This window comes from Rhyacophila brunnea, unplaced genomic scaffold, assembly GCF_057557595.1.
Source record: "Rhyacophila brunnea isolate RB1 unplaced genomic scaffold, BYU_Rbru_1.0 scaffold_13, whole genome shotgun sequence".
Classification (NCBI taxonomy): Eukaryota; Metazoa; Arthropoda; class Insecta; order Trichoptera; family Rhyacophilidae; genus Rhyacophila; species Rhyacophila brunnea.
Window position 1 is genome coordinate 41,489,274 of NW_028232785.1, and position 72,089 is coordinate 41,561,362.

Genomic DNA, 72,089 nt, shown 5'->3' on the forward strand with positions numbered 1-72,089 from the left:
TTTGCTCTGTGACTGATCCGACTCATATTTCACATTTATTTCATCAGGGCTGTCGAAGACATAAATCATAATATATATTTATAATTTTAAATTTTTATTTATAATATATATTATTTAAGTTTTGTGCATCTAATGCCGGGTCCACACTGGCAACAAGTTAATTTGCTGGCAACGTCGTTAGATTTTACGATAATTATTGTAAAATTTCTTAAGCAATTATGGTAAGTATCGTAAAATTTAATGAGGTTGCCAGCAACTTGTTGCCAGTGTGGAAATGGCTTAATATCCACTGTGGTTCACGTAGTGGCATGGACCTGGGGTTAGCTAATTCAGGAAGTCAACACCCATGATAGAATTTTTTCCAGTTTTGGTTGCATTATATTCCAAAACTCTTCTGTAAAAATCGTTTCCGAGTTTATAAATGGAAATTTCTCGGTGTACATAGTAAACAAACTTACGAATAAAAAAAGACAAAAAGGAACATACTGATTCATCGCAGTAAAATCTGGTAATCAAATTCGCCATTTTGAAAAGCGACGATTTTGCGTAAACAAATATCACGTGGTCTGTACGTGTGCGGCAAACTTCGAATGTGTTTGTAATTTTGTGCAAAGTGCGAATGTAATGTTTTCAAATAATTGATATGGATTAATTATACCATCGTATTATTTTCTCGAAATCATAAACATACTATAATAGTATTTGAGTATCAACCTATGTTCAATTTGAATTGGGTTATAATAATAATATACCCGTATATATATCAATAGTATGTTTGCTACAAAATCCACCCAAGTTATCAGTACGTACTTGCACAGGTTTGATTAAAAACCATGATGAAATTAACATTTAAAAAATATGAATGCTTAATATTATTTTGACAGCCCTGTTTTCTGATCGGCTTCATCTCGCAGGTGTTCATAAAATAATAATAATTCTCCGCGCGGCAGAAATTATCAGTAATAATAATAATATTTCTTGAAATAAAATCTCCGATGATTAGTGATTTTTGCGAAAAGATCGATTTAAATTGACGTAGTTACGACGCCGAGGTCCTTTTTATACTGAATTATATATGAACGGCGGGCTCTTCAGCGGGCCCTTAATTGTATCGTAATACGTGTGACGTCACTAAATACAAAAAAAATGTAAAACTGTCATCGTATTTCCGTTTATGCCTGTAAATTGGTGTTATTTAATGATCTATGCATGCTCCTCTTAATCATTAAGCGTTTGCCTTGTTATGCTAATAATAGTTATGTCCAACGAGATTGGAATTGGTTCTGTCTAAATAAAATCTCAAGAGACGGAAGTTTTTGTTTTGAATGAATGAGTTGAATGAGAATGATTTTTAGTCCTTTGACAATTAGTGAAAGGTACCAGTATAACGATAGCTTGGTTAAAAACTGTATTTAGTGAAATATGTAAGTATTTTATTTCATATATAAATAAAGAAACTCGAAAACTTATTTGGTTTTAATCGTTTTTATGCACACTATCCCATTCATAAAAAGTAGCACCTGTTCGCACAAGGAAACTAGGTAGTGTGACACCCCCGTATGGTGCCCATTTGGGGATGTCTTTATGTATTTTGAGAGGCCCGAATCGGTATCAAACCCAACAAATAATAAAGCGCTGATTACGAAAATAAATAATGTTGAATATCTGCTGGCAACAATGCCATAATTTTAACCGTTGGAGATTTGCAACGTCGCTTTCTTTTTCGACGACGGCGTTCGTTGTCACAAGATGGCGCGGAGATCGCTACAAACAGCTGAATCGCGAGCACGCCGATTTCGTACGGATAAAATTAATTATTCAAAATGTAACCATATAGTATAATATTAACGTAAATAAACTCGTCGTCTTCCATCATAATTCCGTTGTCTTAATTATCTACCTTCAAATCCTAAAACGCAGACGATAAAAAAGAATACTAAAAATAAAAGTGACAGTTGAGAAATCACATACCAAAATGGAGGGGAGTGATAAGTGGCGCCCAAGTTGGGCGCCACTTATCACTTCCCTCCATTTTGGTATGTAATTTCTCAACTGTCACTTTGTGTTTTTAGTATCTGGTTTATCGTCTGCGTTTTAGGATTTGAAGGTGGATAATTAAGGCACCGGAATTATGATGGAAGACGACGAGTTTATTTACTTTAATATTATACTATATGGTTACATTTTGAATAATTTATTTTATCCGTACGAAATCGACGTGCTCGCGATTTTTTCGTTTGTCGCGATCTCCGCGCCATCTTGTGATTTTTTTCAACGAAAGCCGTGCTCGAAAAAAAGCGACGTTGCAAATCGTCAACGGTTATATTATGGCATTGTTGCCATTCAACATATTATAATCTACTCTAAGGCATTGCCGGCTCGGCTCTGTTATTATTATTTATTTTCGTAATCAGCGCTTTATTATTTGTTGGCTTCGATACCGATTCGGGCGTCTCCAGATACACAGACATCCCCAAATGGGGACCATATGGGGGTGTCACAGTAGGTAGGTACATTAATATGAGATTCATCATTGTAACCAATAATATAGCTATTCCCATCTCCCGTCATAATGCTAACCTGGTTGCTGGTCATCGTCTGTTATTTGGACTTGGGAGGGAGTGAACAATTAAATACCTCGGAATGGTCTAAAACGGCGATTTTTATTTTACTCTTTTACTTATTCTCACATTATATTACTAATTACATTTTTCTGAATGCGAGATGTATGTTATCTTTACAAATGCAATCTCTGGAAGCCTAAAATTTTTCGCTGTTGATCTCGCTAGCAGCGATTAGCCTACCTTTTTTGCGTACGGGCAAACAGCGTTGCCGGATATTTTTTTTCTCATAATTGACCTTTACTAGTCAGAGTCAGCTCTGAAATGATTCCGGCCTCTCTAGACCACCAGAGGAGACATCCCCAAATGTAGACAAGTCGAAAGTGAGACATCATGACGTCAAATTCGGATATGTTCGTGCTACCGATCCTAAGCTTATGAAGCCGAATCAGCGCCGTCTAGTCGGTAGCTCGGTAAAGAGTCGGAATAGGTGTTTGACACCAGCTCTTGACTGTAGTATTTTTATTGTTTATAATAATTACTAATGATCTATTAGGTTTTGACGGTTTATTATTTATGATTATATAGGGGGGTTATTACAAACACTTCAATTATTTATAATTTTTTAATTGTGACCCTTGATTTGATAGATTTGTAAAGGAATTTTTACATAGTTACCTACTCAATTGTATTGATTTGTTATTCAATAGTATTCGTTGTTGCCTTTAGGTGAGTGTACACAGTGCCTGAAGATGCCGAAAGGTGAAACCCGGGTCGTAAATAACGACTCAATTGAAATAGTACAAAACTTAAATCCGTTGGAGTTTAAAAGTACATCTATTTTGTTAATCCTTCATTATTATTATATTACTTTACTTAATTATCTAATGTTTCGGTAAATTGCAAGACAGATAAACACTTGACAGCTTTAAGTCGCATGACAATATTGTTTTGCACTATTGTACTGCATCTCCCATGATTCCAATGACCTCACCCATTTTATTGTATTATTATGGGATCAATTTTTTTTAAGAACTAGGTACCTACTGCACAATGATTTGGTTTGGTATATTTAAAAAGTAATATTTTTCTTGTTTCATTATCTCATTAATTTCTTGCGATGCCCAAAGTCACATAGATCGCAAGCCCCGATAGGGTTTAATGTGTCATATTGACCGTCTTACGACAAGTCTGAATATTGAAAGGCCTAATACAAACGAGGTTCAAGCAACAGGACGCAAGCACGTCTTGGACATGTATTTTGTCGTGGGTTGATTGACCTGGGTTCCATTTGTTTGGTAGGTAGCTGCTACCTAAAGGTCGATTAATGAATCGTTTTCTCGTGTCAAGCCTATCAGGCAACATATAAGCGAGGGGTGCAAGACTAGTCAATGCGCACCCCAAAGACGTAGACATTTTCGGTGACGTGCTATGTATTTTATTGTTCTGTATAAAATAATTGTAGTTAGTAGGTACTTATTATTATAAATTTTATTTTTCTACTAATACTAATATAACTTTCTATTCTCTTCTCTTTTGTGAGGGTAATATTTTGTTATAATGTAGTTCTCATGTTGTGTACGTCTTGAATTTAGATTGGTTATGTCCACAATGTCATGTTTCTTAAAGAAATATAAATAGGCATAAAATTATATAATTAATTATAAGTATTTACCTACCTACCTATTTATAATAATTTACAATTAAAAATTTAAGTTAGTAATGTCTGTCACCTTTATAAAAATTAGTAGCCTGTGGAAGAAAATATAACTATAATACCTATCAGTTAAATAGTGTGTTTATTTACTACCACTAATTAAAACTATCACATATTATTATTACCCTAGAATCCTAAAAAAATGACAACAAATAATAATCAAATAATATTGCAAATTACATTAAAGCACCTCCAATAATAGACTGAGCTAGCCCTACTTATAGCTAATAATTGAGGGGGTGTTAAAACATTGTTTCGGATGACAGTAAGTAAGGTATAAGGCAAAAATAAGTAGGTAATCTTAAATGGAAACCAAACCTAACCTAACCAATAATGCAGTATAATAGGCTATTTTCAGAATTTCTTTGCTTTGGCTTCCTGTTAACCGACGTGAACAAACTAATGTTTTAGAATAATATGGATGTAACAGTGAAAGAATATTGTATTTTCCCCATAACGATTCCGTGGAATCTCTTTTAATTTTCCCCAGAGAGCATAGACAATTTTTTTTTTTAATCGAAGTCCTGATGTCTATGGTATATTTGCCAGTGAAACACGTTAGCCTGAGGTCGTGAAGCTATTGACAGATTTTAATATCAAATACCGCATAAAATGGAAGAAGAAACCGGTGAATTATCACATGACGAAACGGCGGAGGTAATCAGCGACGGCGCATACCTATCGATTGACGTAAATCACTTCAACAGCAAGGGTCGATTTGACGTGTCAGTCAAACTGGAAAACATCGAGGACAACGATAGTATACACTTAAAAGAGGTAAGTAGATTTCTAATTTGTTTAGGCGAGTGTATTCAAAATTCTGTTTCAAATGCGCAGTAACTAAGCACGACTAATCTACAAAGTGAACACAAATTGAAACAATATTGTTTTAATATCTGACGGTACATGTAATACAGGGCTTTTTCAGTCGATTTTATGAAATAAGTATTACAAAAGTAATCACGGTCTTGTCTGTTTAGTGGAAGCCAACGGCAAACAAATTTAATGCAAACACCTTCTATATTAACTATACTAGATTAAGGTTAGGTTGGGGTGAATGTTTTAGGCTAAGGCCACATAGTCAGGTGCCTTGCTTGCAGGTGGCTACGTGCTTGGTGACATACACTACTACGCGGACGCACACTATACTATCGCAATGCCACACTGCACGCTTCGCGCCTCGCTATCTGATTATTAGTGACCTCGTGAGTCTCCCGGCGAACAAACGTATTGGTAATTTTCATTGTGTTACCTAACCTAGTGATTTTGCAAGATGGCGGATGTTTCTTTAGTATGACAAACGTCGTGTATTTTTAGGTTATAAATAATAACACGTGTGATGAATTGACATTATGCACCCAACAAGTTATACTTAAATTCACTGTGAAAAGTAGCTTTCTGGTTAGTTTTTAGAGTAACATATAGTTGTTGACTTGAGCGCTCCCAAATGTCAAATGAATTTGTACCTAAGCACGTAGCGTGCAATGTGGCAGAGTGTTTTTAGTAGTCAAGCATAGCACCTACCTATGTGGCCGAAGGCTTAGTAAAATAATCTGCTGTTGGTTAACACAGTGCATCGTATTAACCATCATCAGTTGAGTAGGTAATTAGAATTGATTTAAGAGACGCTTTTAGTTTTTTAGTGTCGTTATCTTTGGGCGAATGCATGAGATTTTATCTCCGCTGTGCTCGGCGACGGTCGTTGCGTGTTTGCTGCATACATATTTCAATATGCGACTATTTTCCTAACGCGGCAAGGTTGAATTGCTTAAGCTTAGACTAAGGCCATTATTCTCGCAGAAACTAAAATCCGACAAACTGGTTGCTAATGGAATTTATAAACTAGCCAGTTACCGCCGGGCTACTGAAACCCAATAATCTCATAACCTCAAACTGTCAAACCCATTGTCTTTCCTACTTCATCCTAAGCTTTTTCCGTAATATCTTTACGGGAATATTTTGGCAGCCTGTAATTATACAGGCAAGAGTATTTCTCAACATCTGCCACATATTTAAAATAAAAAATCAGTTCTCCCATCTCTAAATTTTGACGTCTTGACTTGTTATTGCTTGTGTATTTCAGTTCAGTGGTACCAATGTTGTTAAGAATATATGATTTTTCATCAAATTTACAGATATTGGTACCACTGTTTAATGGGTGACTGGGAAACTAGCATGTCGCGTCTCCTCGGTTTCAGTTGCGGAGATTTTTAAACTGAGAGATTCCAGTCTTGCCGTTAGCGAGCCTCCATTGAAATACATTAGCTGGATACTGGTGTTTCAGTCACGTCTTTTTTGAGTATCCACGTGAGAGGATTGCCTTACTCTGTTGCTCTACAATCTCCCGAATAAACACGAAGAGGACCGAGCGAGAGAGTGTAGTAGATCAGCTCAGTTTTCTTCTTCTAGCAGGAGCGCAGTCCTGTGGCAGTTCTTTGTGCACAGAAGGATAGGGCAGATAAACCCGTAATGGCGTATACTATTTGACAGAGATATAAATTTCACCCTTATTACAATGCCAATAGAGTTCACGTTGATATGTATTGTGTAGGTACTGTTACAGAACGTCGGGATCAACTTTATATAAACACATTTTATATTTAAACTGGCTTTATTACAATGTACTATCTATATATCTAATATATAAAAATCAATATTTGTTTGTTTGTTTGTTTGTTCGTATTTTATGCGCTGCCATACCGTTCATCCGATTGCAATAAAACTTTGTCAACTTATAGCTTGCACTTGCGCGAAGAGTATAGGCTGTCTGTCTGTCTGTATGTCTGTATGTCTGTATGTCTGTATGTCTGTATGTCTGTATGTCTGTCTGTCTGTCTGTCTGTCTGTCCCGTATGCGATCCTATACCAGTCATCCGATTGCGATGAAAGTTTGGTAAGTGGTTGTATGCACACCCGTGAAGGTTTCTGAATTAGAAAAATCATCATCTTCTTCTTCTTCTTCTTCATTCTATTTTATTTTATTCGAATGGTTCCTATACCATTCATCCGATTTTGATGAAACTTTTGTCAGTTGTTGTACGCACACCTGCGAAGGTTTCTAAATTAGTATTATATAAAATACAAAGTTTGTTGTCTGAATGTTCCATCCAATTTTGGTTTTTTGCTGCATATTAATAACATTAATAACGTTTGCATATATTTGTGCTCTTTTGTTTGACCTTTACTCCTATTAGAATTATTTTCATATTGCCATAATATTGTATTACACGGATATTTTAATATTAAAAAAATAATCACTTATTATTTTTTAAATATCTAAGATAAATATAACCACGAAGCGATCCTGTGCGAAGCTGGGTACTGAAGCTAGTAAAATATAAAAATGAATGTTTTTTGTCTGTCTGTCCCGTATTCGTACCTATTCCCTTCATCCGATTGCGATGAAACTACTGTCAGTTGTTGTGCGCACACCCGTGAAAGTTTCTGAATAAGTACAACCATCTTCTTCTTCTATTCTAATTTCTTCTATTCGTGTGCGTTCCTATACCTAATTCTGAAAATCCATGCTTCTCACATGGAGAGCAGTATGTAGCCTGCTCGTCGGCAAAGGAATGTACAATTCGTTGGTGTTGGTATGACTCGCAGCCCAAGCATGCAACTTGTCAAAGGCGTATCTCCGTATTAAGAGTAAGGACATATTCTAAAACGTATCTCAACAAACATATCAGCTGATACATTTTTGTATTTATTGATTTTTTCAGTTTGGAGAGCGCTTATGAACAGGTATTAAAAAGGGCAATAGTTAAAATTTGTCGTAATTAAGCATGACAGTCGTAGGATAGTAGTAATGCACAGTGCGCGATACCCAAGACACGCAAGTTCGATTCTTACTTTTTTTCGAAAAAGATTTTCACTGTTGGCTATATTTTCTCATGATTGTTTTCAAAATGATGTGTTTTTAACATGGTAAGGTAAATACATATCGCACCCTGAGATCTATAGGGTCGTCACTGCAAAATAACCCAAAAATGACTTATGAATGCAGTTCGAGAGAAAAAAAATATTTTTAATGCTATATGGCATTTACTGCCACTTGGAAGCAATTGCCTCCTACACCATTGTGTTTATATGGTTATTTTATGTAAAAAAATATATTCTGAGCTATATGGCATTATCTTACATGAGGCCCTTTTGCCAAAAAATATTTAATCTTTGGTAGAATATTTATTGTACTATATAGCCGTATTTGCAGATGATTTGCATTGATCGAATAAGTACATACGCACATATATTTTTGAAGTTATACTTCTATTGGCGCTTTTTGGAAATCGGATCAGAGTGTATTTTTGGCGTGTGACATGTACCACATAATTTATTTTTTCACACGAAAAATAACGCACTCGATTGGATTCGAACCACCGATTGTTCGGTTATCAGCCGAACGTACTACTTTTACGCCACAGTACGATACTGCAATCGTGATCGATTATACAGTATAATATTATGGTTTAGAATTATTCAGTTGCCTAGGCAGCGAATCTATTATTGTCGGCCATTTACAATTCCTTACCTAAACAAACTATTAAACGCCAGAGTGACAGTTGGTACTGCAAAAATAAAAACAGCGATAAATAATTATATAATTTAGTAATATAAGTAAAATTTTATAGAAATAACACAACGGCGCTTCAATAAGCGGCCCGTTTTCTTACGTCTGTAATTTAACAGGATAATTAAGCACTAGTTGAAGAATCTAGGTTATTAAGTTTTGTTTTTGTTTTGTTACGCCAAAGAAGTATAACTTCTAAAGCGTACATAAGTACACACACCGATTTCTTTTAATCGTGAGACATTGAAATAAATTATATTTCGAGTCCTACTGATGATTAAGTTATTTTTATAGTTCTCTTTTATTTCTCTGTTTTATATATTTTTTTCTTATTTCTATATTAAATAGCCCACGGTGGGCGCGCGACATAAGCATTAGACTATAAAGCCGTGGGTCCCAGGTTCGAATCCTGGGTCTGGCAAGTACACATATTGTTTTTCAATTTGTGTGACCTAATAAGTTGAGCAAGTGGCTGACATCCATTTCTCGTAAAAAACAAAATCTGTCAATACAAACCTCCACTCTGTGGAGGCCCATATGATCCTATCAGGATCGGACATGGTCGCAAAAAAAATATATTAAATAATTTTTTTATATAAATAAAAACACTTATTTTAATAAATTCTAAATGAAAAAGGTGCATTTTGTTTTCTTCTATTAAAACTGTGAAGCCGCTTCTGAGAGTTTGTTCGTCAATTCTCAAACTATATGGCCGCGACTGCAAAAATCCACAATATAATTAAAAAATATATATTTATTTATATATTTAAGAACTACAGTAGGATAAAGTACACAAAGTTATTCTAACATGGTACAATGTTTTGCAGTCCACTGTAAATAATTAAATTGTAGTTAATTAATTTACATTCAAACTCAAATTACTCAAGATCATGATATATGCAGTAACAACCCTATAGATCTCAATGTGCGATATGTTTACAAAAAGGCAGATTAAAGTACGCAAAGTGCTGCAGTTAGCTGGAATGTGAGGTGAGTATACATACACTTGCCAAATGCAGTCGTACATTGGTGGCCACTGAATGTAGAGGATACAGTTGTGGCAGGTCTTATCCAGAAATGGATTGACTGGTACATAATATTAGTAATCATGTTGTTTTTTTCAGGAGTGTGAATACAGCCTGATCAATATAAAGTCAGAGAATGATAACGAGTATGTCATCATCAAACAAGAATTTTTTGACGATGCAATTCGACAAATCAATAATGAGAATCCTCAACCCGGCTCCTCCGATCGACAATACAGCCCAGTAGACCAGGTACGTCCATTGACAGGTTCACTAATAACACAACTTTTAAACATTTTTGGGCATTAAAATTTATATGGCCACCGCAGTTGTTTGAAGTTGAAATAATCCAGATATATCAAATCGCACCACTTTGGAGGAGGCCAATAATTGTCAGGTCCATTTTTTGAAATCAACTGAAGCAATCGTTTGTAATCGGTTCGCGAAAGAAAATAAATGACAATCGTGTCTTACTCACCTCAACTCCACAAAAGCTTGGTGGAGCTAGTAGTAGTAATTCTGACAGACAGTGAAAATGGAAAACCGTTCCGATATGTGAATTCTATTAAAAAAAGCGTAGTTAAAATGCTCCCACGACCTTTTTGAAAATTTTGAAACAAGCAAAAATATCATCATATTCAAAGAATAAAAGATATGCATTCGTCTAGAAACACGGTGAAAGATAGAATCTATCATTGTAATATTTAAACTTTTTTTTATAGATTTCTTAAAAACTACCTTTTCATTTTTTCCGTATAAAGAAACTGCTCGGCACGTCAGACAGTCGAAAGATTATATTTGGAAAATTTTGGCACGCGTGCCTATGTAAAAAGGTTCACCAACACCGTGTCTAGTTATAATATTTCTACCTCGATCTCTTCCTTATAATGAACTGTTATTTAAAAATCTCATAATTTATTAATATTTTTAAATGTATTTTTTAGATTATCGCTAGAAGCACTGTACCGGCCAATGATGCGAGCCTCATATCGTCCTGGGACGTGACTGAAGCACAAGCGTCTAGCGAAGACCTACACATTGAGGAACAAGACATTAAGCTAGAACTGAAGAAATATATAGAAAGGTTCAAAGATGTCGCCTGTCGCAATACTAAACGTGATATTTGTCAATCGAATATGGTAAACACAGAATTATTAGTGGCTGTTATACAACTGGAAAAGAAAACGTTTCACAAAGAAAATTTTGTGTGCAGTATCTGTTTTGATTTTTTTTCATCGTTCGACCTGATGTTGCTTCACAAAACGATACACAAAACCACAATTGCGAAAACGACCGATTCTGTTGCAAGGCTGGTTAAATGTGACGATGGTCATTTTTCAAAATTTCGTCCTGGTCACGTCGTAAAATCACTCAAAATGACTCATTCTGGTGAAAAGCCATTTAAGTGTGATAAATGCAATTACTCATGCACGACGTCTGGTAGTATGAAAACACACAAAATGACTCATTCGGGTGAAAAGCCATTTAAATGTGATAAGTGCATATACTCATGCACGACGTCTAGTAGTATGAAAATACACAAAATGACTCATTCTGGTAAAAAGCCATTCAAATGTGTCAAGTGCAAATACTCATGCACGACGTCTGGTAGTATGAAAACACACAAAATGACTCATTTGGGTGAAAAGCAATTTAAGTGTGATAAATGCAATTACTCATGCAGACAGTCTGGTAGTATAAAAAGACACAAAATGACTCATTCTGGTGAAAAGCCATTTAAATGTGATAAGTGCAATTATTCATGCACGACGTCTGGTAGCATGAAAATACATAAAATGACTCATTCTGGTGAAAAGCCATTTAAATGTAATAAGTGCAAATACTCATGCACGACGTCTGGTAGTATGAAAACACACAAAATGACTCATTCGGGTGAAAAGCCATTTAAATGTGATAAGTGCATATACTCATGCACGACTTCTAGTAGTATGAAAATACACAAAATGACTCATTCTGGTGAAAAGCCATTTAAATGTGTCAAGTGCAAATACTCATGCAGACGTTCAGGTGACATGAAAACACACAAAATGACTCATTCTGGTGAAAACCCATTTAACTGTGATATATGCAAATACTCATGCAGACAGTCAGGTAATATGAAAATACATAAAATGACTCATTCTAGTGAAAAGCCATTTAAATGTGATAAATGCAATTACTCGTGCAGACAGTCAGGTAGCATGAAAACACATAAAATGACTCATTCTGATGAAAAGCCATTTAAATGTGACAAATGCAATTATTCATGCAAACGATTAGTCACCATGAAAACACACAAAATGACTCATTCTGGTGAAAACCCATTTAACTGTGATATATGCAAATACTCATGCAGACAGTCAGGTAATATGAAAATACATAAAATGACTCATTCTGGTGAAAAGCCATTTAAATGTGATAAATGCAATTACTCGTGCAGACAGTCAGGTAGCATGAAAACACACAAAATGACTCATTCTGGTGAAAACCCATTTAACTGTGATATATGCAAATACTCATGCAGACAGTCAGGTAGCATGAAAACACATAAAATGACTCATTCTGGCGAAAAGCCAATTAACTGTGATAAATGCAATTACTCGTGCACGACTTCTAGTAGCATGAATAGACACAAAATGACTCATTCTGGTGAAAAGCCATTTAAATGTGTCAAGTGTAAATACTCATGCAGACGTTCAAGTGACATGAAAAAACATAAAATGACTCATTCTGGTGAAAAGCCATTTAACTGTGTCAAGTGCAATTACTCGTGCAGACGTTCAAGTGACATGAAAAAACATAAAATGACTCATTCTGGTGAAAAGCCATTTAATTGTGATATATGCAATTACTCATGCAGACAGTCAGGTCACATGAAAACACACAAAATGACCCATTCTGGTGAAAAGCCATTTAAATGTGAAACATGCACTTACTCATGCACGACGGCTGGTAACATGAAAACACACAAACTGACTCATACTGGTGAAAAGTCATAATGTGATAAATGTAATTACTCGTGCATAACGTCCAGTAGCTAGAAAATACACAAAAAGACTCATTTTGGTGATACGCTATTTAAATGTGATTTATCTAATATTTACTCATGCATTTGATCTGGTAGCATGAAATGGCATAAAAAGACTCATTTTGGTGAGAAGCCATTTATATCTTATTTTTATGTAATTACTCATGCACAACGTTCATTGTCATAATATCGCAAAAAATGACTAATTCTGTTGAAAGGTCATTTTAATGAGATAAGTGTAGTTATGCATCCACAACGTTTGGTAGCATGAAATTGCATAAAAGGACTAATTTTAGTGAAACGTCATATTCATTATTGTTATGATAAATGCAATTACCCATGCACATATTTTTATAAGATGAAATTACATGAAAAGACCTATTCCGGTAAAAAGCCATTTCGTGTAAATTTTTATACGCATGCTAATTGTCTCTAAAAGACACTGGCTATGCTTATCAGTGAACTGTAAAGAAATGATTCGGATGCTGGGAGGGCAGGGTATGTCTAGGATACCAAGCACTAACCTTTTATGCTATTTAGGCTGGCTCCATGGTTCGGTTGTCAATCCTGGTCGTATTATCAGTCTCGTTCGGTATTGCTCATTGGGTCATCCGGTACGTGCACTTGACGGTTTAGCATAGGTAAGTGTTTATATGGCCACGGTTGATGAATGACTGACCATTATTTGTTGCGCCAGGCAAGGGTCAAATTGTCTGGTGGGTAGGAATTAATCTATTGGTTTAGGGCCACCCTAATTGGCGTATTCAGACAAAGCTATTTGAATGTAATATAATTACTCATGCTTAACGTCTGGTAGCATATTTCTTTATTATTTTTAAGAAATTCCGCGTTTATATGACATAATTTCAATATAATATATTATTATACCAATAAAGGCATTGGCTACCCGTTCACTTATTAGCTAGGATACAGTATCTGTAGTAAAGACTTTGAAATAATGATCAGTCGGGAAGGGACCGAACGTGCGTACGTCATTTTTATTATCAACCGATAACGTTAACAATTATTATTTTTGTAGGCCATTCTATAGCGACATAATATTATTATGTAACCGTATGTAATATTATTTTAAACCATACAATAATAACTATTGCCTCTGTGCTAAATACAGTTTTTGAATACGGAAGAAACGGATGTCAGCCACTTGCTCAACCTATTAAGTCCATACTCTGACCCCAACGCTATAAGCCGACGCTGAAGCCGCGCGGCCATCGTGGAACTATTAGCTAGTTCATAGCTTTGTTTGGGCGATCCGACAATATTGTGCACATTTTTTCATTATATTTATTTGTTTTCGTTGAATTACAAATACATCACACATGTTGTTCATTTTTTTTTTTTTATTTTCCTGCCCTGCCCAAACTAAACTATAAGTAATCGATAAAAATATTAAACTATCTATAACATGTCTTATTTTTTGTATGATTAAATGGATTAATTTTAAATATTTTATAGATAGATGAGTATTCTTTGGTAAAGTATATTCTGTTATGGTTTGGTTTCGCAAGGTTTAAGGTGGTTAATATTTTTTTGATAATTTACAATTTCAACTGAATTAATTAATAAATTATGTATCTGAAAACATTGAAAAGAAAAATATTTTTTATTTTGAGTCTTCAGTAAACTTACAATTATTGTATAAAAATGTGAATTTTCAAAGGAGTCCATCTTATTATTAGGTTGCTAATATTTAGGTATTACAATTTAGTTTATTAAATTTTTTATGATGTGTTTATATTTTTTTAATATTTTTTAATTAATAAACTTACAATTGTAAAAAAATGTTATAAAATCTAAAATTTGTCAGAGTACCCCATCTTATTATTACATATATTGTTTAGTCATATTAAGGTATTATTAAAATTAAGTTTTCTATTTTGTAAGAGATTTTTCACTAATTCATAGTTTTAATATTTTTTATATTTATTTTAAAAAACATCGATTTTTATAAAAATATAAATGTGTGCAAGCTTCGTATTTTTGCGCTAGGTGCAGGTGCCTTTGCACAATATCTATTCTGAACACAAGTTTACTATTGATTGTAGTTTTTTACAATTTTTAAAATTGTGTACAATTACAACTAACTTCTTGTAATTGTTACAATAATTAGCACTTATTCTCCTTTGAATCGTAATACGTGTGACGTCACTAAATACAAAAAAATGTACAACTTTCATCTAATTTCCGTTTATGCCTGTAAATTGGTGTTTTTCAATGATCTATGCATGCTCCTCGTAATTATTAAGCGTTTGCCTTGTTATGCTAATAATAGTTTAGTCCAACGAGATTGGAATTGGTTCTGTCTAAATGAAATGTCAAGCGACGGAAGTTTTTGTTTTGAATGAATGAGTTGAATGAGAATGATTTTTAGTCCTTTGACAAGTGAAAGGTATCAGTATGACGATAGCTTGGTTAAAAACTGTATTTAGTGACAATTTATGTAAGTATTTTATTTTATATATAAATAAAGGAAATCGGAAACTTATTTGGTTTTTATCGTTTTTATTCACACTATCCCATTCATAAAAGGTAGTACCCGTTCGCACAAGGAGACTAGGTAGGTACATTAATATAAGATTTATCATTGTAACCCATATAGTTATTGCCACCTCCCGTCAGAATGCTATGCTGGTTGCTGGTCATCTATTTGGACCAAAATAAATACCTCGGAATGGTCTAAAACGGCGATTTTTATTTTACTCTTTTACTTATTGTCACGTTATATTACTATGTCATTACATTTTTATCAATTTTTCTGAATGCGAAATGTATGTCGTTCTCGCTATCAACGATTAGCCTGCCTTTTTTGCATACGGACAAACAGCGTTGCCGGATATTTTTTTCTCATAATCGACCTTTACTAGTCAGAGTCAGCTCGGAAATGGTTCCGGCTTCTCTAGACCCCAAGAGGAGACATCCCCAAATTTGGAAAAGTCGAAGGTGAGACATTATGACGTCATCTTTCAAATAAGAAAAATCGGAAACTCCCCTTTTTAATAAATTATTGACGGTCATAACTTCAATTATTTTCATTGTCCAAATTAATACCGAAGCCATTCCATGCATTAAACAGTTATCGGCGGCTATCTCCAATTTGTAATACGGCGAAAATTTAGGTTGGTAGACATGTCGGTCAAGTTCGATTATGTTCGTGCCGCCGATCGTAAGCTGATGAAGCCGAATCAGCGCCGTCTAGTCGGAAAGAGTCAGAATAGGTTTTTTACACCAGCTCTTGACTGTAGTATTTTTATTGTTTATAATAATTATTACTAATGATCTATTAGGTTTTGACGGTTTATTATTTATGATAATATAGGGGGGTTATTACAAACACTTCAACTATTCATCATTTTTTTTTATTGTGACCCTTGATTTGATAGGTTGGTAATGTAATTTTTACATAGGTACCTACTCTATTGTATTGATTTGTTATTCAATAGTATTCGTTGTCAGTATTTATTTGCCTTTTGGTGAGTGTACACAGTACCTGAAGATGCCGAAAGCCGAACCCCGGGTCGCTAATAACGACTCAAATGGAATAGTACAAAACTTAAATCCATTAGAGTTTAAAAGTACATCTATTTTGTTAATCTTTCGTTATTATTATATTACCTACCTTACTTAATTATCTAATGTTTCGGTAAATTGCAAGACAGATAAACATTTGATAGCTTTAAATCTCGTGACAATATTGTTTTGCACTATTAATTGTACAGCATCTCCCATGACAGTGGCGCACCCAGGGGGGGGCCAAGGGGCCTTGCCCCCCCCCCAAAAACATTGCAATTGAAAGCCAATAGATTAGACAAATAAAAACACGGCAAAAAATGATTTGAAATTCTCCAGCACCCTCTTTAGAAAAATTTCTTAGATTTATATTCTAACAACAATTTCGAAACACTATCGTCGGGTTTTTTTTAGAAACTCAATCTCTAATGGAAATGTCAAAAAATTCTCGGTGTCCACCCGAATTCCGGTGTGGTGTACATAAGTGGCTCACCCAGGGGCGGGGGGGGGGGGCAAGGTTCCCTGGCACCCCACAAACATGAAAATTATCAGAATGGTTTTAAACATTGACATCGAAAGCCAATAAAACACGGCAAAAAAAAATGATTTGTAATAATTCTCCAGCACCCTTTTTAGAAAAATTTCTTAGATTTTATTTGTTTTTTTAAGGTTTTTTTAGAAACCCAATACCTAAGGGGAAGGGTAGGTAAGTACTTATTGTTATAAATTTTATTTTCCTCCTAATACTAATAATACCTTTCTATTCCTTCTCTTCTTCTCTTTTGTGAGGGTAATATTTTGTTATAATGTAGTTCTCATGTTGTGTACGTCTTGAATTTAGATTTGTTATGTCTACAATGTTTTGTGTCTTAAAGAAATATACTTAAATAAGGATAAAATTATATAATTAATTATAAGTATTTACCTACCTAGCTATTTATAATAATTTACAATTAAAATTTAAGCAATGTTTGTCACCTTTATAAAAATAAGTAGCCTGTGGAAGAAAATATAACTATAATACCTATCAGTTAAATAGTGAGTTTAATTACTGCCACCAATTAAATTTATCACATATTCACCTAGAATCCCAAAATTTAATAACAACAAAAAATAATGTAATAATATTGCAAATTACATTAATGCACCTCCAATAATAGACTGAGCTAGCCCTACTTATAGCTAATTGGGGGGTGTTAATATCTTGTTTTGGATGACAATAGGTTAGGTATAGGGCAAAAATAAATAATTTTAAATTAAAGAATGGAAACCAAACCTAACCTAACCTAACAAATAATGAACTAAGTATAATCGGCTATTTTCAAAATTTCTTTGCTTTGGCTTCATGTAAACTGACAGTAACCAACTAATGTTGTAGAATAATATGTTTTGAAAGAATATTGTATTTTCCCCATAACGATACCGTCGAACTCTTTTTATTTTCCCCAGAGAGCATAGACAATTAATTTTTTTACTCGAAGTCCTGATGTCTATGGTAGAAGCCATAGTATATTAGCCAGTGAAACACGTTAGCCTGAGGTCGTGAAGCTATTGACAGATTTTAATATCAATTACCGCATAAAATGGAAGAAGAAACCGGTGAATTATCACATGACGAAACGGCGGAGGTAATCAGCGACGGTGCATACCTATCGATTGACGTAAATCACTTCAACAGCAAGGGTCGATTTGACGTGTCAGTAAAACAGGAAAACATAGAGGACCACGACAGTATCCACATAAAAGAGGTAAACAGATTTCTAATTTGTTTAGGCGAGGGTATTCAAAATTCTCTTTCAAATGCGCAGTAACTAAACACGACTTATCAATGAATTGAACAACAAATTGAAAACAATATTGTTTTAATATCGGACGGAACAAACACTATGTAGGTAATATACAAAGCTTTTTCATTCGATTTTACGAAATAAGTATTGCAAAAGTAATCACGGTTCTTGTCTGTTTAGTGGAAGGAAACGGCAAACAAATTCAATACAAATACCTACTATATTAACTATACTAAATTAAGGTTAGGTTAGGGTGAATGCTTTAGGCTAAGGTCTCATAGGCAGGTGCCTTGCTTGGTGGCTACGTGCCAGGTGACATATACGGACGCACACCATACTATCGCAATGACAACACTGCACACTTCGCGCCTCGCTGCGTGATTATTAGCACCTCGTGAGTCTCCCGGCGAACAAACGTGTTGGTTATTTTCATTATGTCACCTAGTGATTTTGCAAGATGGCAGATGTTTCTTCAGGATGACAAACGTCAAACACCGTATATTTTGAGGTTATGAATAATGACGCATGGGAGGAATATTTGACAGTTTGCACGCAAGAAGTTCGAATTTGAGATTTCCGAAATTCTTCTTGAGAAGTAGCTTTCTGGTTAGTTTTGAGAGTAACATATAGTTGTTGACTTGAACGCTCTCAAATGTCAAATGAATTTGTACCTAAGCACGTAGCGTGAAATGTGGCTGTACCTAGAGTTTTTAGTAGGCAAGCATAGCACCTGCCTATGTGGCCGAAGCCTTAGTAAAATAATCTGCTGTTGATTAACAGAGTGCATCGTATTAACCATCATCAGTTGAGTAGGTAATAAGACTTTGATTTAAGAGACGCTTTTAGTTTTTTAGTATCGTTGTCTATGTGCAAATGCATGACATTTTATCTCCGCTGGCGACGGTCGTTGCGAGTTCGCTCCATACATATTTTAATCTGCAAGTATTTTCCTAACATGTCAAGGTTGAATTGCTTGAGCTTAGACTGAGGTCATCCTCTCACGCAGAAACTAAAATCCGACGAACTGGTTGCTGATGGAATTCATAAACTGGCCAGTGACATGCTTCGCACACCGATCTACTGAAACTTAATAATCTCATAACCTCAAACTGTCATACCCATTGTCTTTCCTACTTTTTCCGTAATATCTTTACTGGAATATTCTGGCAGACTTTAATTATACAGGAAGGAGTATTTTTCAACATCTGCCACATATTTTAAATTAAAAATCGGTTCGCCTATCTTTACATTTTGACTTGTTATTGCTTGTGTACTTCACTTCAGTGGTACCAATTTTGGTAAGAATATATGATTTTTCATCGAATCTACACATCTTGGTACCAGGGACGGCTCTAGTAAAGGAGCAAAGTGTGCAGTGCACTCCCATCATAGATTAAATAAAAATATATACTATAAAACCCCCATGTATTCAAAAAAATGCGATATCGAAAACTTATGCGAAATCACTCATTTTAAATTCCGCGCGTTTTCGAAAAATGGTAAGGCAAGCGTTTCAACGCGTCGCACCGACACCAACACACACAGCTTCATCAATGTCGATAAGACGCGACCAATACACACGTAATAATTCCATCGATGTGATACGCGAGGAGCATTATTCGAAGTGTTCCTTTCATATACGTGCATTTTACACGCACACATTTATAGCGGACAACACAACGACAAAAAAAATGAAGCTTGTAGAATCAAAATCACCAAAGTTCTATAAGACTACATGAGTTTTCGTTGGAAACGATGTTTTTCATTTTATTTTCATTCCAAGTGCAGTGTTCCGGTCGAAAGCACGCACACATTAACTAGCCATTTGGACTTGTATACACAAACCTTACTAACCGATATGAATATTCCTGCATATAACTCAGGCGACGCGTCGAGGTACAGTTGGAAGCCTAATTATTATTATAATGAAATGACGAACTTCATGTCGATGCATATTGTGTCAAAAATAGAATCATATTGTTAAACGGTTAGTTTCGTTGATCGTTCGCGGTTCGACAGTTGGGTTTATAATATAGATTTAATAGTATTTATAATGAGTACCGTATATTCAGTTTCATATATTAAAGACAATCGTCACGATTTTTCCAAACGAATTGATATTAAAGTGGCAGGCCGTCCTTTGCCATGTATAAATTTAATTCAAAAGTGTACAGTGAAAACGAAGACGGTTAATCGGAAATTTAATGTGCAAATGTACTCAAAAACACAATGGCTTTGCGGATGTAATATTCTTAATACTCTATTTTGTTTTCCGTGTCTGTTGTTCGGCGGAGATGTTAATTGGACAGACCATGGAATTCAAGATTTGGTCCACCTGTCAGTAAAAATCAAAAAACACAGTGGTTCAGAAAAGCACATTTTAAATGAAATGCAACTTGCAGTCTTGGGAGAAATAGATATACGTTCACAATTGGATGCAGGGTACCGTTTGTCTGTGAAACAATTTAACGAACGTGTCGACAAAAATCGTTATATTTTATCCAGATTGATTGACTGTGTGAAGTTCTGTGGTGCATTTGAATTAGCTCTTAGAGGACATGATGAATCTGCAGATTCAAATAATCCAGGTGTTTACCGAGGGCTTATTGACTTCGTCTCGGAAATTGACATAGCCATGAAACAGCATTTGGAGAGCAATAATGTTTTTAAGGGTACGTCAAAAACGATTCAAAATGACATTTTAGATTCGATTCTAGAGGTGTGCCGTAACGAAATTAAAAATGAAATATCACAAAGCAAGTTTGTAGCTATACAAGCAGATGAAACAACGGACATATCTACTACAGAACAACTTGTTTTGGTCATAAGGTATGAACTACGCGGACAGATACATGAACGTTTCTGGAAATTTATGACGCCGAAAAACCACACTGCGGCAGGTATTGCATCTGAAATTTTGAAAGAACTTGAACTTCTCGACATTAAACAAGCACAACTAATTGGCCAGAGTTATGACGGCGAATCCGTGATAAGTGGCCGATTAGGTGGTGTACAGGCTTTGATAAAAGCTTCGTATCCACACGCACACTTCATACATTGTTATGCACATCAATTGAATTTGATAATGGAAAGAAGTGTTTCAGCTAACACCATAGTCCGAAACTTTTTTGCTAATTTACGAGCGTTTCCAAATTTTTTTTCGAGGTCTGCGAAGCGAACTGATATCTTGAAAGAAATAGTTCATAGAAAAATACCAGCAGCACCAACAACGAGGTGGAATTTTAATATAATAACAGTAACTGTTGTGCATACTTATCGCGATCAGTTAAAAGAGTGCATGGAACACATTTTAGAATCTGAAAATTTAGACGCCGATACCATTAATCAAGCTGGAATGTTGTTACGGTATTTAAACGAAGACAATTTTAACTATTGGTTAGATTTCTTTGCCAAAATTATGCCAAACTGTGATATACTTTTTAAACAACTTCAATCGAGGTCAAAGGACGTGTTGGAAATAAATATGGACATTGAACACTTCACGCGTGCTATACAATGTATTCGTCAAAATAATCATATGTCACAAATTCAACCAACGAAAAAACGCCGTCCCAATGATCTACCGCATTCTGTAATATGCAATGAAGTATGCGACATTATAGTGAACCAAGCGAAAGATCGTTTCGAATAAAAAGGTCATCTAGTAATAGCCAAATTGTTTTTTAGTGAAAAGTTCCGGGATTATCATACAACTTTTCCAACCACAGATTTTAATACGGTAACCTCATTATACGACATTATTGACAAATTTAAACTTATAAATGAACTAATAGTCTTATACAGTAGAGAAGATTTCTACGTTACTGATGGAGCATTGTCGATACTTCAACTTTTCACTAATAATAATTTACTGGAAGTATTTAGCGAAAGTGTTACCCTATTAAAAATAATTTGTACAATTCCGATGACTTCAGTGGAAAGTGAGCGTTGTTTCTCAACTTTAAAGAGGGTTAAGTCATTTTTGAGAAATACCATGTCTCAAGGTAGGCTAAATGCTCTTGCGATGTTAAGTATAAAAAAACAATTGATATCGTCAATACCAGACTTCAATATTCGTGTTATTGACGTGTTTTCAAAATCCAAGGATCGGAGGATGGACTTCTTGCATAAATAGGTGAGTCTTTTTTGCACTCCCTCATATTCTTGTCACCGGCCGCCACTGCTTGGTACCACTGTTTAATGGGTGACTGGAAACTAGAGACCGGGAGACTAGCATGTCGCGTCTCCTCGGTTTCAGTTGCGGGCGATTTGAAACGAGAGATTCCAATCTTGCCGTCAGCTAGCCGCCATTGAAATACATTAGCTGGATACTGGAGTTTCAGTCTCGTCTTTTTTGAGTATCTACGTGAGAGGATGGCCTTACTATGTTGCTCTACAATCTCCCGAATAAACACGAAGAGGGCTGAGTGTGGTAGATCAGCTCAGTTTTCTTCTTTTGCAGGAGCGCTGTCCTGTGGCAGTTCTTTGTGCCTATCAGCAGAAGAGGAGGGCAGATAAACCCGTAATGGCGTATACTATTTGACAGAGATATAATTTCACCCTTATTGTAATGCCAATAGAGTTCTCGTTGACATTTATTGTGTAGGTTTTATGGAACGTCGGGATCAACTTTACATAAACACTTTTTATATTTAAACTGGCTTTATTACAATGTAATATCTATATATGATATATATAAATGATTTTTTTTTTGTCTGTCTGTCCCGTATGCGTTCCTATAACCTTCATCTGATTGCGATAAAACTACTGTCAGTTGTTGTGCGCACACCCGCGAAAGTTTCTGAATTAGTACAACCATCTTCTTTTATTCGTATGCGTTCCGATACCATTCATCCGATTGCGATGAAACTTTGGTGAGTTGTTGTGCGCACACCCGCGAAAGTTTCTCAATTAACGTAGAAGGTACAGCCATGTTCTTCTATTCGTATGCGTTCCTATACCGAATTCGGATAATCCATGCTTCTCACATGGACAGCTGTATGTGGCCTGCTTGTCGGCATAGGAATGACCAATTCGTTGGTGTTGGTATGACTCGCAGCCCAAGCATGCAACTTGTCTATTGCAACAATATTTTTTTTTTCAAATTAAAAAGTCGCATTCCACCAAATTGCGGAGCTCCATTTGGCAACGTGTATTTTGTGAATATCAATGACGTATTCGACACGTTGCAGACAGAAGAGTTTTGACGCGAAAGCCGGCTTAATGCGGCAACGAATACGCTTTGCACTTTTTCTTGGTCGTAAACTCATGGCTGAGGATCGTGACCACATTTAAATTCGTCATCCTGTGAGCGACCAAGACTTTCCATCCTTCTCGATCTTCCGCTTCTCTCATGGCTGAATGGATGGCGCCCCCAGTCTGCTCCTTCACTTGGTCGCATTGCTTTTCGAGCAATTAGTTCCACAAACGGTCAGAAATCTTTTCACAAATCTCTGACTGTAACTTCGATAATAATTAATTGATCTGCGTCACTCTGCCGCTCTAGACGACCTCTGTTATCAAATAACAAAGGACCCAAAATGTAACTAAGCAGTGCATTACTTTCCGCAAACAATTAACGAAAAAAAATCTACTATTTCATATATATAATATGTAAAGTTATTACGTATAGAACGAGTCGTTTCGGCTTTAATGGAGCTATGTAATGTCTAAATAATTGATGTTTCTTCAATTTGAACAAATATATCGATGTGTGATTAACACAAAAGAAGTATAACTTCTAACGTGTGTACATAAGTACACACGCCGATTTTTTTAAAATTGTCCGACATTGAAATAAATTATATTTCGAATCTTACTGATGATTAAGTTATTTTTATTGTTCTTTTTTATTTTTATATCTTTTATATTATTTTTATTAATTTTTTTATTTTTATAATAAAATAATTTTTATATAAAACACTAATTTTGATAAAATTTTATATGAAAAAGGTGCATTTTGTTTTTCTCTATTAAAACTATGAAGCCGCATCAGCAAGTTTTTTCGTCAATTCTCAAACTATATGGCCGCAACTGCAAAAATCCACTATATAATTAAAAAAATATATATTTATGTACACAAAATTATTCTAACATGGTACAATTTTCTGCGGTCTACTGCAATTAAATAAATTGTAAGTAATTAAGTTAATTATTTTACATTCAAACTCAAATTATTTAAGATCATGTTATATGCAGTTACGACCCTATAGATCTCAATGTGCTATATGTTTACAAAAAGGCAGATTAAAGTTTGCAATGTTCTGCAGTTAGCTTGAATGTCTTTCGGTGAGTATACATTCACTTGCCAAATGCAGTCGTACATTTGGTGGCCACTGAAAGCAGAGGATACAACTGTGTCAGGTCTTATCCAGGAATGGATTGACTGTTACATAATATTATTAATCATGTTGTTATTTTCAGGAGTGTGAAGACAGCCTGACCAATATAAAGCCAGAGAATGATACTCAGGATGTCATCATCAAACAAGAATTTGTTTACGATGCAATTCGCCAAATCAATAATGAGAATCCTCAACCCGGCCCCTCCGATCGACAGTACAGCCCAGTGGACCAGGTACGTTCATTTAAAGGTTCACTAATAACACAACTTTTAATCATTTTTTTTTATATTCGAAACATCTATATCTACAGGGCATTAAAATTAATATAGTCACCGCAGTTGTTCTCAACGAAGAAAATTCTGGTCACCCAATTTGGATGTTCCTTATTTGAGCATTACTGGTCGTATATTGCGAACAATATTGGCTCCCATTGGATTTAACAGCATAAACAGACTCCACGAAGTTTTACAGGAAATAATCCAGATATATCAAATCTAACGACCTTGGAGGAGGCCAATAATTGTCAGGTCCATTTTCGAAATCAACTAAAGCAATCGTTTATGATCGGTTAGGGGAAGAAAATAAATGACAATCGTGTCGTGTTTTCCGATTATATTTTCGTAGTAAAGTCCATTTGTAGCGGCGACAAGAGACCCACAGATGGCGCTGCCCATTGACTGGACGCCGCAAGCGCTATATAGACGGATTAGGATTTAACCATATGTTAATTTCGTAATTTTTATCTCAGTCTTACGGCCAGTCAGCTTAGTCTGATCAAGTCTGACCCTTTTGATCATACGGGCCCTCAAATTTGAAACTAAGCACTTTACACTATCAAGATTCGTTTCTAGTGTTAAGTGTGTCTAGTGTTAAGTCTTATCTTGTTAATCTATTTTAGTAAAGGTACCGTTTGAAGTATTCTCCTTTATTTTTAATTAATCTCTGTGAACTCTGAATAAATACTAAACCTGAAACTATTTCTATTTTATAAATAGACTATGCTATACAATTTTATTTCTTGTTAAAATTCATTAGTGTGCATATTTCAGATTTTAATAGTTTTCTATTTCCTAATAATAATTGTTACTGTGATATGTTGAGTAGGTTTATGGAAAGTGTTAAGGGCGGACTTGCTCAGCGTGGGTCAAAATGGAGCTTTTATTCTATTTTCAAAGCATGATCCTGGACATTCCTTAAACTTTGTAGATAATCTATTTATATAATTTTGAAGCCTTATTACCCTTTATATTTATTTTAAACATTTGATGACTGCATAAAGTATTTTTATTACATAAAATAGTTTTCTTTTAAACCTCTCGCTCTAATGTTATAAAATATAGTCATATTTCAGTACAAAAATTTGCAGTGGTGTTAAGATTTTTTACATTTATTAATTTTTAAAAGCATTTATAAAACCATCAGTATAATTTATGTCGACCTTATTATAGTGAAATATTTACGATAAAAAATTATATTGATAATCTCTGTGAACCCAAATTTGACAAGAATTAGGCATTTTATTATTCAAAAAATGGGCAAAATTAACACATTTGAAAAATAATTCTAAAGATACTGATTATAAGCTATGTCTTTGACCATTCAAATGTCTTAAACACAATAATGATTGCTTTATAATAATTATTGACCAAAGAACAAGGTTGTGTTATACGCCATTTCTTTTGATATTCCCCAGTGGTTAAGCTACAACATACGGCCGTAGCCATAAATTGACAAAGTAAAACTGAAGTAGGGAGTAAGATCATGATAACGCGCGTGTTTGAACATGTACCGTTTAAAAAAAAAGTTTTTTTTTTTGGTTAGGTTAGGTTAGGATCATTATTCGTAGGATGTTTATCACACTTGAATAGTCAATAGAAAAAAGGTTTGCTAACACCATGTCTAGGTATAATATTTCTAACTGGATCTCTTACTTATAATGAACTGTTATTTAAAAATCTCATAATTTATCAATACTTTTAAATGTTTTTTTATAGATTGTCGCTAAAAGCACTGTAGAGGCCAATATTGCGAGTCTCATATCGTCCTGGGACGTGACTGAAGCACAAGCGTCTAGCGAAGACCTACACATTGAGGAACAAGATATTAAGCAAGAACTCAAGGAATATATAGAAGGGTTCAAAGGTGTCGCCTGTTGCAATAGTAAACATGATATTTTTCAATCGAATAATATGGTAAACACAGAATTATTAGTGGCTGTTATACAACTGGAAAAAAAAACGTTTCATAAACCAAATTTTGTGTGCAGTATCTGTTTTGATATTTTTTCATCGTTTGACCTAATGTCGTTTCACAAAGCGATACACAAAACCACAATTGCGAAAACGAGCGATTCCGTTGTAAGGCTGGTTAAATGTGACGATGGTCATTTTTCAAGATTTCGTCCTGGTCACGTCAAGAAACCACTCAAAATATCTCATTCTGGTGAAAAGCCAATTAAGTGTGATAAATGCAATTACTCCTGCAGACAGTCTGGTAGCATGAAAACACACAAAATGATTCATTCTGATGAAAAGCCATTTAAATGTGATAAGTGCCAATACTCATGCATACGTTCAAGTGACTTGAAAAAACACAAAATGTCTCATTCTGGTGAAAAGCCATTTAACTGTGATAAATGCAATTACTCATGCACGACGTCTGGTACCTTGAAAAGACATAAAATGACTCATTCTGGTGAAAAGCCATTTAACTGTGATATATGCAAATACTCATGCAGACAGTCAGGTAACATGAAAACACACAAAATGACCCATTCTGGTGAAAAGCCAATTAACTGTGATAAATGCAATTACTCGTGCACGACTTCTAGTAGCATGAAAACACATAAAATGACTCATTCTGATGAAAAGCCATTTAAATGTGACAAATGCAATTATTCATGCAAACGATTAGTCACCATGAAAAGACACAAAATGACTCATTCTGGCGAAAAGCCATTTAACTGTGATAAATGCAATTACTCGTGCACGACTTCTAGTAGCATGAGAGCACACAAAATGACTCATTCTGGTGAAAAGCCATTTAAATGTAATAAATGCAATTATTCATGCAGATGTTCAAGTCACATGAAAACACACAAACTGATCCATACTGGTGAAAAGCCATTTAAATGTAATACATGCAATTATTCATGCAGAAATTCAAGTCAGATGAAAACACACAAAATGATCCATACTGGTGAAAACCCATTTAACTGTGATAAATGCAATTACTCATGCAAACAATGTAATCACTTGAAAACACACAAAATGACTCATTCTGGTGAAAAGCCATTTAAATGTGATAAATGCAATTACTCTTGCAGACGTTCAAGTGACATGAAAACACACAAAACGACTCATTCTGGTGAAAAGCCATTTAACTGTGATATATGCAATTTTTCATGCAAACAATCTTATCACTTGAAAACACACAAAATGACTCATTTTAGTGTAAAGCCATTTAAATGTGACACATGCACTTACTCTTGCAGACGTTCAAGTGACATGAAAAGACACAAACTGACTCATTCTAGAAAAGTCATAAGGTGATAAATGTAATTACCCATGTAAACGTTTAGTAGCATGAAAATGCACACGAAGTTTTTTAAATGTGATTTATCTAATATTTACTCATGCATGAAATGGCATAAAAAGACTCATTCTGGTGAGAAGCCATTTAAATCTTATGTTTATGTAATTACTCATGCACAAAGTCCAGTGTCATAATATCGCAAATACTCATTCTGTTGAAAGGTCATTTTAATGAGATAAGTGTAGTTACGCATCCACAACGTTCGGTAGCATGAAATTGCATAATAAAAACTAATTCTAGTGAAAAGTCATATACATAATTTTTATGATAAATGCATTTACCCATGCATATATTTTAATAAGATGAAATTAAATGAAAGGACCCATTCCGGTGAAAAGCCAATTCGTGTAAATTCTTATACGCATGCAAATTGTCTGTAAAAACTCTAAAATTAAAGACACTGGCTGTGCTTTTCAGTAAACTGTAAACTGTGAAGGAATGATTCGGATGCTGGGAGGGTAGGTCTAGGATGCCAGACTCTGACCTTTTATGCTATTGAGGCTGGCTCCATGGCCTAGGTGTCAATCTTGGTCGTATTATCACTCTCGTTCGGTATTGTTCATTGGGTCATCCGGTGCGTGGACTTGACGGTTTAGCTTAGGTAAGTGTTTTTATGCGCACGGTTGATGAATGACTGACCGTTACTTGTCGCGCCAGGCAAGGGTCAAATTGTCAGGTGGGTAGGAATGTATCTATTGTATTAGGGCCACCCTAATTGGCGTATTCAGACAAGGCCATTTGAATGTGATATAATTACTCATGCATAACTTCTGGTAGCATATTTCACAAGACGTATTTATTTATAAAAAAATCCCGCTTTTTTGGGACATAATTTCAATATAAAATAATATTATACCATTAAAGGTATTGGCTACCCGTTCACTATTTAGCTATGATAAAGTATCTGTAGTTAAGACTTTGAAATAATGGTCAGTCGAGAAGGGACAGAACGTGCGTACGTCATTTTTATCATCAAACGATAACGTTAACAATTAATATTTTTGTAGCCCATTCTATAGCGACATAATATTATTATGTAACCGTATGTAATATTATTTTAAACCATACAATAATAATTATTGCCTCTGTGCTAAATACAGTTTTTGAATACTTCAAACCCACTTGCTCTAAGAAATCTCGTTTGTTGTTTGTTGTATTTTGGATTTGTGTAAGTGAACGTTAGGTCTTAGCGACATAAATTGAAGTGTATCGAACTCCACAACCGTAAGCTAGTTGTTTTTTTTTTAACCATATCCGATCCTAATATGAACACATGGGCCTCCAACAGATTTTGTTTTTACGAGAAATGGATGTCAGCCACTTGCTCAACCTATTAAGTCCATACTCTGACCCTACAAAAATTGAAAAATAATATGTGTACATGCCAGACTAAGGATTTGAACTTGGGACTGCCGACGCTTAAGCTGCGCGTCCATCGTGGGTGTTAGCTAGTTCATAGCTTTGTTTGGGCGATCCGGCAATATGTTGGACACTCTTTCATTCATATTTATTTATTTTAGTTGAATTATAAATACATACCACTCGTGTCACGTTGTTTGTTATTTTTTTTTAAATTGTTATGCTCTGCTTAAACAAAACTATAATAGTAACAAATATTATTCTATCTATAAAATATCTTATTTTACGTATGAATATGGCATAATTTTAGAAAATTTATATTATATGAGTATTGTTTGACAAAGTATATTCTGTTTTGGTTTGGTTTCGCAGGGTTTAAGGCGATATACAGTTTTTCTATAATTTACAATATTTTAACTGTATTAATTAATAAATATGTATCTGAAAACATTGAAAAATAAATATTTAAAGTCTAAAGTAAACTTACAATTGTACAAAAATGTATATTTGTCAAAGGACCCCATCTTATTATTAGGTTGGTAAAATTTAGGTATTATTAAAATTTAGTTTATTAAGTTTTCTATGTTGCACTTTTTGGCAAATGCATATTTTTAATTCTTTTTATATTTATTTGATAAAAAACATCGATTTTTATAACAATTTAAATGTGTGCAAGATTCGTATTTTTGCGTTAGGTGCCTTTACACATCTATTCTGTACACAAGATTGCTATCGGGGGTAGTTTTTCATTTTTATATCGAAGTATTAGAACGTTTTGTAACAATTACAATAAGTTAGCCGTATAAGCAGTCAATACTGGCTATTCCGCTATAAAATTTAAAAAAAAGAGAGGTGATGTTAAAACAAAGCACGCATTGTAACAATTACAACCAATTTCTTGTAATTCTTGTGTATAGAATAGATGTGTGTGTGTACAAAAAAATGTACAACTGTTATCGTATTTTCGTTTATGGCTGTAAATTATTGGTGTTATTTAATGTTCTATGCATGCTTCTCTTAATTATTAAGAGTTTTCCTTGTTATGGTAATAATAGTTATGTCCAAAGAGATTGGACTTGGTTCTGTCTAAGTAAAATGTCAGCCGACGGAAGTTTTTGTTTTGATTAAATAATGAACCCAACATTTTTAGCCGTTTGACAAGTGGAAGATACCAACCTGCTGAGTATGACGATAGCTTGGTTAATAACTGTATTTAGTAACAATAAGTATTATATTTTATATATAAATAAAGAAACGGGAAACTTATTTGATTTTAATCGCTTTTATTCACACTATCCCATTCATAATAAGTAGTACCGGCTCGCACAAAGAAACTACATTAATATGAGGTTCATCATTGAAACCCATTTATAGTTATTGCCATCTCCCGTCAGATCGAAGAAGATGCATTCTCTTTCTTCGCTCGGTATGCTGGTTAACGTCTGTTATTTAAGACTTGGGAGTGAACAAATAAATAGGTACCTCGGAATAGTCTAAAACGGCGATTTTTATTTTTACTATTAATTACATTATTATCAATTTTTCGGAACGCGAGATGTATATTATGCTTAAGTATGTACAATTTTATTGCAATCTCTGGAAGCCTAAATTTTTTCGCTTTCGATCTCGCTATCACCGAGAAGCGCTTTAGCGCTACAAGCGAACTCCTATCACAAAAGCGGTGGACACAAATGCAGCGTTGCTTTTTTTGCGTTCTGACAAACGACGTTGCCGGATAATTTCTTTCTCGTTATCGACCACTACTATGAATCAGCTCGGAAATGGTTCCGGCCTCTGGGCGTTTATAAACATAATACAAAATCCCCTTTATTCGTATACAAAAGCCTCCTTATAATATACGAGCGCGACACCGGTGTCCCGTCTGAAACCGGAGCGACGTTTAGTAAACTTAACATAACTTCATCTTGACGTGTACCTTTAACAGAAAAAGCGTACATCAGTTTACTGGAAGCCAGGCGGGAACACCAGCAATTTACATTACTGAGTACTGTCACCAGACATAAAAAAGGCCCTGATGCCCGACAGTTTCAAATTCCAGATCAACAATTTAACAACAAAAATATCCAGCTCCCCTGTAGAATGTTTAGAACCTCTGACTTACACGAAAATATTACAAATAACATTTCGTAAACGGTCATTCAGAAAAGATGCATTTGATTACCTGGCCAAAGGACAGAAGCGGCCCGTCCCGAAATGTTTTTCCCGTTAGTCAGTGACCTTCCCCTTTCTCTTCCCCTCCGTAGGATAGACCCGGCAAAATTAAAAGATGCTTTCGAAAAATAAAATCAGTCCAGATCTACCCTACAATGGAGTGATAACAAAAATAAGTGTTACGCCGGCGGGTGGCGTCGCCCGCGTAAATCGCAAAAATCAACCGCGCTTCTAGCCAATTACTAAATGAACTTTTAATTATTAATAAATATTGTGGTAAATAACAAGTATCCGATAAAGTGTATCGATGGCGCCCCGGCCCATTTTTAAATCAATCGTTAATAACCCGGAATCGCTGTAATACCAATCGGTGACTCGCGCAAAAATCCAATGAAAGTTAATCAATTCCCTAGTGAGAGAAGAAGTGAATCAGTGCTTAGTGCGCGGGATAATAATGATAAACCGACCCCTAATATAAAGACAGTGCGGTGACTAATTTAAGACCTCCTTAGATGTAAATGATGTAATATTATCAATGTTTACCTATGCCCTAGCGTTAATAAATTTAGTTCCACGTGGAACCGTCGAATCAAAGATGTGTTTTATATAAATTAAACCTCGTGATGTCACACCACCCTCAAATTAAGTGATGCCTTTGAAGAATGCTGCCAGCATTCATGTGAGTCCCTCCATTCTTCCCGGTATGCTGTATAATTATTCAAGAATGAAAACCTAAACCTATCCTAAGATAATCCAACAAATAATCCAGTAATCGTCTCGGCTATTTTCAATTTATTTGCCGCTGGCTTCCACTAAATAATAGACAAAAACCGATAAAACAATATTTAATATCATTGTCAAAACAATAGAAACCAATTCATTGTTGTGTTTATACGGTTGAATATAGCAAGATGTGTAGGTATTTTGTAATAGGCGAAGTTGTGGTTCTGATTTACCTTCGTTTTCATTCGCTTTTTATTGATAAACTTTGGTCAGGGTTGTGAATTTGGGCCCCGCATCAGTCGAAGTACTATGGTGGAGGGAATCCAAAAGAAACTTTTAAGACTTCTTTACTTTCGGCTGTATGGATATTATCCCTGGCTCTATCCGACTGATTTTCTCTTTGGGATGCTTACATACTGTAGCTTAAAATTTAGAAGGGATCTTTTATTTTTATTTATTATTTTTATATTATTTTTTCAGACTTATACGCGGCGTAAATGTGAACTCTGCCATTCTTGGTGGTGTTGTCTTGTGTGTCTTTGATAATTACCTTAGGAATCGAGGGCATCCGTTGTTTGTTCTCCCACGGTGCAGAACTAACCTGCCAATAGTAATGCCAATTGGGAGGGCAGTAACCATGTTTAATGAAATAGCTTCGGATATTGATATATTCCACTTACGTGAGGGTGAATTTAGGTGGACGTTGTTTTATAAGTTTTTAAGATAGGGTCTATCAAAGTTCACTCTGTGTACTTCCATCTACTTTTATTTTGTCACTTATTTTATTTATTTTCTTATTTTATTACTTATTATCGCCGAAAGGACGGCCGCTGTACAAATGCCGTCATCCAGTGGTACCCAAGGGGCACGAAACGGCCACAGGATCGCCCTAAAAGCCGCTGGATTGACGAACTGGTAAAGTTCGGCGGAAATACGTGGCAGCGAACGACACAGAACCGAGAAAGTTGGAGAAAGCTTAGGGAGGCCTTCATCCAGCAGTGAATTGACCCCGGCTGATGATGATGATATATATTATTGGTTAATTTAATAAAACGCAAATTTTTTAGTGCTTCATCAACTTCCGCCTCAGAGAGACAATTCTAAAGTTGATAATGTCTTTCTGAAGCAGACGAAACCGGTCCAGATTTATTAAAAAGTAAAAGTAAAATAAGTACTTATAATTTTCAGATTTATTAAATCAATAATACAATGCAGTTCCACCATTTATTGACAGTTAACACATTAAAAGAAATTCCAATATGTAATTGACATAATTCATTATTTTTAAATTGTTTTCCCTTGTCAGCTAGACACGACACTGCGCCTTCGAGAATACATGTCGCTCTGAAATCTCTTAGCATAATAATTCCAAGCCATAACAACATGTCGTAGGTCTCCAGTGTGCACTTTATAGATAGATGGTATTTAACTACCTTCCAGGAAGCCAGAATCTATTTTGCTGGAAACAGAAAGGAAGGAAGGTTGAAGTTTTTTCTCGAAACCAAGTAAAGCTACCTCCAGCCTTCTCGGTACCCAGTTTTTTGCTGCCACGTGCATTCTCCAAACACTATGAATCGAGCGGGCTTAAGGGTGTACCTGTGGGCATTTAGTGCTCCGCTCTTTGGGTACCACTGTAGGACGCCATTTGTCCAGCGGTTGTCCACTCACTGACAAGACATCTCTAGTCTATTTCCATTTCATCTGTTTAGCGAGCTCGATCACATCGCGTTTTTTTGTGTGCTTCCTTGTCCATTAGTTTTTTTTGCAATCTTTACCGTTGTGCCCAAGAAGCACCTTTTCATGTCAAGTTGCATCCATTTTTTAAATTTTATCTTACATTAAGAGTTCATGTTTCAGACACTTACGTGAGCGTTGGTAGCACGCATGGGTTGAACACTTAACGCAGACACAATTTGAGGAAGTTCACTTGAAGATACTATTCAGGAGATGAATAATATTGTTTTAAGAAGGTTATTCACCAACATGTCACATTTCATCTATTGTAAGATTACAAAGTTGCAAGCATCTATATGAACATACATTGCATTTATAAGGTTATTAACCAGTATGTGTCATTTTATGTGTTTTAAGAGCATGAGATCTTGAGGATCTATATGGACATACATTGCATTTATAAGGTTTTTCACCGGTATGTGCCATTTTATGAATTTTAAGATGACCAGATGTCGAGGATCTATATGGACATTCATTGCATTTATAAGGTTTTTCACCAGTATGGGTCATTATATGTCTTTTAAGACTACCAGATGTTGAGGATCTATATGGACATTCATTGCATTTATAAGGTTTTTCACCCGTATGGGTCATTATATGGTTTTTAAGAATACTAGATGTCGTACATATAAATGAACATAGTTTGCATTTATAAGGTTTTTCATTAGTATGTGTCATTTTATGTGTTTTAAGATAACTAGATGTCGAGCAACTATACGAACATACATTGCATTTATAAGGTTTTTCACCGGTATGTGTCATTTTATGTTTTTTAAGATGAGCAGATGCTGAGGATCTATATGAACATATATTGCATTTATAAGGTTTTTCACCGGTATGTTTCATTTTATGTCTTTTAAGACTACCAGATGTTGAGGATCTATATGAACATTCATTGCATTTATAAGGTTTTTCACCAGTATGGGTCACTTTATGTTTTTTAAGATTAGAAGATGTCGAGGATCTATATAAACATAGTTTGCATTTATAAGGTTTTTCACCTGTATGTGTCATTTTATGTCTTTTAAGATGACAAGATGTCGAGCATCTATATGAGCATACATTGCATTTATGAGGTTTTTCACCAGTAATTGTCTTTGAATGTACTTTGACATTACTATGCTGCGAGACTAATACGCTCTGATTTTGATCAGGAATCACGTCCATGTGCACCATTTTGTGAGTTTTTAGAGCATTTCCGCATCCGAAAACTGTGTTACAAATGCAGCAAATCATATTACGCGAGAAATGGTTTACTCTTTTAAGAATAAGTCGAATTTCCTTTGGAGCACTTCGTTCTAAGATTTCTTGTTTAATGCTATTCTCATCTATCGTCACTTCTGAATACTGTATCGTTCTATCCTGGATGCCATCGTCTGAGGATTGTTGACTTTCATTTGTATCGTGATGCCTCGTGAAAAATCCCTTGGTAGAAACCTAGAAAAATCGTAATAATCGATATCAATATTATCAATTATGAGTTATAATATTCAATTTGTTTTTTTTACGCTTTTGTTTTTCAGCACTTTCAAACATTATTAAAGAGCGAAGTGAGAGTGAAATATTGTTACGGAAAGATCCATAAGTGGGTCAAAACAATGCACTTATATGTATGTATACATCATCTTCGAGAACAATAATTATATCTTGTTCTGTTTTAGTGTCGTTGGAGAGTGTGCACAGTGCCTGCCATGCTGAAAGGCAAAGCTAGAAAATTATATTCAAAATTCATCAAGCAACCTCGATCATTGACAGTATTTTAATATTCCATACATCAGAATTCCACAGGTTTTAATAGATTATTACAACAGGTACTATTTTGTATGGGAGAAAATAATTCCCAGTAGAAACCTTTACTGTTGCTTTCAATATATCGTGAATTTGGAACATGATTATTAAAAATATTATCACTATTATTAATGTGCAAATAAATTAATAACGTTTGGCTTGCCCACTTTTGCGGCACACTTCGCTTTTGTCTATTAATTATTGGTTGTCTATAAAAAAGAGTTATTTTAACACAAATTTCCATTACCTTTTATTTGTCTAGTCTGCAACAGATTAAGGTAAGAGGTAAAATCACTTATCCACACTAAAAATATACGCTGCATGCAAGCATGCAATAACATTAACCTTGTACGAAAAAGAAAGGACATGTTTATTAATAAAAAAATGCATTTAGCGATGACGCTCATTTTTGCTTAACGGGTGTGTTAATAAGGAAAATTTCCTACACGGAAAAATACCAATTAAGAAGACTTCCCATAATTCATTACATCCACAAAAATGCATCATTTGGTGCGGTTTACACGCTGGCGGCATCGCCGCACAATTTTTCAAAAATGGCGCCAAAGCTCACGTTTAGGTCAATGGATATCCTTGTCGAGCCATGATTATTAATTGGTTTTAAATATGGAATCATTCGAAAGAACAGTGATTTTAACAGGAAGTGCCATACAGCTACCGCAACCATCGCTTTATTTGAATCAAGATTTGGAGATTAATTGATTTTGAGAAATGGATTCGTAAAGTCACTGTTTTATCCTGATAAACTAGCAGCATTTAAGGCCTTATAACCCAACATTTCCCGTACAATACGACCAGCAGTGCTTTAACAAAAGTAATCCGAACTGGGCGCACAGAATTTGACGTCGGCCTATCGGAGAAAGCCGCATTTGTTTTTAAACATACCTGGTCTAATGGCTTGTATTGAAGATTAGAGCAGCCAGGTTCAGTTAATTTATCATTGATTTGTTGAATTGTATTCTCAACTAATTCTTCTTTGATGATGGCTGCCTCATCATTATTCTCATACTTAATATTCATCAGACCGTTTTCGCGCTTCTGAAATTAACATTATAAATATTAAGTAACAGTATCATCATTACGATAAGCCAGAGAAGGTCTCCCAGAGCTCTTTCTTCAATAATTGGTCGCCAATATTTGACTTTATTTGGCAGGTGAATGTATAATCACCGAACGACATTCCAATGTTATGGGCAATCCGACAAAAGAGTGCACACTCTTTCGATTATACTTATTTGTTTTGGTTGAATTAGTAGAACATTTCACAGATGGCTTTAAAATTCATTATTTGTTTGCCTATACCAAACCATAACTAATAAAAAATATTCTTCAATCTTTAAAATATCCAAAGATCTGTATGATTATTATGGTCACCATAATCTAATGAAAACAAATAAGTATGACTGACAAAGTTTTGTGTGTACTATTTATGTAGCATATAAGTAGCCTATGTACACCCTTCGCCACTGGATGATACTTATTATGATTACAAATAAAAATATACAAAGTAGTATATTATTTATATAGTTTCAGATGACAATATATAATACATTATATACCTAACAACAATAGTCAAATGAGCATGTATATTATATGAGTTACCTGTGAATCACGTGCAAACGTCGACGCAACAAACTTTTCATTCAAGTGACTGCTTTGGTCCCATGGAAAAGCCACTTCATCGAAAGTCAGCGACGCATCGTGCATACGTTTATGGCACTTTAAAATGTGCGCAGATGAAAAAAAATTACAACACACGTTGCAAACAAAATTTCTAACGAAAAATGAAGCTCTGTTCAACCTCAGACGGACTTCTTTGGCAGAAGCAAGCGCTATTTCCTTTTTTATGACCATTTCTTGCACTTCAATTTCACCAAACGACTGCGCAGATTGTCTCTCAAAGATATCAGGTGCAATCATACAATCCATGTCGCGGTTTACGAGCGGGGTCTGTCAAGAAATAAAATACAAACATAAATCAATCAAAACATTTATACTAACAATATAGAAAACCAACCAACATAAAGATTGCAAAGTTTCTGGACTATGACCACCTAGAAAGGCAATTTTTGGACAAAGCTGTATCGAAGTCATTGTATGAGAAAGTGATTAGAATGTATGAGAAATTTAATTTCTAATTAGATTTTGACAAACGCGTCTGAAAGTGGCGGAGGCTTTTGAGCGTTATAAGCTTCGACGGTTGAGGCGCTAATTTTGACAGATTTAATGTCGGAACGTGACGTTGAAAGGCTTTTTATTTATTGTTTTTTTTTCATTTACATATTACCGTTGGAAGTGTTGTTTTGTATTTAAATTCTCAATTAAGTAGGTATTTATTGTGTTTTGTTATAAAGGAACATACATATTTTATTAATATTAAGTTTGTAAAATACATCGGAAGTTCCGTTCACATTCTCGTAGGTACTGATTATTATAATAACACTATTATGAGGTAAATATTGAAGTAAGTACGAGTAGCTTCTTTAAGAAATAATTATCTACGTACAACAATCAATCGTTTTAAGAATTCAGCGATAACTAATATAAGTACTGATTAAATAATATGTTAATGTCATTACCACATTTTAGGTTATTGTACACGTAGGTACCCAAAATGGAAGTGATTCACGCTGAAATTTTGTTGTTAAGATTTGGTAACCGGACGGATCCATTCAAAATGACAGACGAGGCGTTTGTGAAACGATTCCGGTTATCGAAACCATTGGGAGATATAATATTCATTGACAGGTTGTAAAATCTAATATCAACCCCAACTAGCTGTCATGTGAGCATAGACAAAAATATAATGCAAACTCTTAAGCGACCATAAATAATGTCCATTCTGTATTTTTGTTGCATTATTGGACACCGTTCGAAGCACCATACCTCCTTTGAAGATACTGTTGCGTTTTGCTTATTGTTTGCGTACCGCTTCGTTCGAAAATTTTCCTTCAGCTGTTGAGTCTTGTTATGTTCAAAATGAACATAACCAATATTTATACTTCTGGCAACCCCGACGATGATCTATGGTAACGTCGATGGAGCGACGCGATTAATAAGAGATGTCGCTGTTGGAATTTCCGGCCGCAACGGACGTCGCGAGGTGCGAAAGAAGCAACGCGGCTTTTTGATTCTGTCTGTCATCCAGGATAGTCGTGCTCTGCTTTGGTTTTACCCAAAACTTATAATGGACGTCACTTAAAGCAGCACGATTGCAGCCGCAGTGCTTCAAGCCTCTGTGTCGTTCCAAGTTTGGTATTTTAAAACTATTACTATTTGATTCACTTATCTTCCAATGTTTCTTTTAAAACTTAGCTGCTTGCCTTTATTATAGTATTTCCTTAATAACCCTTTAATGTAATATTCTTGTTTTTTGCTATAATATAGTTTCGGTCAAGTACATAAATTGCTCTTTCATTTATTATTTCCCCTTTACTCCACACTGCTATATAATTATAATCTTTCACGGTATCAAGACCGTGTGGCGTCCAGGACTTTAATAAGTACATCTTTAATCATAGATTGCACGTGCCTTCAGCCGTGCAATCCCCTTTTGTATTCTAATTTAATTTTTTTACAGTTGTCAGTTGCGAGGTTACGGAAGTAATTATTGTTCAGCTTGAAAAGGATGCACGTAACCCATGGCCTTTTGCTTATGTCTCATGCTCAGCTCTTTAACTTTATACTTTATTCCATCCCAAATCTAGAGAGCTTTCTTTTTTCTCTTTTATTTTGTAGTTGTGACGATAAGGATCACAACTACAAAATATTAATATATCAGTCTTTACGATTGAATATGCACGTCAATGAGGTTTAATTTTATCGCTGCGCTCATGGATACACCCTTAAACCCGGTTCGATTAGGTAGATTAGGAGTAGTTTAGTCGAGTGGCGAGCAATTTAGTAACTAAACGTATACGAATAGACAAATTGACTCGAGTACTTTAGTGAAATCATTTAGTTGAGTCAATCCATTTTGTTGTAATTTTTCGGTCGAGTGGCGACCCCCACTACCTCTCACTATATACCAAACAAGTGATGATATCGAATCGAACTCTATGGATAGACAATTTGGGTGGAGTCATGGGACAACACGACCAAAAGCGGTTTATTGTTCGCATATGGTTACTAATGAATAATTGGTATCGGTTACTACGCAATAATATACCTACCTAATTCTACTGAACTCCCACTGACTAAAATATTAATATGAACATCGCGCAATATATAAATGCAGAAGAATCTCAGTTTTTCTTAATCCTAAAAATATTATAATGTTCATAGGTAGGTAACGCAATATTATGTTGAGAAAATGACATAGGTACGGAATATAATAAATGACTATCATTTTTAGGTTAGGTCCTGTCTGGAGAGTTATTACTTTGACAGACGTGAGAAGTGGTTTGACGTTTCAGACCAAATCATTTTTGACGGTCACAAAATGGTTTGCACTTTGCTGATACAGTGAACTAAACGTTAAATCTAAAACTATTCCGGCTTACTTATAACGCTTGCGCAGTGTGCCAGTTTTGACCTGTCAAACTGTTTAGCTGGAACGCCTCAATTTATGTTGTCATGCAGCATGGTAGATAATTTAGTAAAATTTGAGGCTTACAACATTAATTTGTTACATAAAGTTTTGACAATAGAATTGGTCTATTTCCACCCCATTTCACACGTATGTAGGTATAGCTTCCGTTTATTGTATTTTATGGCTGCAAGTAGTTTTTTGTAGACAATAGGCTTACCTTGTATTACCTACTTGCCTAAAAAGAACTCACGGACGATTAATTTCATTTATTCACCATACAATTGATCACAATTTTAGATAATCGTATTAATTATTGCTTTACATTCGAATAATTGTGATGTATAAATCATCATAAATAAATGCTCATGGTTTTGTTTTAAAATATCAGTGTGAGCTAAAACCACTAAATGAAACAAGTTGGAGCGAATTAATAATGGTGAAATGAGTTTCAAAGATGCATTGCAAATTCAAACCTTCAATATTATAAGACGGCATCAAGGGAAGAAAACGGCACATATACCTACGTACAATTGAACGTACCTGATGATGTGGCCTGTAATCTGAATATGAACAACCCGGTTGAGGATCTTCATCATATAATGGATGTGAAACATCTTCAATAATCTCGCGCTTGACGACAGCTGGATGATCATCTGTCTCAGATTTTATATTAGATAGGTCCGCCATATTAAAGTGCTGAAAAAAGCATTATTACATTTTGTAAACACGGTAAAACAGTTTCATGTCACGTCATCACCATATATCATTGTATAATATTTATATTTAACATGAATTAGTAGATAAACAAACCAACCCTTTAATATCACTAGCTGTCAAATTGTATAAACATGTATTTTTTTGAAACAATTAATATCACAATATGTTCCTACATAGTTTGTAAAAAGCTACAGTTTATAATGTAAAACGAATCATTGTTATTCTCAATCTAATGTTATTGTAAAAAAAAATTAGTTTCCAAAAACTAACCTCGAAATTGCAACTTGAAACGACCGCATTGTTTGGATGGATACTCAGCGTATCAAACAAAGGCTTGCCTTCTATATCGGAGTGTCCTCCATCACATCGTTGCTTTGCATCCATGTTAAGGGTATATATTCCAGAAGCCGAGTGGTATGTGACAGAGAGGATCCTTTCAAGGTAATATTAGAAAAGTGTTGCCGCAATACTGAAAAGTATTCCTGTGGAAACTAGGTACCTATAATAAAAATACACACTTGACACGGTGACACAATTATATGTATGTTTTGTTGTCTAACCAAAACAATGGTACGAAAATGATCGTCAGCATTTCAGCAATCATAACGAGAACAGCGCATCTCACTATATAATAACTAATAAATCAAATTGGGTTTTTTTCTCCTATACTGTAAACACTGACGATATCTTTTTCGTGACGGCTCCACTCTCTACTAGTCTCCAGCGACAGGACACACGTTTTAGTTACAATAAAAGTTCTACGTGTAGTCGGTGTTCTTGTCATTAGCATCTGTACCATAATACCTACAAAATTCAATAAGTACATTCTTGTTTATCAGATAATAGCTACACGGAATATTATTGACTGCATTTCGGCAACACTTATATGCATCAGAACAGCAAGTCGTCAAGTTGTCTCTAGCACATTGCATAGTACGATAGTTGATACGCAAACATGGAAGTCAAGCGAGAATGTGATGGAGACCAATCTGGTACTGAAGACAAGTTTGATGTAACAACCAGCCACCAAAACAGCACTGACACGTTCACCTATATAAAGCAGGAGAACACAGACGATTTCAGTTGTGATTTTGAGGTTAGTTTTTATTTATTAAGTCCTTTCCTGCGATTTTTTATAATCATTTTAGCAGAATACCTTCGATAAGTTTATATTTTTTACAAATTGTTTAAGAACATACGAGGATGTCAAACTTTCTTTCAAAAACCTTTTGACATACATTTAGACAGCTACCTACCTCAATTATATAAGTAAGCATTGTTATAAAATGGGTACGCGAGCTCAAAATTGTTTTTTTATATGATTACAAAAATGCATAATGTTTCCTTCAGTATCCAGCAACGCGACTCGCTGAAATTAATCCCGAGATTGACCTCCAGCTGGTTGACGTTAAACGCGAGTTCGTTGCAGATGCAATACACCCTTTCCATGATGAAGATCCAACACCTGGATGTTCGCATTCAGATAACGGACCAGTACAGCAGGTAATTGTATATTATGCGATATTTTCTTCCATCGGCTATGTATCCTATCACAGCTTTGTGACTAAATTTAAATAGGTAGATATTATCCTCGTCTCGGTTATACACGCTTCCTACAACTATTTCACTTACCTATTTATCTGGTGTAGTGTGAGTGGGCGCATTGACCTACAGTATTTGATTGTGATGTCTGTCACTGATGATGACCAATCGACCTCTTCTTTCAGAAAGTACTTTTGAGATAACATTATTGTTTGTAGGTAGGTAGCAGAAGACGTCACATGCTGGCATGGCGACAAAGTAAGTCTGTGGTTTTGTCATTCCGCAGAATATTTTGAATGATCTAATTTCAATGAACTTTAACAGTTTATACGTGTGCGTACTTTAAAATTACTTGCGATATTGCATCCATACATAATATTGTGAACAGTGCCAGCGCCATCTTAAGATACAAAGCATCAGCATATCTTTTTGTACACGCATTTCTCAAACGAGTGATCCCACTGTTCAGCTGTCAAAATCAGATTTCAGATTGCCTCCAAAGCAACATAATTATAAGGTCTTTCTCGTTTCGTATTGAATTATTATAAAAAAATCGCAAATCAAATTTATAACCTATCAGTGTTTTTGTTATAAATATACATTCCTGTTATTCGTCAGTTATCAAAGTCAAACTATTTTTTCGTGCAAAAAACGGTGGTAACATCGATTTCCAAAAAATGTCTTATGTAGGTAGCATCGAGCTCATTTATACACTACTGGATTAATCATATGCTTCTTAAAATGACGCCCGATTTTCAGCGACTCGGCCAGTGTTAAAACTTACTGTTTTATTATCAGCGGACTTAACTCGATATAAGCTCACTTAATATTTGTCTCGAAAACGACCTGGCAATAATTATGAGTAAGCCCGATCTAGCTTGCATCTTACTCTAACTAAAGCCTTGTTCGGACTGTGCCAGTGATTTAGTAAAGTGGATAATTTGTTGATTAAAACTTTGATAAATAATGGAAATATTTCACAGAAAACTTGCTGTTATTGAAAGTAGGTAAAGATGTAGGTAGGTACACATTATCCTAGTGTTCATTAGAATAATTATAATTTATAATTATTCATTTATCATTCTGTTTATTTTTTGTAGTCAGTAAGTACAATGGAGCATAAAATCAGAGGCGGATCAAGTCAAATGGCCATACTATTAAATCTTTCTTCTCCCATAGTACTTCTCAAATAATTTTTTACACGCTTTAAAATAGAAAACGATCTTTCACCTGATGCATTGGATAAGGGTAGGTATTGTTAAAAAAATATTTCTACGATTGGGAATGTGCAAAACATTTCTTTGGCGGCTCGACAGATGTCTGATGTGGATTTAATATTGTGCATAAAGTACCTATTTATTACCTAAACAAACTACAAAAATACATAGGTAAGCACACAAAAATATAATGGGTAGGTATCCTATGTAAATTAGTATTCATCAATAGGAATTTGGAGCATAAATCGATTTAATTCAACAACGCCGTTTTTGCACAGTGTCATTTGAATTATTTTTGAAGTTACGATAGACGGCAGCACTCTCGTGTCGCGCGATTGGTGTCCTCTTTGAAATATCCGTCGCTCTCGACGCTCTGTTCATTTTGACGCGTCACTCACTAATGCACTGTGCTCGGACACTTTTCAGATACTAATTCACTAAATCACTCGCAACTCTACTAAATCACTCGGCTGGTACGGACCGGCCTTAATAGTCAGCTCATGACGACTTGCTCTGTTCGCTCAGACATGAATTTTAACTGTAACTTGCAAGCTTTGGGTTGCAGAACCCTGAGGGTCACCATTCCAAGAACGCAAATTTAGTTTTACAGCCAGGGCAATACGGGTGAAATTCAGGAATCCATGTTAACGGTCTTAACGCATTATACCTACAGGGAAATATTATAAGACGATATTCGTAATATCTTCTTTTGCGGTACATTTTTAAAATGACACTTGTATGGGAACTCCTCATCTAGTAGTATATCAATGATTGAGCTATACATTACGTTTATGGAAGATGTGTTAATGTTAGTATAGTAATTATGATGTACCTTATCTATCAAAATCAAACCAGTCCCATTCTCAAGACAGCTGCAAACCAGCAGACAATACATTAGGGATAGGCATACATGAGGTCAACGAGAACCTCATTCTAGATTTTCATAAAGTACCACACCATAGTCACGTTCTCATATATATCGAGTAGGTTTATAGAAAGTGTTAAATGACATTACAATAATCAATTTGTTTCTGATAGGAAACGCGTTTTATAAAATGATATAAGTATCTCTTAATAATTATGATTTGGCAAGCTTTTTAAAATTGTGCTTTATTTAAATTGAAGTATCTTCAGGACTCCAAAAATCGAAGTAAAAACAAAGCTTATGTACCAATTTACACCACCCAGTACCACAGTCGGCTTTAATCGATCGATCAGTCCGCGCAAAGCCGACTCAACAACAAGCCTAAGCATTCGGAAACTTTCCGACAGCGAGTGGTCTTACATCTCTTGCGCCTCCTACTGCTGACCAATCATTATTTTATAACAGTGATGTTGAACCTATGGCACGCAAATGTTTTATATTGAAGAGAAAAAAATATTACCTAATATAATAATAAAGCAACATCCAAAAAAGTGATACAAATAAAAATATAAGTATTTATAATATACACTATTAAAAAATAATTACGACATAGCTATGCGTATTTTATAGAGTTTTTAATACTATTTTTACCAGTGGTATTTACTAATCGATGCGCAAACGGAACCGACGAAACTCGTGCATAAATGACAGATCGTATTGTATACAAATTAATAATAGGCAAATTCTCTTCAAGAATTTATGTTACATGTAAATTTATAATTGAACATATCGCTCTTAATGCTTATGCATGACACATAATATTATCGCACTCGCCTCATCAGGCGGCGTAGGAAGCCGCTCCGCGAACTTCTGATTTTGGTCGATTTACAATGCTTGAGACCACTGTAGCGAGAGAATGCCTCGTCTGATTGCGGCGAATTCAGGTGTCATTTTGTGTGTAAAGAACCAAGCTAAGTAATACAGTAACAAACTATTTCATTGGCACCAACAAAAATGTCTGTACCAAATAAGAAACAAAAACTTGGTGGAGCTAGTAGTAGTAATTCTGACAGACAGTGAAAATGGAAAAATGTTCAGTTATGGGAAATCTATAAAAAAAGCGTGGTTAAAATGCCACCACGACCTTTTTAAAAAATTTGAAAACAAGCAAAAATTACATAATATTCAAATAATAAAGGATATGCATTCGTCTAGAAACACGGTGAAAAATAGAATCTATCATTGTAATATTTAAACTTTTTTTTAATAGATTTCTTAAAAACTTCCTTTTCATTTTTTTCCGTATAAGAAACTGCTCGGCACGTCAGACAACCGAAAGATTATATTTGAAAATTTTTGGCACGCGTGGCTAAGTAAAAAGGTTCGCTAACACCGTGTCTAGGTATAATATTTCTAACTGGATCTCTTATAATGAACTGTTATTTAAAAATCTCATAATTTATTAATACTTTTAAATGTTTTTAAAGATTATCACTAAAGGCACTGTAGCGGCCAATATTGCGAGTCTCATATCGTCCTGGGACGTGACTGAAGCACAAGTGTCTAGCAAAGACCTACACATTGAGGAACAAGATATTAATCAAGAACTAAAAAAATATATAGAAGGGTTCAAAGATGTCGCCTGTCGCAATAGTAAACGTGATATCTGTCAATCGAATAATATGGTAAGAACAGAATTATTGGTGGCTGTTATACAATTAGAAAAAAAAACGTTTCATAAAGAAAATTTTGTGTGCAGTATCTGTTTTGATTTATTTTCATCGTTCGACCTAATGTTGCTTCACAAAGCGATACACAAAACCACAATTGCGAAAACAAACGATTCCGTTGCAAGGCTGGGTAAATGTGACGATGGTTATTTTTCAAGATTTCCTCCTGGTCACGTCATGAAGACACTCAAAATGACTAATTCTGGCGAAAAGCCATTTAATTGTGATACATGCAATTACTCATGCAGACAGTCAAGTGACATGAAAAAACACAGAATGACTCATTCTGGTGAAAAACCATTTAAATGTGATAAGTGCAATTACTCATGCAGACAATCAGGTGACTTGAAAAGACACAAAATGACTCATTCTGGTGAAAAGCCATTTAACTGTGATAAGTGCAATTACTCATGCACGACGTCAAGTAGCATGAAAATACATAAAATGACTCATTCGGGCGAAACGCCATTTAACTGTGATAAATGCAATTACTCATGCACGACGTCAGGTAGCATGAAAATACATAAAATGACTCATTCGGGCGAAACGCCATTTAACTGTGATAAATGCAATTACTCATGCACGATGTCAGGTACCATGAAAATACATAAAATGACTCATTCTGGTGAAAAGCCATTTAAATGTGTCAAGTGCAAATATTCATGCAGACGTTCAAGTGATATGAAAACACACAAAATGTCTCATTCTGGTGAAAAGCCATTTAACTGTGATAAATGCAATTACTCATGCACGACGTCAGGTAGCATGAAAACACACAAAATGACTCATTCTGGTGAAAAGCCATTTTACTGTGATAAGTGCAATTACTCGTGCAGACGTTTAGGTGACATGAAAAAACATAAAATGACTCATTCTGGTGAAAAGCCATTTAAATGTGATAAGTGCAATTACTCATGCAGACAATCAGGTGACTTGAAAAGACACAAAATGACTCATTCTGGTGAAAAGCCATTTAACTGTGATAAATGCAATTACTCATGCACGACGCCAGGTAGCATGAAAATACATAAAATGACTCATTCTGGTGAAAAGCCATTTAACTGTGATAAGTGCAATTACTCGTGCACGACGTCTGGTACCATGAAAATACATAAAATGACTCATTCTGGTGAAAAGCCATTTAACTGTGATAAATGCAAATACTCATGCAGACAGTCAGGTAGCATGAAAACACATAAAATGACTCATTCGGGCGAAAAGCCATTTAACTGTGATAAATGCAATTATTCGTGCACGACATCAGGTACCATGAAAATACATAAAATGACTCATTCTGGTGAAAAGCCATTTAAATGTATCAAGTGCAAATATTCGTGCAGACGTTTAGGTGACATGAAAAAACATAAAATGACTCATTCTGGTGCAAAGCCATTTAACTGTGATATATGTAATTACTCATGTAAACAATCTGGTCACTTGAAAACACACAAAATGACTCATTCTGGTGAAAAGCCATTTAAATGTGTCAAGTGCAAATACTCGTGCAGACAGTCATGTGACATGAAAAAACACAGAATGACTCATTCTGGTGAAAAACCATTTAAATGTGACATATGCAATTACTCATGCAGACAGTCAGGTGACATGAAAACACACAAAATGACTCATTCTGGTGAAAAGCCATTTAAATGTGATAAATGCAATTACTCATGCACGACGTCAGGTAGCATGAAAATACATAAAATGACTCATTCTGGTGAAAAGCCATTTAACTGTGATAAGTGCAATTACTCGTGCACGACGTCTGGTACCATGAAAATACATAAAATGACTCATTCTGGTGAAAAGCCATTTAACTGTGATAAATGCAAATACTCATGCAGACAGTCAGGTAGCATGAAAACACATAAAATGACTCATTCGGGCGAAACGCCATTTAACTGTGATAAATGCAATTATTCGTGCACGACATCAGGTACCCTGAAAATACATAAAATGACTCATTCTGGTGAAAAGCCATTTAAATGTGTCAAGTGCAAATATTCGTGCAGACGTTTAGGTGACATGAAAAAACATAAAATGACTCATTCTGGTGCAAAGCCATTTAACTGTGATATATGTAATTACTCATGTAAACAATCTGGTCACTTTAAAACACACAAAATGACTCATTCTAGTGAAAAGCCATTTAAATGTGACACATGCACTTACTTATGCACGTCTGGTAACATGAAAAGACACAAACTGACTCATAATAGTGAAAAGTCATAATCTGATAAATGTAATTACTCGTGCATAACGTCCAGTAGCATGAAAATACACAAAAACACTCATTTTTGTGATAAGCTATTTAAATGTGATTTATCTAATATTTACTCATGCATTTGATCTGGTAGCAGTAAATGGCATAAAAAGACTCATTCTGGTGAGAAGCCATTTAAATCTTATATTTATGTAATTACCCATGCACAACGTGTCATAATATCGCAAAAATTAACTCATTCTGTTGAAAAGCCATTTTAATGAGATAAGTGTAGTTACGCATCCACAACGTTTGATAGCATGAAATTGTATAAAAGGACTAATTCTAGTGAAAATTCATAATTTTTATGATACATGCAATTACCAATGCATATATTTTAATAAGATGAAATTACATGAAAAGACCCATTCCGGTGAAAAGCCATTCCGCTGGCTGTGCTTATCAGTGAACTGTAAAGAAATGATTCGGATGCTGGGAGGGCAGGGTATTTCTAGGAAACCAGGCACTAACCTTTTATGCTATTTAGGCTGGCTCAATGGTTTGGTTGTCAAGCCTGGTCGTATTATCAGTCTCGTTCGGTATTGTTCATTGGGTTATCCGGTGCGTGCACTTGACATTCTAGCTTAGGTAAGTGTTTATATGCGCATAGTTGATGAATGACTGACGGTTATTTATCGTGCCAGGCAAGGGTCAAATTGTCAGGTGGGTAGGAATTTATCTATTGTATTAGGGCCACCCTAATTGGCTTATTTAGACAAGGCCATTTGAATGTGAAATAAATGCTCATGCATAACTTCTGCTTGCATATTTCACGACTTATTTATTTTTAAAAAATCCTGCATTTTTGGGACATAATTTCAATATAATATAATATTATACCAATAAAGGCGTTAGCTACCCGTTCACTAATTAGCTAGGATAAAGTATCTGTAGTAAAGACTTTGAAATAATGGTCAGTCGAGAAGGGACCGAACGTGCGTACGTCATTTTTATTATCAACCGATAACGTAAACAATTCAAATTTTTGTAGCCCATTCTATAGCGACATAGTATTATGGAACTGTGTGTAATATTATTTTAAACCATACAATAATAACTATTGCCTCTGTGCTAAATACAGTTTTTGAATACTTCAAACCCACTTGCTCTAAGAAATCTCGTTTGTTGTATTTTGGCATTGTGTAAGTGGACGTTAGGTTTTAGTGACATAAAAAGTGTTTCGAACTCCGTAAGCTAGTTGTTTTTTTTTTAACCAAATCCGATCCTTATAGGAACACATGGGCCTCCAACAGATTTTGTTTTTACGACAAACGGATGTCAACAACTTTCTCATCTTATTAAGTCCATACTCTGACCTTACACAAATCGAAAAACAATTTGTGTACATGCCTAATCCAGGATTTGATCCTGGACCCACGACGCTATAAGCCGACGCTTAACCTGCGTGGCCATCGTGGGACTGTTAGCTAGTTCATAGCTTTGTTTGGGCGATCCGACAATATTGTACACACTTTTTCTTCTTTTATATTTATTTATTTTAGTTGAATAATAAATACATACCTCTCGTGTCACGTTGTTTGTTATTTTTTTTAATTGTCATGCTCTGCTCAAACAAAACTAAAATTGATAAAAATTGTAAACTATCTATAAAATATCTTATTTTATGTATGATTAAATGGCATAAATTTAAATATTTTATAGATAGAAAAGTATCCTTTGGCAAAGTATATTCTGTTATGGTTTGGTTTCGCAAGGTTTAAGGCGATAGATATTTTTTTGATAATTTACAATTTCAACTGAATTAATAAATTATGTATCTGAAAACATTGAAAAGAAAAATATTTTTTATTTTGAGTCTTCAGTAAACTTACAATTATTGTATTAAAATGTGAATTTGTCAAAGGCGTCCATCTTATTATTAGGTTGGTAATATTAAGGTATTATTAAAATTTAGTTTATTATTTTTTTATGATGTGCTTAAGAGATTTTCACTAATTCATTTTTTTATTATTTTTTAAACTTTAAACTTACAATTGTAAAAAAATGTTATAAAATGTAAAATTTGTCAGAGTACCCCATCTTATTATTACATTTTTTTTATAGTCATATTAAGATATTATTTAAATTTAGTTAGGTTTTCTATTTTTTAGTAAGAGATTTTTCACTAATTCATAGTTTTAAAATTTTTTATATTTATTTTAAAAAACATCGATTTTTATAAAAATATAAATGTGTGCAAGCTTCGTATTTTTGCGCTAGGCACAGGTGCCTTTGCACATCTATCATGTACACAAGTTTACTATCGATTGTAGTTTATACAATTTTTAAAATTGTGTACAATTACAACCAACTTCTCGTAATTGCTACAATAATTAGACCTTATTCTCCTTTGAATCGTAATACGTGTGACGTCACTAATCACAAAAAAAATGTACAACTGTCATCGAATTTCCGTTTATGCCTGTAAATTGGTGTTATTTAATGATCTATGCATGCTCCTCTTAATTATTAAGCGTTTGCCTTGTTATGCTAATAATAGTTTAGTCCAACGAGATTGGAATTGGTTCTGTCTGAATAAAATGTCAAGCTACGGAAGTTTTTGTTTTGAATGAATGAGTTGAATGAGAATGATTTTTAGTCCTTTGACAAGTGAAAGGTACCAACCTGCTGAGTTTGACGATTGCTTGGTTAAAAACTGTATTTAGTGACAATATGTAAGTATTTTATTTTATATATAAATAAAGAAAATCGAAAACTTATTTGGTTTTAATCGTTTTTATTCACACTATCCCATTCATAAAAAGTAGCACCTGTTCGCACAAGGAAACTAGGTAGGTACATTAATATGAGATTCATCATTGTAACCCATAATATAGTTATTGCCATCTCCCGTCATAATGCTATGCTGGTTGCTGGTCATCGTCTGTTATTTGGACTTGGGAGTGAACAAATCAATACCCCGGAATGGTCTAAAACGGCGACTTTTATTTTACTCTTTTACATATTGTCACATTATATTAATCCGAGATATATGATTTCTTTACAAATGCAATCTCTCGAAGCCTAAAATTTTTCGCTGTTGATTTCGCTATCAGCGATTAGCCTACCTTTTTTGCATACGGACAAACAGCGTTGCCGGATATTTTTTTCTCATAATTGACCTTTACTAGTCAGAGTCAGCTCGGAAATGGTTCCGGCCTCTCTAGACCACCAGAGGAGACAGCCACAAATGTGGACAAGTCGAAGGTGAGACATTATGACGTCATCTTTCAAATAAGAAAAATCGGAATCTCCCCTTTTTAGTAAATTATTGACGGTCATAACTTTAGTATGTTTCCATTATTTTTATTGTCCAAATTAATACGGAAGGCTTTCCATGCACTAAACAGTTATCGGCGGCTACCTCCAATTTGTAATACGGCGAAAATTTAGGTTGGTAGACATGTCGGTCAAGTTCGGATATGTTCGTGCTGCCGATCCTAAGCTGATGACGCCGAATCAGCGCCGTCTAACCGGCAGCTCGGTAAAGAGTCAGAATAGGTGTTTGACACCAGCTCTTGACTGTAGTATTTTTATTGTTTATAATAATTACTAATGATCTATTAGGTTTTGACGGTTTATTATTTATGATAAATTGATAATATAGGGGGGTTATTACAAACACTAATTTAACTATTCATATATTTTTTTTGTGACCCTTGACTTGTTAGGGTGGTAATAGAATTTTTACATAAGTACCTACTCTATTGTATTGATTTGTTATTCAATAGTATTCGTTGTCAGTGTTTATTTGCCTTTTGGTGAGTGTACACAGTACCTGAAGATGCCGAAAGCCGAACCACGGGTCGCAAATAACGACTCAAATGGAATAGTACAAAACTTAAATCCATTAGAGTTTAAAAGTACATCTATTTTGTTAATCTTTCATTATTATTATATTACCTACTTTACTTAATTATCTAATGTTTCGGTAAATTGCAAGACAGATAAACACTTGATAGCTTTAAGTCTCATGACAATATTGTTTTTTTTTACGAGAAATGGGTGTCAGCCACTTGCTCAACCTATTAAGTCCATACTTTGACCCTACAAAAATTGGAAAATAATATGTGTACATGCCAGACTCAGGATTTGAACTTGGGAATGCCGACGCTTAAGCCTCGCATCCATCGTGGGTGTAAGCTAGTTCATAGCTTTGTTTTAGCGACCCGACAAAATGGTGGACACTTTTTCATCATATTTATTTATTTTAGTTGAATTATTATTAATACATTCCACTCGTGTTGTTTGTTATTTTTTTTCAATTTTCATGCCCTGCCTAAACCAAACTATAATCGATAAAAATATCATTCTATCTACAAAATATCTCATTTTATGTATGATTAAATTGAATTACTTTAGATATTTTAAGGATAGATGAGTATTTTTTGACAAAGTATATTCGGTAATGGTTTGGTTTCGCAGGGTTTAAGGTTTTGAGGTATCTTGATATACATTTTTTTTTTAAATTCACAATTTCAACTTGATCAAATAATAAATATTTAGGTATCTGAAAACATTGAAAAGAAAAATATTTTTTATTTTAGGTCAAAAGTAAACTTACAATTGTAAAAAAATGTTATAAAATGTAAAATTTGTCAAAAGGACCCCATCTTATTATTAAGTAGGTAATATTTAGGTATTATTATAATTTATTTTATTAAGTTTTCTATTTTGTACTTGAGAGATTTTTCACTCATTCATAATTTTAATATTTTTTATAATTATTTTAAAAACCATGGATTTTTCTAAAAAAATAAATGTGTGCAAGCTTCGTATTTTTACGCTAGATGCCTTTGCACATCTATTCTGTACACAAGATTGCTATCGAGGGTAGTTTTTCATTTTTATATTGAAGTATTAGCACGCATCGTAACAGTTACAATAAGTTAGCCTTCTAAACAGTCAAAACTGTCTATCTCGCTATAAAATTTAACTCAGAGAGGTGTTGTTAAAACATAGCACTTGTTGTAACAATTACAACCAACTTCTTGTAATTGTTACAATAAGTGCTAATACTTCGATACAAAAAAATGAAAAACTACCCTCGATAGTTGCCGATAGCGGCGGATATCAGTCGTGTGTATAGAATAGATGCGCTGGTAGGTAAAGACATAATTGAATCGTTATACGTGTGACGTCACTAATTACAAAAAAAAATGTACAACTGTCATCGTATTTTCGTTTATGCCTGTAAATTTGTGTTATTTAGTGTTATAGGCATGCTCCTCTTAGTTTTTAAGAGTTTGCCTTGTTATGGTAATAATACTTATGTCCAAAGAGATTGTACTTGGTTCTGTCTAAATAAAATGTCAGCCGACGGAAGTTTTTGTTTTGAAGGAATGAACCCAACATTTTTAGCCGTTTGACAAATGGAAGATACCTGCTGAGTATGACGATAGCTTTGTTAATAACTGTATTTAGTAACAATATGTATTATATTTTGTATATAAATAAAGAAAATTGGAAACTTATTTGGTTTTAATCGTTTTTATTCACACTATCCCATTCATAATAAGTAGTACCTGTTCGCACAAGGAAAATCATCATTGTAAACCATATAGTTATTGCCATCTCCCGTCAGAGCGAAGAAGATGAATTCTCTTTCTTCGCTCGGTATGCTGGTTGCTGGTCATCGTCTGTTATTTGGACTTGGGAGTGAACAAATAAATAAATACCTCGGAATGGTCAAAAACAGCGATTTTTATTTGACTTTTACTTTTACTATTTATTACATTTTTATCTTCATTGTTATTGTATTTTTTTTTTGTAATATTCTTTTATTGTGTCCCTTGACCTGATAGGTAGTGACACCTACCTGTTAACACCAGGCTTTTCTTGGTGTTTATAAATATTAAATAAAAGCGGGCCGAACTGTTACCCTGATGTCTATAAACGATTAAATAAAACACCTGATCTGATTCCCTGCTCCACTACGTACCTAAATGTGTTATCCTTGGGTAAAGCCCATCGCCCGGTGTGTAAAAGTAAAGATGAACAAAGATCCAGAAAAAAGGTAGGTAACAATAAGGTACCTACACGAGATGACGAATGCAAATAAATAATCGAAAAACGTAGCGGATTTGTTTTATATAAAATAGGCGCTACTAATAAAAAATAAAATGTTTAGACATTAGTTTTATAAAAGAATTAATTACTAAATATGTACGTAGTACTAATAAATTATGTAAGGGATGGACGATCGTGCTGCGTGGTTGAAATGACGTATGCCTTGAGGAAATTAGCATTAAGAAAATACTGTAATTTATAACTACAATACGCCATGTATAGCATAATTACCGAAGAAAGTAATTATATTAAATAATATCTTCATTTTATAAATTCAGTATTCAGATGGCAAAACCTGATATGTGCACTTTTGTTAATTGTGCAGGAGAGCTGTTTTAAATTTTGAGATTGTTTGTATCTTTCTGGTGAATATGTCTTTTGTAAATAATATAATGAAACGATGTATTCGAAATGAGTTTGAGATATAGAATAATTATTTCAAAGTTTTGTTTTTTCACGTTTGGTATAATAAAAGATTTTCCAAGTTATCATTTTTTGCCATCTTATGTTTCAATATGATGTTATTATATGGTAAGATAAACTAACATGATATGTGAGGTAATTGGATAAAAAACTTCAAAAAAATAGCTTAACATATTATATTTATGTTTAATGCTTGACACTAATTAAAAATGATACATAGGTTCATATGGATACCAGACATTGGTAACAAATATTTTGCGGGTTGCAAAAATAGTAGATATACTAATATAAAGAAACGAATAAATCATTATATAGGTATATTTTTTTAAATTTTAATCCTTAACAATATCTTGTTCGTCTACATTGCCCTCAAGTTCATTGCCATCAAAGCCATCTAATTTTTAACTACTTCAACTTATTACCTTCTCTATCTTATTTGCGATGAATTTGTGAATATGTAAGTAGTTTGAAAAAGCAAAAAAAGTAATTTGGGACATTTTTATCACTTCAAACGGCTTTCGATCTCTGGCCACTCTTACAAATTGGAATCAATTCCGGAGTACCATATTTTTTAAGTTATTGTCGTCAACCTTTTTTTTGCTATCTCTATTCTTGAATGGTCACTATCACATTCGAGTCAAGTATGATAGGATAGAAGAAATTTTTGGTCAATCATCAGCTTCTTCACCGAGGTATTTTTTATAATGCATAAGTAAACATATATGCCACACTAATATTTCTGTTCTGTCCATCTACAGCATCTGAGACAATGTGACAACGTGTTTGATTTCAGGTGAAAGATTCATGATTTTCTTAAATACACATGATGCTATGTCTTTAGAACCTCTCCATCGTTTGACTCGTGACACATTATAACCTTCAGAGAATTCTTGAGAAGAGCATTCTCTAATAGTTAAATTGTACACAAACAATAATCTTTTATCGTAAGTAGGTACATCATATTTGTGGATAATAGCAGACATGGTAGAACTTGTTATAAACAACTATAACTAGTTGGTTTGATCTTTCCTTAGCTGTAGTTTTATCTCCTGATTTACTGTACCTAATAACATTTGTGTGCATCAATGAAATGTGCATTGTGTTGTTTGGAGATTTCATTCCTTGCCTCTTTGATAGACATATAACGTGTACATGTAATATATTCATCGCCTTATGTACATATCTAATAAGCTTTATTGAATTTGAAACCCGTTTTGTTAAATACCTACATCATAATATCGTCTCTGTTCTGGCATAACACACTAACTGAAGAATTCTAGTTTTGAGTAATTTGACTTTGAAGTTGTTAAAATGTTTGAAATGTCTATCATGTGAGTTTATTAAGTAATCGTAAAAAGGATGACTTTAAAACAATGACTATTTATTTTCTATAATCTAAGCGGTGAAGTTTCAAATAAGGAACACTTTGGTATAACTAACTCAATAGGTATGTCATTTTTTCGAATTAGTGTCTTCTGCCAGAACAAAGACGAATGCAGTTCTCACACTTCCATTTTCCAACTTCATTGTTTTATATTCACCATTACGTCATAATATTTATATTTAAATGACTTGGTAAGCATATTTAAATAGGAACATATTCACAGGAGTATTGGCTCTCGTGTTTTGGAAGCTTTCTTATAAATGCCTCGATCTGGACTCGTTCATCAACCAATTTGTTTTTTTGTGGATGTCTTTCTTTTAAATCTTGTCCATGAAAGCCAGCTGGCGATGAATTTGTTAGAACGGATTATTATTGTACCTACCTACCTAGTATCTGTTAATTCAGCACCACTAACTGACGTTTGAGAATCAGATTCGACGGATTTTGCTGGAAAATTAATTCCTACACTGACTTCCGGATCATTATTTGCACCTGATGATATATATAGAGAGAGAGAAAGGTATTTTTAAAACTACGTTACCTATGAGAGTATTCCTCTAGTAGATTTATTAAAGGTTTCTTTATCCTGCTGGTTCTTCGTTCTTCGTTAGTTCCAACCATCTTGTCATCTTAGTCACCTTATAATACCGACCATGATGTTAGCAAACAAAATATCGGATGGCAAAATCACAGTATTGGCAGATATTATGTTTTGTCATTTATTATACATTTCACTCAAACTTTGGAAACGAAAGATGGCAATCTCAATTGGGACATGGACCTGCTGAGATTTTGGAACGCAATTTGAATGGAAGCTACCTATATTTATACACTGAACATTCTAATTTATTAAGATGTTTTATTATTATTTCACAAATCGTACAACGATTTTGGCCGCTATTTTTTAAACTTTATTATTTTTGATTGCCTCTACTTTCAATTGCCCCATTAAAATGTGCTATTTTTATCTTCCTCTGCACTTTTTTTGTTTTCCATTTTTTGGTCTTAAATATCTCTATATTTTTGCAAAGTAATGGCGAATGGAACCCTTTGTAAAAAATGTTTATCGTTTATTTTTGGTATCTGCGGCCATGATAATGTTTGAATTAGAACTGTAGATATTATATATACCATATTTTTATTTATTTCTTCCATGCGTTCAGTATCTATTGCCATGTTGCATTCTTTATCAGCACTGACACATTAGATACCGTAAAACCCCCTAACTTCGCCAAGAGTCACTAACTTCACCTAAATCAATTAAACACTAAAAACTCATGTTTTTACTATTGCACCACTTTAAGCCACTAAGGCGATTATAAAGATAATATTCGTCCTGTCACCACACAATTTTCAAACCGCCATTATTTTCGCCGAGTTTGTGTTAGTACCGTTTTGTCGAGTCCGGTTTGAAGAGATTTTTTCGGAACACCTCTGAACTTTTGCTGATTTCTACGAATCTTGTAGAGGTAGGTTCTTCATATTTTTAATATAATATAGTGATATAGTCTGCTTGCCAAATGTAACGTGCGATTTCCGATATTTATAATAAAACTTCAATTATTTGAGTATGCAATGTCAGGCTATGTTTTGTGAACTACTTGTTCATACACTTCCCCTGGCTTTAGGGTTGTTACAAAAAAACGATTTTCTTGAAATAAATGTGTTTTTTTATTTTTATTGTTTTTAGACTAAAAACTATTCATCACTTTGAATCACCAGTTAACAATTTTTCTCATATTTCCTTTATTAAAAATTTACTATGTAAATCAACACATAAAAATGATACTATAATTCTTTGGGTTTTGGCAGCCCTAGCGTAAATTGGTAGGTTGTATGAAACAGTCATTGAAGTGATTCCTATCTTCGCCAACGTAGATATTTCTTTAAAATATGTCAAATTGTCTCTAGCATAAAACCTGAAAGATTTCGTGAGTATCCATGGACAATATTTTTTTAGTGTACCTACTAAAACACATTGGGCGAAGTTGGGGAATCGTGCCGTAACTTCGTCTTTATAAAAAATAGTGATTTATTGTATTATTAGCCAGCTGTTGTCAGATAAGTTTTTCCGCAATCAGTAGGTATGGTATAAAAAATGTTTTATCTGTTTACCTCCGCTAGTATTTTGAATATTCTTTAAGGTTTTCTTCTGTTTAAATTGCCCACTACATCGTAAAATCTTTAAGGATCAAAACAGCATTTTGCGATATTTTGCAGCTATAACTGAAGGGAAAACAGTTATATCTATAGGCTGAAGAATCCTAGGTGCATTAGGATTATAGTGTTATAAGATGTAAGTATTTCAAATAAAATTTTAGACAAACCTCACTAACTTGGTAGATACGATGTGACTTATGCCTTTCGATAAATAATATAGGAAACTCTATCCTCACAGTAACCAGATTCGGATAGAAAATATGTCCAATGTATTGATATCGATCGTGGCACTCCGATTTTTTTTTGCAACTTCACATAGTGATCCCCCATTTTTATAAAAAGTATGCAACAGCATTATCTATAGTTTTAACAACATATTTTAAACTTAAATTATTCTATATTTTGATATTCTGAAAGAAATGGGAAGTTAAATATTTCTAAATACTGTGATCGGCCGACAAATTCAGTGATCGACCACGTGGCCAACGACTTTTTAAAATTAAAATAAGATAAAAATAAAAACGGCAAGTACCATAGTGCATTATAAATATTGTATTTAGCATAAAAAAGTTAACTAAAAGTAAAAGACCATTTTTTCAGTCATGGGCCAGCCCGGTCCATCATACAACTTACTGTTACCTACATATTATTATATTATTTAGTGCAGTAAATGGCCACCCAGCTAGATGTGTCATTTTAATTTAAAATAGGTAGTCGTAGACTTAACAAAATTATAATATAATTATAATATAACATATTATGTTTGAATATCCAGCATAACGATTGTTAAATAAAAAGTATAATTAGATGTATAGTTAAAGAGATCTTACCTAACAAAATATGTTATTTCCTTAACAAAAAGTTAAGCAATAATTGTCAGACAAAATGCAAAACGTGTGACTTGGTATACAAAATGGTCACTTATATGGTCAGTCCTGCTACCTATACACGAAAATAATGTGCTAGAACCGAAGTATATGATGTTGTGAGTCACATATAGGAACAAATACCCATCATTTAAGTTTTAAAATACTTATTTTTTGGGTTTTACTGCTGAGTGGCCCATCACTGGAGGGTGGCCCACGATTGTACCTCTTACCCTACCTATGGATAGTATCCCCCTAGAATCCCAAAAAAAAAAAATAGTTATTGCAAATTACCTACATTAATGTACTTACCTCAAATAATAGTCTGAGCTAGCCCTACTTATAGCTAATTGGGGGCGTTAATACGTTGTTTTGGATGACAGTAAGTTAGGTATAAGGCAAAAATAAGTAATATTAAATGGAAACAGAACCTAACCTAACCTAACAAATAATGCAGTATAATCGGCTATTTTCAAAATGTCTTTGCTTTGGGTTCCTGTAAACCGACAAGAACCAACTAATGTTTTAGAATAATTTGGATGTCATAGTAAAAGAATATTGTTTTTTCCCCATAACGATGCCGTCGAATCTTTTTATTTTCCCTAGAGAGCATAGACAATTTTTTTTTTAATCGAAGTCCTGATGTCTATGGTAGAAACCATAGCAAATTTGCCAGTCAAACACGTTAGCCAGAGGTCGTGAAGCTATTGACAGATTTTAATATCAAATACCGCATAAAATGGATGAAGAAACCGGTGAATTATCACATGACGAAACGGCGGAGATAATCAGTGACGGTGCTTACCTATCGATTGACGTAAATCACTTCAACAGCAAGGGTCGATTTGACGTGTCAGTCAAAGAGGAAAACATCTAAGACAACGATAGTATCCACATAAAAGAGGTACGTAGATTTCTAATTTGTTTAGGCGAAGGTATTTAAAATTCTGTTTCAAATGCGCAGTAACTAAGCACGACTAATCTACATAGTGAACATCAAATTGAAGACAATATTGTTTTAATATCTAATGGAACAAACACTATGTAATTATACAGAGTACAAAGTAACAAATTTAATACAAATACCTACTATATTAACTATACTAGATTAAGGTTAGGTTAGGGTGAATGCTTTAGGCTAAGGCCACATAGGCAGGTGCCTTCCTTGGTGGCTACGTGCTTGGTGACATATCCTACTATACTATACGGACGCATACTATACTATCGCAATGGCCACCTTGCACGCTTCGCGCCTCGCACCTGTGCTCGGCGACGGTCGTTGCGAGTTCGCTCCATACATATATTTCAATCTGCGAGTGTTTTCCTAACACGGCAAGGTTGAATTGCCTGAGCTTAGACCAAGGCCATCCTCTCACGCAGAAACTAAAATCCGACAAACTGGTTGCTGATGGAATTCATTAACTGGCCAGTGAAATGCTTCGCACACCGGGCTACTGAAACCCAATAATCTCATAACCTCAAACTGTCAAACCCATTGTCTGTCCTACTTCATCCTAAGCTTTTTCCGTAATATCTTTACGGGAATAATCCGGCAGCATGTAAGTATACAGGCAGGAGTATTTCTCAACATCTGCCATATATTTTAAATTATAAATCGGTTCGCCCATCTTTAGATTTTGACTTGTTATTGCTTGTGTATTTCAGTTCAGTGGTACCAATGTTGTTAAGAATATATGATTTTTCATCAAATTTACAGATATTGGTACCACTGTTTAATGGGTGACTGGAAACTGAGAGACCGGGAGACTAGCATGTCGCGTCTCCTCGGTTTCAGTTGCGGGCGATTTGAAACGAGAGATTTCAGTCTTGCCGTCAGCGAGCCGCCATTGAAATACATTAGCTGGATACTGGAGCTTCAGTCTCGTCTTTTTTGAGTGTCCACGTGAGAGGATGGCCTTACTCTGTTGCTCTACAATCTCCCGAATAAATACGAAGAGGACCGAGCGCGAGAGTGTAGTAGATCAGCTCAATTTTCTTCTTCTAGCAGGAGCGCGGTCCTGTGGCAGTTCTTTGTGCCTATCAGCAGAAGCGCAGGGCAGATAAAACCGTAATGGCGTATACTATTTGACGGAGATATAAATTTTACCCTTATTACAATGCCAATAGAGTTCACGTTTATATGTATTGTGTAGGTATAATGGAACGCCGGGATCAACTTTATATAAACACCTTTTATATTTAAACTGTCTTTATTACAATGTAATATCTTTATATAATATATAAAATTAAATGTTTATTCGTCTGTCTGTCCCGTATTCGTTCCTGTACCCTTCATCCGATTGCGATGAAACTACTGTCAGTTGTCGTGCTGTTATGCATTAGATCGATACATAGATAAGAGATTGATTCTAATTAGAGAAACCGCAACTTCCGCTGATAACAATAGCATCCTCTGATATCAATAATATTGTCAATTTAAATATTGATTCATTTATTGTAATTAATTCTAGAAAACGACAAAACAATAAAATATGTTATTTGTGTTTGATAATTGGAAACATGTAGAACATTATTCATTTTCTATATGAACGATTGCACACGTAATTAATTTGTTAGTTCCCTGTCGACCATTGTACCTCACATATTGTAAGCTGGCTTTCTGTCAGTTGTAATAAATCTGTATTACTGTAATTCTTCACCGTTTAATAAATCGAACATCTATCAGAAGTTCTTATCTTTCAATTTGATATCTCCTGTGATTATTTCCGCCCTCTTTCGCTATTCCTGACAAAACAAAAGAGACTTTAACAGAGTCCTATTCCATAGTCCTCTGTATAATAATAATAAAATAGCAAATAATACCTTACAAGTATAAAGACTATTTAAATTCGTACATTACGAAACCTAAAAGTACTAGTGAAAGTGATTAACTATCTTAGTTAAACTACTCCGCTTTTTGGGGACGTAACAGTGTGCACACCCGCGAAAGTTTCTGAATTAAGTCACCATCTTCTTCTATTCATATGCGTTCCTATACCATTCATCCGATTGCGATGAAACTTTGGTGAGTTGTTGCGCGCACACCCGCGAAAGTTTCTGAATAAGTACAACCATCCTTTTCTTCTATTCTATCTTCTTATATTCGTATGCGTTCCTATACCGAATTCGGAAAATGCATGCTTATCACATGGATAGCTGTATGTGGCCTGCTCGTCGGCAAAGGAATGTACAATTCGTTGGTGTTGGTATGACTACCAGCCCAAGCATGCAGCTTGTCAAAGGCGTATCTCCGTATTATGAGTAATTATATAATCTAAAACGTATCTCAACAAACATAGCTGATAAATTTTCATGTTTATGGATTTTTTCAGTTTGGAGAGCGCTTATGAACAGGTATTAAAAAGGGCAATAGTTAAAATAATTTGTCGTAATTAAGCATGGCAGTCGTATGATAGTGGTAATGTACAGTGCGCGATACCCAAGAGACGCAGTTTTGATTCTTACTTTTTTTCGAAAAAGATTTTCTCTATTGGTTATATTTTCTCATGAGTGTTTTCAAAATTATTTATGTTTAACATGGTAAGGTAAATACATATCGCACCCTGAGATCTATAGGGTCGTAACTGCAAAATAACCCAAAAATTACTTATGAATGCAGTTCGATATATGGCATTTACTGCTTCTTGGAAGCAGTGGCCTCCTACACAATTGTGTCCATATGGTTATTTTATATATAAAATTTTAATTTAGAGCTTTAATTGGGGCACAAAATGTTGGTACAAAATTCATTCTACTAGATAGCCGTATTTGCAGATGATTTGCATTCTGATCGAGTAAGTGCCTTCGCACATATATTTTGATGTTATTCTTCACTAGGCGTGTTTGGTTAATCGGATCAGAGTGTATTTTTGGCGTGTGACATGTAACACATAATTTATTTGTTCACACGAAAAAAAACGCACTAGATTGGATTCGAATCACCGATTGTTCGGCTATCAGCAGAACGAACTACCTTTACGCCAGAGTATGATACTGCAATCGTGACGATTATACTGTATAATATTGTAGTTAAGAATTGTTCCGTTGCCTAGGCAGCGAATTTATTATTGTCAGCCATTTGCAATTCCTTATGTTAACAAACGACTAAACGTCAGTGACAGTTGGTACTTTATAAATAAAAACAACGATAAATAATTATATAATTTAGTAATATAAGTTAAAATTTATAGTAATAAACCAACGGCGCTTCAATAAGCGGCCCGTTTTCTTACATGTGTAATTTAAAAAGATAATTAAGAGCTAGTCGAAGAATCTAGGTTATCACAAGTTTTATTTTGTTACGCCAAAGAAGTATAACTTCTAACGTGCGTACATGTATTACAAGTACACACACCGATTTTTTTTAATTTTTCGACGTTGAAAGAAATTATATTTCGAATCGTTCTGATGATTAAATTATTTTTATTGTTCTTTTTTTATTTCTCTTTCTTTAATATTTTTTTTATTTATATAATAAAAGAACTTTTATATAAAACTTAAAAAGGTGCATTTTGTTTTTTTTCTATTAAAACTATGAAGCCGCATGTGCATGTTTGTTCGTCAATTCGCAAACTATATGGCCGCAACTGCAAAAATCCACAATATAATTAAAAAAATATATATGTATGTATTTACGAACTACAGTAGGATAAAGTACACAAAGTTATTCTAACATGGTACAATTTTCTGCGGTCTACAGCAATTAATTAAATTGTAGTTAATTATTTTACATGAAAACTCAAATTATTTAAGATAATGTTATATGCAGTTACGACCCTATAGATCTCAATGTGCGATATGTTTACGATATGCCTTCGTTTGAAAGATATGCCTACGTCTAGAAACACGGTGAAAGATAGAATCTCAAGAACACGGTGCTATTTTTAAAATTTTTAATGCTACTTTTTCTTTATTTCCCAATAAAAACTGCTAGTCAGGTCAGACAGTCGAAAGATTATATTTGGGAAATTCTATAGAGGTCTTGTCGTGTTCACTTGTCAGGACATTTCTATTGATTACGATGGAACTGCTCCGCGCAATAGGTGAATAGAGAAAACTTAACTTTTTCAATGAATGATCAATGTGCATTTACCATTGGTGTATGGTTGGGTCTTAACTTGCATTTAGCCGTGTCTAGGCATATTGTTTCCACCTGGATCTTTTACTGTTTTTTTTTTAATTTATAGGGGAAACAAGCAATTACATTTTAATTACAAAAATATGTTTTCAATAGAATAATGAAAAGTTATGACAACCAGATAAGTTTCCATATATTAATTAATTCCTAATTAATAAAACCTATTAGTCCATACTCTGACCCTACAAAAATTGAAAAATAATATGTGTACATGCCAGACTCAGGATTTGAACTTGGAACATCCGACGCTTAAGCCGCGCGTCCATCGTCGGTGTAAGCTTGTTCATAGCTTTGTTTGGGCGATGCTACAATATGGTGGACACTTTTTCATTCATATTTATTTATTTATTTAGTTGAATTATAAATACATACCACTTGTGTCACGTTGTTTGAATTTTTTTTTAAATTGTTATGCTCTGCTCAAACAAAACTATAATAGATACAAATATTATTCTATCTATAAAATATCTTATTTTACGTATGAATATGGCATAATTTTAGATAATTTATAGATAGATGTGTATTTTTTGACAAAGTATATTCTGTGTTGGTTTGGATTCGAAAGGTTTAAGGCGATATACATTTTTTCTATAATTTACAATATTTTAACTGTATTAATTAATAAATATGTATCTGAAAACATTGAAAAATAAATATTTTTTATTTTAAGTCTAAAGTAAACTAACAATTGTAAAAAAATGTGAATTTGTCAAAAGACCCCATCATATTATCTGATTGTTAATATTTAGGTATTATTAAAATTTAGTTTATTTAGATTTCTATGATGCACTTTTTGCAAATGCATAGTTTTAATATTTTTTATATTTATTTAAAAAAACATCGATTTTTATAATAATTTAAATGTGTGCAAGCTTCGTATTTTTGCGCTAGGTGCCTTTGCACATCTGTTCTGTACACAAGATTGCTATCGGGGGTAGTTTTTCATTTTTATATCCAAGTATTAGAACGTTTAGTAACAATTACAATAAGTTAGCCGTCTAAACAGTCAATACTGGCTATTCCGCTATAAAATTTAAAAAAAGAGAGGTGGTGTTAAAACATAGCACGCATTGTAACAATTACAACCAATTTCTTGTAATTGTTACAATAAGTGCTAATACTTCGATACAAAAAATTTAAAACTACCCTCGATAGTTATAGATAGCGGCTGATAGAAGTCTTGTGTATAGAATAGATGCGCTGGTAGGTAAAGACATCTCCTTAATTGAATCGTAATACGTGTGACGTCACTAAATACAAAAAAATATACAACTGTCATCGTATTTTCGTTTATGCCTGTGAATTTGTGTTATTTAATGTTCTATGCATGCTTCTCTTAGTTGTTAAGAGTTTGCCTTGTTATGGTTATAATAGTTATGTCCACAGAGATTGGAATTGGTTCTGTCTAAATAAAATGTCAGCCGACGGAAGTTTTTGATTTGAATGAGTTGAATGAGAATGAATTTTAGTCCTTTGAAAAGTGGAAGGTACCAACCTGCTGAGTATGACGATAGCTTGGCTAAAAACTGTATTTATTGACAATGTGTATTATATTTTATATATAAATAAAGAAAATGGGAAACTTATTTGGTTTTAATCGTATTTTTTTCGAAACGGAGCAGCAGACATTGATCCGAAATGCCGCCTCGATTCTTTCAAAAGAAGATAACGACGAAAACTTCACTCTCGAGGAAGTGGAAAGAACAATGAGGGTGTTCAATCCAGCTAAAGCTCCGGGACACGTCAACTTCACGGATATCTGTCTCAATTCATTCTTAACTGTTCCTAGCATGGTTGTCGCTTTTTATAATGCTTTTTTGCGAATTGGTCATTTTCCAAAAATATGGAAGGTAGCTAGAGTGGTGGTTATTCCCAAACCGGGAAAGGACGACTACGCTAACGTCTCGTCATATCGGCCCAACGGATTGCTGCCCGTGTTCGGCAAAGTACTCAAAAAATTAATTATTAATCGAGATTCCTGGAAACTTTAGACTAAACACCTGTTCAGCGAATACCAGTACGGTTTTACTTCTCAAAATAGTACTGAAGACGCGCTTCATGCAGCAATTAATAGACTCAGGGGGGCTAACCACGATGGTCAGCTCGTAGTGGCGGTATCACTTGATATCAAAGGCGCGTTTGACAACGCATGGTGGCCATATCTTCTACAACAGTTGAAATCTAAAAATTGTCCCGCTTACATTTTAAGGCTTATCAAAAACTATCTATCTGACCGAGAAGTTTTCGTTGAATATGCTGGAGCATCTGCTACCAAAGAGACATCAAAGGGATGCATACAAGGTTGGTCTTGCGGCCCTGTCCTGTGGAATATAGTTCTCGACGATCTTCTCTCTATGCCGTTTCCTGAAGGTGTACACACACATGCCTTTGCTGATGATGTATTGGTGATTGTGAAATCCATAGGACTTGCTTTTCTAGAAACCATGACTAACAGCGTGTTGGAGAGCGTCGAGGCCCGTGGAAGGAAGGTCAAACTGTCTTTCTCCGCGTAGAAAACGAAGGCCTTATTCTTTACTAGGAGGCGAGTCTCTCCGCCTTCGCTGGTGATGAATGGGCAACCTCTATCTTTTTCTAGGGATTTTAAACATTTAGGGGTGTAATCGATGACAAACTAAATTGGTCGAAGCACGCGGACAGCATCAGCAAAAGAGCAGCAGTGAGTTCGCTCAAACTAGCAAGAATGGCCAAACCCACATGGGGTGTATCTTCTGAAGCTTTTAGAATTCTCTAAACTTGTGCTATTGAGCTTATGATCACGTATGCGGCCAGCATATGGTATGAAGCTGCCAAACGTAAAAACATAGCAACAAAACTCAATACGGTTCAGCGTGCACTAGCGATACGAATATGCAGAGCTTACGCACGACTTCACTAAATTCAACGCAAGCTCTAGCAGGATTTATGCCTCTAGATTTACGTTTAAAACAAGTCGCTCTCACTTACATAGCTAAGAAGGGCGAGGAGGGCCTTGCAGATTTTCTGCCAGACGATAGGCTTTACGAAAAACCGGTGGACTATAGAAGGCTGCCACAAACGGCTAGACTATTTTCTGTAGTGGTTTCTTATCATGCAACGTAGGAAAGCAACGAATGCAATAACATGCCGATTTTCACGGATGGGAGCAAAATTGATGGCGGTACTGGTTCAGGGTTTGTGACATACATTAAGTGCGGTGAGATAGCGGCTTGTAGGTACCGCCTTGCTAGCTATTGTACGGTAATGCAGGCCGTACTCTATGCCATCCACCGCGCTCTGGAGTGGGCAGACTCTGATCCAATACAACGAAAGCTCACCGAAAACAATAGTATTTGTATTTATCCGGACTCCAAAAGCTCAATCCAAGCAATTGGACATCTTTTGTCTACTAATCCGATTGCCTTTTCTATTCAAGACCGCGATAGTTTATGACAAATTTCCTATGAGCTACGCGAAAATTACAATTTCAGATAAGGTGAAAAACGAAAGGAACTAACAATACATAAACTCATCGACAGGGGAGTTGACCCGAAAGTTTTTACCTTTGGTTCCAGCAGCACGAGACGTCAGGGTGCATCAAGGGTTGTGTTTTGAGATGACTCAGATTCTAACATGTCACGGAGTCATGCGAGCATACTTGCACCGGTTTAAAATAACATGTGATGGAATATGTCCATGCGACGACATAAGCGACTAGGAACTCCTACATGTACTCCTAGATTGTCAAATCTTTAGCAAGGAGCGGCACAACCTGAACTTTATATTACAGATGGCAGATGCGGACATTCGAGACCTTCCGGAGACCGTGACAAACGAGATGCCATTTTAATTTCTCTATTGATGTAATAAAAAGGATAAAAACAATAAATGGCGACATGTAACGATGATTCATGCCTTTCAGATCCAGTGAATGCAATCATATAAGATAGGATAAGTATATGCTCAGAATATCAGTCATATGCGTCGTTTCTTTTACCACGGGAAAAAACTCGGCTACAAATCGCAGTCCTCAGTTCCCAATGAATACGACAAAATATTCATCAGAATCACCATCGCCTTGCGATAAAAAGAAAATTACAGGGTTTTTGCAAGGCGGTTTCATAGGCCCTGGCCGAATTCAAATTATTAGCAATACCCGATGCGGGTAGAATAATAGTTTTCAATAAGGCATATTCTCTCAGCCGGCACAATTTTCATTTGACTAGCATCAAGTAGAGTAGTATGCGTGCCAAAGTCCTCAAGAAACCTCAATAGTAAATGCGAGGTATCCATAAAGGCATCTAGAAAAAAAAGTGTTACTCCCGATAATCTACCTAAAAATTAATTAGGTATATAATATTCCTATATATATTATTGGTTTATTTAATAAAACGCAAAATTTTTAGTGCTTCATCAATTTCCGCGTCACAGAGACAATTCGTTGATAATGTCTTTCTGAAGCAGACAAAACCGGTCCAGATTTATTAAAAAATAAAAGTAAAATAAGTACTTATAATTTTTCGATTTATTAAATCAATAAAACAATGCAGTTCCACCATTTATTGACAGTAAACACATTAAAAGAAATTCCGATATGTAATTGACATAATTCATTATTTTTAAATTGTTCTCCCTTGTTAGCTAGACACAAAAATGCGCCCTCAAGAATACATGTCGCTCTGAAATCTCTTAGCATAATTCCAAGCCATACCAACATTTCGTAGGTCTCCAGTGTGCACTCCATAGATAGATGGTATGTAACTACTTTCCAGAAAGCCAGAATCTATTTGGCTGGAAGCTTGTTGAAGTTTTTTTCTCGAAACCCAGTAAGGCTACCTCAAGCCTACTCGGTACCTAGTTTTTTTTTTGTCACGTGCATTCTCCAAACATTATGAATCCAGCGGGCTTAAAGGTGTACCTGTAGGCATTCAGTGCTCCGCTCTTTGGGTACCACTGTAGGACGCCATTTGTCCAGCGGTTGTCCACTCACTGACAAGACATCTCTAGTCTATTACCATTTCATCTGTTTAGCGAGCTCGATCACATCGGGTATTTTTGTCTGCTTCCTTGTCCATTAGTTTTTTTGCAATATTTACCGTTGTGCTCAAGAAGCACTTTTTCATGTCAAGTTGCGCAAGCTATCCATTTTATTTAAATTCTACATTACATTAAGAGTTCATGTTTCAGACACTTACGTGAGCGTTGGAAGCACGCATGGGTTGAACACTTTATGCAGACACAATGTGAGGTAGGTCACTTGAGAATACTTTTCAGGAATGCGAAAAGTATCACCTGCATAATATGAATAATATTGTTTAAAAAAGGTTATTCACCAACATGTCTCATTTCATGTTTTATAAGATTACCAAGTTGCGAGCTTCTATATGAACATACATTGCATTTAAAAGGTTTTTCACCAGTATGTGTCATTTTATGTGTTTTAAGATAATAAGATCTCGAGGATCTATATGGACATACATTGCATTTATAAGGTTTTTCACCGGTATGCGACATTTTATGACTTTTAAGATGACCAGATGTCGAGGATCTAAATGTACATTCATTGCATTTATAAGGTTTTTCACCAGTATGTGTCATTTCATGTCTTTTAAGAGGACCAGATGTTGAGGATTTATATGGACATTCATTGCATTTATAAGGTTTTTCACCAGTATGTGTCATTTTATGTCTTTTAAGCTTACGAGATGTCGAGGATACATATAAACATACATTGCATTTATAAGGTTTTTCATTACTATGTCTCGTTTTATGTTCATTAAGACTACTAAGTCGCGAGCATATATATGAACATACATTGCATTTATAAGGTTTTTCACCAGTATGTGTAATTTTATGTTTTTTAAGATTAGAAGATGTCGAGGATCTATATAAACATAGTTTGCATTTATAAGGTTTTTCACCTGTATGTGTCATTTTATGTCTTTTAAGATGACAAGATGTCGAGCATCTATATGAGCATACATTGCATTTATGAGGTTTTTCACCAGTAATTGTCTTTGAATGTACTTTGACATTACTATGCTGCGAGACTAATACGCTCTGATTTTGATCAGGAATCACGTCCATGTGCACCATTTTGTGAGTTTTTAGAGCATTTTCGCATCCGAAAACTGCGTTACAAATGCAGCAAATTAAATTACGTGAAAAATGGTTTACTCTTCTAAGAATAAGTCGAATTTCCTTCGGAGCAGCTTGTTCTAAGATTTCTCGTTTAATGCTATTCTCATCTATCGTCACTTCTGAATACTGTATCTTTGTATCCTGGATGCTATCGTCTGAGGATTGTTGACTCTCGTCTGTATCGTGATGCCTCGTGAAAAATCCCTTCGTAGAAACCTAGAAAAATCGTAATAATCGATATCAATATTATCATTATGAGTTATAATGTTAAATTTGTTTTTTTGACGCTTTTGTTTTTCAGCACTTTCAGACATTATTAAAGAGCGAAGTGAGAGAGAAATATTGTTATGGAAAGATCCATTAGTGGGTCAAAACAATGCACTTATATGTATGTATACATCATCTTCGATAACAATAATTATATCTTGTTTATTTTAGTGTCGTTGGAGAGTGTGCACAGTGCCTGCCATGATGAAAGGCAAAGCTAGAAAATTATATTCAAATTTCATCAAGCAACCTCGATCATTGACAGTATTTTAATATTACATAAATCAGACTAAATAGATTATTAACGACAGGTACTATTCCGTATGGGAGAAAATGTGGCCAATAATTCCCAGTAGAAACCTTTACTGTTGGTTTCAATATATCGTAAATTTGGAACATGATTATTTAAAATATTATCACTATTATTAATGTGCAAATAAATTAATAACGTTTGGCTTGACCACTTTTGCGGCACACTTTGCTTTTGTCTAAAATTATTGGATGTTTAACGATAAAGAGTTATTTTAACACAAATTTCCATTACCTTTTATTTGTCTAGTCTGCAAGAGATTAGGGTAAGGGGTAAAATCACTTATCCACACTAAAAATATACGCTGCATGCAAGCATGCAATAACAACAACCTTGTACGAAAAAGAAAGGACATGATTATTAATAAAAAATTGCATTTAGCAATGACGCTCATTTTTGCTTAAAAGGTGTGTTAATAAGGAAAATTTCCTACACGGAAAAATACCAATCCAGAAGACTTCCTATAATTCATTACATCCACAAAAATGCATAATTTGGTGCGGTTTACACGCTGGTGGCATCGCCGCACAATTCTTCAAAAGTG

The 72,089-nt window shown here is 34.6% G+C and overlaps 2 protein-coding genes across 2 annotated transcripts; both read left to right on the forward strand.

The window, feature by feature from the left end:
• Positions 1–4,804: 4,804 nt before the first annotated feature.
• Positions 4,805–17,887, forward strand: LOC147077551 (uncharacterized). Its single transcript, XM_085941116.1, has 4 exons — positions 4,805–5,055; positions 9,973–10,125; positions 10,818–11,012; positions 17,879–17,887. The coding sequence occupies exons 1-4, from the start codon at positions 4,891–4,893 to the stop codon at positions 17,885–17,887; spliced, it is 522 nt and encodes a 173-aa protein (XP_085797242.1). The 5' UTR covers positions 4,805–4,890.
• Positions 17,888–17,926: 39 nt separating this feature from the next.
• On the forward strand, positions 17,927–27,649 carry LOC147077552 (uncharacterized). Its single transcript, XM_085941117.1, has 4 exons — positions 17,927–18,177; positions 24,640–24,792; positions 26,554–26,701; positions 27,633–27,649. The coding sequence occupies exons 1-4, from the start codon at positions 18,013–18,015 to the stop codon at positions 27,647–27,649; spliced, it is 483 nt and encodes a 160-aa protein (XP_085797243.1). The 5' UTR covers positions 17,927–18,012.
• Positions 27,650–72,089: the final 44,440 nt, after the last annotated feature.

Bases quoted from the DNA above. Each gene is read 5' to 3' on its own strand.
- LOC147077552 (XM_085941117.1), top strand. From the start codon at position 18,013: ATGGAAGAAGAAACCGGTGAATTATCACATGACGAAACGGCGGAGGTA. The intron at 18,178-24,639 runs GTAAACAGATTT...TGTTATTTTCAG, and splicing joins ACAGTATCCACATAAAAGAG to GAGTGTGAAGACAGCCTGAC. The intron at 24,793-26,553 runs GTACGTTCATTT...GTTTTTTTATAG, and splicing joins AGTACAGCCCAGTGGACCAG to ATTGTCGCTAAAAGCACTGT.
- LOC147077551 (XM_085941116.1), top strand. From the start codon at position 4,891: ATGGAAGAAGAAACCGGTGAATTATCACATGACGAAACGGCGGAGGTA. The intron at 5,056-9,972 runs GTAAGTAGATTT...TGTTTTTTTCAG, and splicing joins ATAGTATACACTTAAAAGAG to GAGTGTGAATACAGCCTGAT. The intron at 10,126-10,817 runs GTACGTCCATTG...TGTATTTTTTAG, and splicing joins AATACAGCCCAGTAGACCAG to ATTATCGCTAGAAGCACTGT.